At 38.2% G+C, this 72089-nt stretch overlaps 2 protein-coding genes across 3 annotated transcripts; both read left to right on the forward strand.

Annotated features, from left to right (window-relative positions):
* The first annotated feature begins 21112 nt into the window (after positions 1–21112).
* LOC136202421 (DNA-directed RNA polymerase 3B, chloroplastic) lies at positions 21113–36224 on the forward strand. Of its 2 annotated transcripts, XM_065993029.1 has the most exons (19): positions 21113–22038; positions 24712–24915; positions 25131–25264; positions 25528–25597; positions 26091–26149; positions 27263–27380; positions 28662–28775; positions 29183–29314; positions 29555–29971; positions 31910–31960; positions 32435–32505; positions 32658–32742; positions 32849–33001; positions 33491–33565; positions 33664–33753; positions 34350–34397; positions 34496–34610; positions 35147–35250; positions 35380–36224. In XM_065993029.1, exons 1-19 carry the CDS (start codon positions 21241–21243, stop codon positions 35488–35490), a joined length of 2949 nt encoding a protein of 982 aa, XP_065849101.1. In that variant the 5' UTR covers positions 21113–21240; the 3' UTR covers positions 35491–36224. The 2 variants fall into 2 exon arrangements, with proteins under 2 accessions (XP_065849101.1, XP_065849102.1); XM_065993030.1 differs by lacking the exon at positions 35380–36224 and having other exon boundaries at positions 34500–34610.
* Positions 36225–42813: 6589 nt separating this feature from the next.
* Positions 42814–45772, forward strand: LOC136203163 (pentatricopeptide repeat-containing protein At4g30825, chloroplastic). Its single transcript, XM_065994245.1, has one exon. The coding sequence runs from the start codon at positions 42932–42934 to the stop codon at positions 45680–45682; it is 2751 nt and encodes a 916-aa protein (XP_065850317.1). The 5' UTR covers positions 42814–42931; the 3' UTR covers positions 45683–45772.
* Positions 45773–72089: the final 26317 nt, after the last annotated feature.

Genomic DNA, 72089 nt, shown 5'->3' on the forward strand with positions numbered 1-72089 from the left:
CTTGCTTCCGCCACAGCGGCTTTAGTTCTTCGGGATGAAGAGATAAAAAGTTTAAAGGCAGCGATGGCTTCTGATGCCAAAAGCCATGAGGATGCTCTCGGAGAAGCTGAGTACACGGCGGGTGTACAGGCGTTTTACTATGGCGAGATGCTTATGGCGTACTTCTCCCTGGCCTATCCTGAAGTTGACTTCACAGATCCTCTGCTTGCCGTCCCCGAACCAGAAGACATGGCGAGGTTCAACAAAATGCCAGATGTCATGGAATACCTTCGCAATTATGTACGGAAATGGATGAAAGGACCCCCGCAGGAGACCAAACCTTCTACCACAGTTGTGGCGGACAATTCTGAAGAGATGCCGCCCAAGGTAGGCACAGAGCCCATTCCTGATTCTGTCCTTCCACCGGGTCCTACTTCTTCGAAGGATAAGGAGGTATCTTCTGGTGGCGGATCTGTGACCGCGGAGAAGAAGGATCCTCAAGCAAGCATCATAGGCGAAGGAAGCAAGAAAGAGGATGCCCCTATTATTATTTAGTTTTCTGTTTAAAGATCTTTTGTAAAAAATCTTCTAAGTACAATCTGGTTAATCTTGTTATCTATTTATTTTGCTCTCACATTTACGTAGAGAAGTACGTTAAACATAAGCATGTTTAGGATTTTATGTTTGGAGTAGGTGGCCAGCCATACTCCATGGTATGAACCTTTGTGAAGGTTTGAAGCTGTTTTATTCCTTCTTGGAGGAAGTAAAGCTGCCCAGGGGTTCAATTTGCTACCTATCTTTAAGGTGAAATGATCCGCCCGTAGGACTTGTGAATCCCTCTCTGGGAGGGATAAGAGAGTGTAAAGACCTTACGTCCAAGGATCGTTTTAACTCAATCGGTGATCAGGATCCGCCAAGTGGCGGATCTACATTGAATGTGGAGAGCGTTGGATGCCCCCCTTCTTTTTAAGACTGGAATATTGATATTGCAGCAGTAAACTATAAAAAGAACACGAGTAATAAAACCAACAATGTTTATTAATGAGAGAAACACCTTATTACAGCGAATAGGTCTTTATAAATGAGCCTCGTTAAAACCTTTAACAAGAAAAACCACATGGGAAAAAGCTTGTTAAAGGAAAAAGAGTGCTCAAGACCATGAACATACTTCATTTTTTAACAAAGTATTTACGGAGGTTTTGGAGATTCCACGTGCGTGGCAGTGTATTGCCCTCCATATCTTGTATTTTGAATGTGGCCGGTCCAACCTTGTCTACTATCTGGTATGGACCTATCCAGTTGATCCCCAACTTGCCCTTGCCTTCTCGAGATTGGACTTTATCAGCCTTGCGAAGCACGAGATCTCCTATCTTTAGATCCACAAGCTTGACATTTTTATCATGATAGGATGCGATCCGCTGTTTATATGTTGCCATGCGTACATAGGATTGATTCCTGCGATCCTCAACCTGATCCAGACGCTCCCTTAATCGCTTATCGTTGTCCTTTTCACAATAAAAGGCCACTCAATCACTGGGGACTTGTATTTCAACGGGGATTACGGCCTCCACTCCATGAGAAAGGGCGAATGGCGTTTCTCCCGTAGCAGTTCTTGGGGTGGTACGATAGGCCCATAAAACACTTGTAAGCTGGTCTGCCCACTTTTTGTCGTGTTCTCCCAACCTCTTTTTTATCCCCTTTACAATCGTTCGATTGGTCACTTCGGTCATTCCATTGGACTGGGGATAATACACGGAGGTGAATCTGTTCAGGATGCCCAATCCTTCACAAAAAGCCTTGAATTGGCCACAGTTAAACTGTGTCCCGTTGTCAGTGATGATGGTATGTGGAATGCCATATCTTCCCACAATGTTGTCCTTGACAAACTCCACTATTTGTTCTGCTGTAATGGAGGAAACAGCCTCGGCTTCTACCCATTTGGTGAAATGGTCGACTGCTACTATTACATACCTCCTTTGCCGACGAGTTGGAGGAAACGGGCCAACAATATCTATTCCCCAAAGGGCGAACGGACGGCCCTCAATGATTGGCCTTTGAATGTGTTTGATAGTGTGTGACTCATTTGCATGAATCTGACAATTGTGACAAGATTCTACCAAACTCTGGGCATCTAATTCAGCTGTGGGCCAGTAGAAACCTGCTAACCTGGATTTCTTCAAGATGGTGGCGGAAGCTTCGTGTGACCCACAAGATCCCTCGTGCAGCTCCTTGAGGATCTGCTGCCCTTCTTCTGGTAGAATGCATTTCAGCCAAGGATGACTAAAGGATTTTCTGTAAAGACCATCATTGATCAAGGAGAAGTAAGCTGATCTCCTGACAATCCTCCTCGCCTCTTCCTTGTCTTCAGGTAATGCTCCATTTAATAGATATTGGCGGATGACTGTCCTCCAATCATTCTCCACCGTTGTGAGTACGAACACTTCTTCGGCAGCAAATGCTGGAGCCGTTTTTACTTCGAAGGGACAATCTGGATCCGCCCAGTTTACTTCACTAGAAGCCATTTTGGCCAATTGATCAGCCTCCGTATTGGATTCCCTTGGTATGTGAATCAATTCCCACTTCGTTTCTTTAACTTCAAGGTGATCCAGCAACTTTTTGACTTCTGCTACATATTTGGCCAGAACCTCGTCTTTCACCTCGTAATTCTTGATTACTTGGTTGACCATTAGTTTTGAATCGCTATATATCACGATCCGCTCTGGGGTGATTTCTTGAAGTAGACGTAATCCCAGTATCAGAGCTTCGTACTCAGCAACATTATTAGTGGCATGGAAATTTAATTTTGCTGCGTATCGCAATCTTATGTAGTGGGGACCTTTGATCATAACTCCCACACCTGCTCCATCCGCCGAGGAAGCTCCATCAGTGTACATCGACCATTCTTCTAACGGAGGCTTGGGATGAGATATCCCTTCGTCAGTGAATTCATTCACGAAGTCCGCCAGGACCTGACTTTTCAAAGATGATCTGCTTTCATATCTTACATCAAATTCGCCCAGGCGAATCGCCCATTCCATCAACCTTCCTGAAGTGTCTGGCTTCTGTAATACTTTTCTCATTGGTATATTGGTTCAAACTATTACAGTATGCGCCTAAAAATATGGCCTAAGGCGAACTGCCGTGGTTACAACAGCCAGTGCCATTTTATCCAGCTTTGAATATCTGGATTCAGCGTCTTTCAAAACTTTACTCACGTAATAAATTGGGAATTGTTGGCCATCTTCTTCTCGTATCATGACTGTGCATACTGCTTTATCCGTGACCGATACGTACATGTAAAGATCCTCTCCTTTCAAAGGTCGGCTCATCATGGGTGGCTCTGTGAGGAACCGCTTGATTCCTTCAAAGGCATTTTGACAATCTTCATTCCACTCGAATGCTTTTTGTTTCTTGATGACTTCGAAAAAAGGCTGACATCTACGAGCTGAGCAAGAGATAAACTTGCCCAAGGCTATGATACGTCCATTGAGGCGCTGCACTTCTCTGATATTCTGGGGCGCTTGCATTTTTAGGACTGCTTTGACCTTGTCAGGATTTGGGCTGACTCCTTTTTCACTGATCATGAATCCTAAAAACTTCCCATATGTTGCCCCGAAAGTGCATTTCTCTGGATTCAGCTTGATGTTGTGGTGCCGAAGTACGCCCAGTACCTCTTTTATATCTTCGGCATGCCTTTCTACAGTTGTGCTTTTAATGATCATATCGTCTACATAGACAGAATAATTACCGCTCTTATTGTCCGCAAATATCTTGTTCATCATCCTCTGATAGGTAGCACCTGCGTTCTTAAGCCCAAAGGGCATGACTTTAAAACAATAAGTAGCTTGATGCGTCACGAACGAGGTCTTAATTCTATCTGAGGGCTCCATGGGGATTTGATGATAGCTTGACTTCACGTCAGTAAAGGAGTACATTGCGTGACCGGCAGTTCCATCTACAAGCATGTCTATGCATGGCAAAGGATAATTATCCTTGGGGCAAGCTTTATTGAGATCTGTAAAGTCAATGCACATGCGGTAAGATCCGCCAGCTTTCTTGACTAGCACGACGTTCGCCTTCTAGAGCTTGGCAATCTCTTCCTCTATCACCTTTTGCCTTTCCGGACCATGGTTTCTCCGCTTCTGAGCCACAGGAACTGCATCTTTATCGATGTTGAGCTTATAGGTGATCACATCTGGGCTAATTCCTGGGAGAACTTCGTCCTTCCATGCAAAGACATCTTCAGCTTCATAAAGTACTTGGGTGATTGCATCTCTGATCTTGCCCCGTAGCCCCTTAGCTATTCGTACCTGCTTCTCCTCTGCCATAAAGTACATTTCGGTTTCGCCTAAGGCCATTGTGACACGCTCCTCTTCATCTTCTTCCTTAGATTGAGGGCGAATCATTAAGGATGCCGAATATGTTTCTTGGGCCACCTTTTGACAACCTTTGACCATCACACCTCCCTTGACCGTGGGAATGTAAAGTGTCAAATGGCGAATAGAGATAAGAGCTGCAACTTCGGAGATAAAAGGTCGTCCGAGGATAATGTTATAAGCTAATTGTCCATCCAAGATCGAGAACTCCAAATCTCCTCTCCAAACTTGATCATTATTAACAAGCTCACAATCCAAAGTAACTTGGCCTTTCGTCTGAATGGTATGACCTGTCACTCCCAAAATGTCAACCACCGTCGGCTCTACCTGGACGGGATCTATCCGGAGTCTGGCGAATGCTCCTCGGGTAATGACATTATATGAACTTCCCGTATCAATCATTACCCTCTTCATTTCCCAACCTTCGACCATCATGGTGACGACCAGTGCATCCGCATGGGGTGGAATCTCAGGACCTGCGTCTGAGAAAGGGCGATTTAATGATGTCCTATCAAGGGCGGTCGTCTTCGCCTTTTTCGATGCTGGCTGATAACCAGGTCCTCCTGCTATGACATTGATGGTACCCTTTCCTTTCTTCTTTGGGTCCTCCTTGGATCTATCCTCTTCTTTTCCTTCAGCTTGGATAAACCGATCCAATTTACCTCTTTCAATGAGTCGCTCAATTTCTCGAGCTAACTCCCAGCAAGCATCCGTATCATGGCCATTTTTCCTATGATACTTACAATAATTTTTAGGATTTTTACCTTTATTGGTGTACTCCCCCCCTTTTGGCTCGGGGTATGAAATGCTCCGCTTGTGCTGACTGTTCTCAATCCACATAAGAACTTCACTCTTAGAGGCATTGAGAGGTGTGAAGGAGGTGACAAACGTTGATTTATTCCGAGAATCCCTTCGTTTGTTCCGAGAAGAAGAATCCTGACGTTTGTCCTTGTCCCGGTCCCGAGGACGAGTTTCGCCTCTGTCCTTTTTTGGTGATGATGGCGAACCTCGGCGAATGTCATCCACTTCTATAAAGTCTTTACAACGCTCCATTAATTCTGCCATGCTGGTGGGCTTTTTACGAATGAGATCCTCTTGCAAACTTTTACAAGTAGTGTTTCTCACAAAACACTCCACAGCTACGGAGATATCTACATCAACGATTTGTATACATAATTGGTTGAAAGTGTCCACATAATCTCGGAGGAGTTCATTCGCCTTCTGCTTTAATCCAAAAAGTTTTCCAGATTTCACCACTGCAGGAATACAGCCAGCAAATTTAGCACAAAATTCCCTGCTTAATTGATCAAAGCTGTTTATTGATCCTAGAGGTAGAGATTGAAACCACAAATAAGCTGGACCTCCCAGTGTGGTGACAAACATTTTGCAGAGCACGGGTTCGGTGGCTCGATTGAGCCTGGCCAAGATTCGATACTTTCGAACATGAGCTTCCGGATTATCTTTGCCTGTGTATATTGCAAGATTAGGAATCTTGAAAGCTCTGTCAGTTTCCTCTGCCTCGATCCAGGCTGCAAAAGGCGAATCCCTATTGGCGAATGGATTGTGCCTAGCATTTTCTTCGTTCATTTGGAGTACTAGGGCCCTCACTCTATCATCAAAATTCTCCGGATCCGCCCTGGGGCGACCCCTTCGTGGCGATCTACTTGGAGAAGAAGAAGAAGAAGAAGAACTTGAATCAGACGATGGATCCGATGGCGAATGTCTTCCTGCATTACCACGTCCGCTCCCTCCTATTCCTCCACCATCTCCTCCACCGCTTCCTCTGCCTGGGGGAGTTGGATCATTTCCTCCTTGCTGGCCTCCAGACGAGGTGCGTCCACCAGTTCCTGAAGATGGATGTGGCGGTGGTCCACCTATATGAGATGTTTTTTCTGGCCTTTTACTTCTTCTACGACCAGTAGATGGAGGTGATCTGCCACGGCGTGGGGATCCTGCTTGCTTATTTTTATCCTTTTTATGCTTTTTACGAGTGGGCTCCTTAAATCCGCCAAGAGACGAATTTGTCCGCGGACGCCTAGGTACATTTGGTCCATCAAGATTAAACCTTGGAATCCCTGATCCGCCAGGAGGGACCGTATCATTCCTTCGACTTCCCTTGCCAGGAAATAACTCCCTGATAACCGGTCGTCCGCCACCCGATGCCGTAGTAGTTATCATGGAATCAATGTTGTGAGCTTGAAGGAATGAAGAGCTATAGGCACCTGGTCCCAGACCAAAGTTTAATGGAGGTAAAGATGAGACAGCTGACGTAGATACCGTACTCCAACGAGGAGGAAGAGTCATGAACGCCCGGAGGCGGTTCCCAATTTCAAACCCATATCGTGCCTCGATATCCCAAGCACACATATCGATGAAAGAAGCAGTGGGCATGTTTCCATCGATATTTGTTACAGGAGCAGTTGTGTTAGTGCAATCAGCACTAGATGGTGTAATTATCAGTGATTCAATCCCGGAGGAGGGATTTTGTCCTCCATCGGTCATGATGTTTCAGTGTGAACGAAAAACCCTTTATTTGATCAAGGATTCCACCTTCACCGCACCAATTGATAACAAGGGAGAAACTTCTGATCGGAGCTCGTCCCTGTGGGGGGCGTCGTTGGGTTCGACGGGGGAAACTCCGATGCCAAAGTCAGTAGAGAATATGAAGAATAAACTGTATTGACAAAGCTTAGAGAATATAGAAAAGTCTGAGTACCTTGATAGCCTAGAATGGTAGGTTATATATAGTTGAGAAGTTCGTAACCTCTAGGTAACTAGAAAGTCCCCATTAATGCTCATTTAATGGTGGTTACAAGTTACTCTTAACCTGGCGGGTAAGACAGTTAATGATCCATTTAATGATCCTTTATGGCCGAGCCGGCGGCCAGCCGTTACCAAGGTGAATGGAGAGATTCGCCTTATAGATCCGCCAGCGGATCTCTTAGAGCTAGTCTAGGGAGATACGCCAGCTGACTTCCTTTGCTACGTGGCATACTTAAAGGCAAATATCTCTTTTGGTCCTCGTGATAATATCTCGATGTTATCATCTTCTTAAAAAAAATCAATATTTATATTAACTTTTTACGCGATACTAATATCAAAACTCAAATATGGCTTTAAAAAATATTAGCTTTTGCTTAAATTTTTTTAAAAAAAAAATAAATGCAAGGTAATTAAAGTGAGGAAAGGAAATCTGTTGACTCAATATAACTATATAAAACTATACGGTTTAAAATTTTGCAAAATGGTAGCAAAACAGTTAAAAAGACTAAAGCCGTAAAAAATACAAACCCCATTAAAAAAAGTGATCAAAGAAAAAAAAATGGCATTTTGAATTTTTTGCCAGATTTGCCACGTCATCGTTTTCGAACGATGTTAGTAGTTTTGATTGTCTTTACTAAAGATTTATACCTCAAGGTATCAGTCCGTAAATTTTTAAACAATATAGTTTATGTTTGAAAATGGCTCAAAACAAAGGTTCATTCTTGTGCTTTTCCCTAAATAATATTGATGGTAATTAAAAGAGTAGGGATAGAGAAGTTTAGCCACAACGATTTATACAGGTTCGGTAACTACGGAATACTAGTGTTTGAGACTCACCCCTCAATTTTTCTACATGCTTAATTGAGAAACATATAATATTAAGCTTACCAGTGTGATAACAAACCAAATTATTCTTGAATAAAGAATAAGGGAAAATTAATAGAAATAATGGCAAACCATTATTCCTTCTAAAAGAGATATTTATACATGATTAATGTGGCATTAATGATAATTAATGCAGGGGAGAATATGCAAATAATGAGGAAAAAGAAGGAGTTTCTAGCACTATGCCACGCCACGTGGACCATGGCGAGATACGCCATAACGAGATACGCCCAATGAGAGCAAGTAGCAGAGACCCGCCATATCTCTCAAGGAGAGCGTACATATGCATTGACGGATCAAAGAATATTATCCCAAGGACCAAAAGGGATATTCACCTTGAGAACGCCGCAAGAAGAACCAGATGGCGGATCTCCACGGTTCAGCTCAGTGAGATCCGCTGGCGAACCTATGAGGCGAATCTCCTCTTTCACCTGATTCATCACAGTAACGGCTAACCGCCAACTCGGCCATAAAGATCATTAAATGAATCATTAATAGTCTTAAACCACCAGGTTAAGAGTAACTTGTAACCACCATTAAATGAGCATTAATGGAGACTTTCTAGTTACCTAGAGGTTACGAATTCCCCAACTATATATAGCCTACATCCCTAGGCTATCAAGGTACACACATTCACTTATTCTTTGTCAATTCAGTTTGCTCTCTTGATCTTCCTTACTGACTTTGGCATCAGAGTGTCCCCGGTCGATCCCAACGGCGCCTCACAGGGACGTGCTCTGATCAAGGATTTTTCCCCGTGTTATCAATTGGTGCGGTGAACGTGGATCTCTAACAAACAGAAGATCACAAAATCTTGATTGTATAGAGTTTCACAAAGAACAAAACAATGGAGTCAACAGAATAGAAATCACAATCTCCAACTTTGGCTCAATCAGTACAACAAATCTATCCAAAGATACGGTTCTCCATATATTGGTGGGAAAGAGTTTTCTACATTAAATCTGGAATTTTATGATGAAAAAGATAAGTTTCCTCCCATTTCTTATTCCATTTTTTATTAAAGAAAATTGAGATCCCTCACTCTTATAAAGTGCTATGAATATCGTTACATGTTATTATGATAAATCTAATAAATTGTAAAAGGTGAAGTCATAGACGCAAATCTTTCATTAAACCTTGCATGCTTACTTTGCCCTCATATTTTTATGCATGACAAGTGTAATATGATATTATCATTGAACCAGTACAAACGCATGTATAAGACCCGTGATCTTGGGATTTACAAAAGGAAAAATCATCCATTCAATGTGATTTTGTCATTTGATATTAAAATATCATAAAATTGCTCATGTAATTGCAAAGGATTTAGATCTAGTCGGTCTTTTGGGTGAACATGCATATAACTATTAGAAGAAATTGCAAAAAATCATATTTGGTTTTCCTTGTACAATTCACCATCTATATATGGCTTTTCTCCTATTTAGTACTTTTAATATAAAAAATTCATATTTTTGAATATTGTTTTGTCAAACGGTTATTTCATTCCCTTTTTTACAAGGATGTGTTTATTCATATAAAAATTGTTTATCTGACATTATTAGAATTTCTTTTACCGACGTAAGAGAATTGAACATATTAAATCAATTTGTGATCATCATGTAACTGTCCCTAACTATTAAGGCCATTATGGGTTGATGAATTGCCAAATTGGATAAACAAAACTTTCATGTCTTGAGCTAACTACAAAACTGTGCAAATGTCAGTTTCGAATGAGAAGCATCGTAAAACATCTTCGCCACGAAGATAGGGCTCTTCTCGCAGAGGTAGGTCACCTCCCTCTCCAATACGCTGACGTAGTAAGAGGCCTATTGATACACCCCGGAGTACCGGCCCACCACCATCATCCTCCCGACTGGGAGACATTGGTCATGTCCCCGTAGGAAACCAATGAGGTCATGACCGATTACATATAGGCGGTTCAGGCGGCGGTGGATCAGCTGCAGAAGCATTGGCCAAAAATACAACATGTAAAAGCTTACAGGACTTTAGTACAAGTAATATAAATATTCCAGTGGTCAAATTTGAGGGGGTACCCAATCTAATATTATTACCACCCTTTGGTTGGCCACCACACTGAAGCTTGCTGGGAGCTGGCAAACTAGATAGCTTTGTCCAGAATAACAAATAACAAGATGACAAGCAGAAGACAGATCCCAAAAATAAATTCAAAAGTGTCATTAATGTCATGGCGGATGGACCAGGGTATCAGCCACCCGTGGAAAAAGCAAAAAATATCCGCTCTAGATAAAACATCCCTCCGTTGCTCCTTTTGCAGAAACAGGTCCAGTAATCTCTCCACATACAGATGCGTTGACAATTGAAGGATGGAAGATGAAATGAGGCGGGTAATGGTAGACACGGGCAGTTCTTGCAATATCATCACCATAGGTACATTCTCACCAACAAAGGAGGAGTAATGATTAGCGGGAACCAAAAGACGGTTCAAGAGACCTACTCAGCGTCACTATCAATTCGCCCACAATCCAAAGAGGACGAAGGTGAGAAATATAAACTTGTCACTACAGACGCTCCTTATTGCTGATGGAAAGCGGGTACGAATCGCCAAAGGATTAAACATCATTGAGTCTGAAAGCCTATTTGCATAGGAGAATGAGATCCGTACAGGAATAAGCCTAGATATGATCACTCATAAGTTAAACATCATTAAGGATGTGGTTCTAGTTGCTCAGAAAAGACGGAACCATGGGCCTAAAATCAGTATTTTTACATATTCTTATATGTGCATTAAACTGTTATAGTATCCTATATTTTATAATTTATTCTTTCTCGCCATACTTCTTATATTCACTTGCCTAGCTTTTAGTGCTGATATACGTCCAGTGGCTGGCGAATCATAAGTTCCACAGGTGGATCAATTACCTCAAAGATAGGACAATTGATCCCATCACGGGCGGATCCCCTTTCCATAAAGGTAAGAAGCACAGACCCTCAGGAGCTTTCAAATAAGCTCAACTCTCTCCTCAAAGACAGGAAAAGGATTGACCACCATCAAAAGCGGGTTAAAATCGTCTCAAACATGAGATCATTACACCCTCAACTTTCTCCTCAAAGATAGGAGAACACTCTCATGGGCGGATCCATCTTTAGATGATCACCATTCGGTCGGACACCATTCGGTCGGACACCATTCGGTCGGACACCATAAACAAGTTAAAACATTCCTTGGACGCAAGGACTTTACACTCTCTCACTCCCTTCCCAAAGAAGGGTTCACAAGTCCTACGGGCGGATCGCTTCACCTCAAAGATAGGTAGCAAGTTAATCCCCTGGGCAGCTTTACTTCCTCTAGAAGGAATAGAACAGCTTCTAAACCTTCACAAAGGTTCACACATTGGGGTACGGCTGGCCACCTACCCTAAACAATCAGAGAAATCGTAAACCAGATTCTAGAAAATTACTTGCTAAAAGATATAATGCATTAGTAAAAATAGTTCTGGAAAGCAAAGGGATTCATCTCCAAATAATGAAGCCTCGTCTTCATCTCCAAGTAATGAAGCCTCGTCTTCATCTCCAAGTAATGAAGCCTCGTCTTCATCTCCAAGTAATGAAGCCTCGTCTTCATCCAATTCAATTAATGAAGCCTCGTCTTCATCCAATTCATAAAGCCTCATCTTTATCCAATTAATGAAGTCTCGTTTTCATCAAATTAATGAATCCGCATCTTCATCATAGAAATAACAAAGTCTCGCCTCCACAAAATGCACAAAGGTCCCTAAATGGCTGATCATTCTTACTGATCCCTAAGGGCGGGTCATTCTCCTCAATATGGCAGAACTGAAGAAAAGAAGTCCCTAAGGCGAATCATAATCCTATGCGGTAGGAACAAATGGCCCCATCTAGGGCGGGTCCACTTTCCTCCAAGATAGAAAAATAAAACACAGCGGATCAAGCCCTGATCACCGTCAGGATTAAAACATTTCTCAGACGTGAGATCTTTACATCCTTCAAAACTTCTCTCAAAAAGAGGAGTTTTCTACACCTATGGCAGATTGATCCACCTCAAAGAGAGGAAGCAGATCAAACGCTTACGGTAGCTTGATTCCCTCAAAAGGAATACCAAGCACACAAACCTTCACCAAGGTTCAAGCCTTCACAAAGGTTTTCATACAAGGGTATGGCTAGCCACCTACTCTAAGTTGCCTTGGACAGATCACTCAAAGATAGGTAGCAAGTTGATCATCAAGACTAAGCCATATGAGATCCACGGGCGGATCTCTAAGGCGAATCTCCTTATAAACGGCCAGAGTTCACAGACAACGTAAAAATCTCCATATATTGGATCCTAGGGAAAGAAATCCATGAAGCTTATCATAAGCTTCTAGGGATATGGTTGGCCACCTACCTCGAGACATAACAAGTTTGAAACCTTCGGAAAATTCATAACAAGATTGAAACTTTCGGAAAATTCATGACAAGTTTGAACACTTAAAAGATCAATAGCATGGAATACGATTAGACAGCCCTAAAGAGCTTTTTATACCTTTAGGGGGGCTTCTGATAACAAACCAAATTATTCTTGAATAAAGAATAAGGGAAAATTAATAGAAATAATGGCAAACCATTATTCCTTCTAAAAGAGATATTTATACATGATTAATGTGGCATTAATGATAATTAATGCAGGGGAGAATATGCAAATAATGAGGAAAAAGAAGGAGTTTCTAGCACTATGCCACGCCACGTGGACCATGGCGAGATACGCCATAACGAGATACGCCCAATGAGAGCAAGTAGCAGAGACCCGCCATATCTCTCAAGGAGAGCGTACATATGCATTGACGGATCAAAGAATATTATCCCAAGGACCAAAAGGGATATTCACCTTGAGAACGCCGCAAGAAGAACCAGATGGCGGATCTCCACGGTTCAGCTCAGTGAGATCCGCTGGCGAACCTATGAGGCGAATCTCCTCTTTCACATGATTCATCACAGTAACGGCTAACCGCCAACTCGGCCATAAAGATCATTAAATGAATCATTAATAGTCTTAAACCACCAGGTTAAGAGTAACTTGTAACCGCCATTAAATGAGCATTAATGGAGACTTTCTAGTTACCTAGAGGTTACGAATTCCCCAACTATATATAGCCTACATCCCTAGGCTATCAAGGTACACACATTCACTTATTCTTTGTCAATTCAGTTTGCTCTCTTGATCTTCCTTACTGACTTTGGCATCAGAGTGTCCCCGGTCGATCCCAACGGCGCCTCACAGGGACGTGCTCTGATCAAGGATTTTTCCCCGTGTTATCACAGTGATTAAAGATCTACACTTTTCAAAGGATCTAGTGAGAACTAAAAGAAAAAATAAATGGAAGGATACAATATAAACTTTCACAATAATGGAGTATTCTTTTTTCTCAACTTTGTAATTTTTCCCTTGCCCATATGTAAGAGATGGCTTGACTATTTATAGCTAATTTGAGTGACATGGCTTGACTATTTATAGCTAATTTGAGTGATGTATTTGTCACACTCATACAATGAACATTTCTGAAATTTTGTCAATTTATCTTTGGTAGAGAAATTGTCCTTTTAATCCTTGCTTTCTTCTTTCTTCAAGCTTGGTCGAATATAGATGTACTTTCCATTTGATTTTATTGCATGGAGTATTTTGAATACAAGTTAACTTGAACTTAAACTTGCCATTTGGAAGGAGTAACTATAATAACTCGACCTAATACCATGTAGATATTGTCCGCTTTAGTCCAAATTCAACACCTTAGACCTCACGGTTTTAAAATGCGTAAACATGTGTTAGATTTCCATTTTACTAATAAGCATCGGTCATTCTATCTCAATTTTTGATGTGAGATTCAGTTATTCCTGCCACATTGTCATTCATCCCTTAGGGCAACTCCCTACTCAGGCCTTCTACCCCAGCGTCACCCACTTTGGAACGGGTCGTTACAGGCCCACCAACTTTCCTTGGTTCGTCCCTGAACTGCATATCATATGTGGAGAGCCGGCTCTCATACCAATTGTAACAACATGGCCTAATATCATGTAGACATTGTCCGCTTTGATCCAAATCCAAGACCTTAGACCTCGCGGTTTTAAAATGAATTTCATTAATTACTAATCAAAACTTATAAACTCAATCATTAAATTATAAGGTTAAAATTAACTAATAGCAATCCAAATAAATTATCCCAAACTGATAAACATATACTATCGTCTAAGCTATAATTTGAATCTAAAAGAAATTAACATGGTCAAATGACAACTGGAAATAGGAGAGGGAAAGAGTCGAATTGTTAAAGCTTATCTCCTGGAAAATAGGTGGAAAGGGATAAACTGCCTACTTAACAAGGTGATAGCTAATATATATTTGTCACATCCAGCATTTCATAATTCATACACCATAACTGTGTTTTCATGTTAATTTCTTAATTAAAGGCGCTGCTTGCCAAGTAAAAGTATACTCAATGGTTCACCGTCAATTCAAACTATCACACTCGCAATCATAATCTCATCATATTATATATCAACAGCATATGATACCATATCCTGCCAGGTATTCCCGCACCACCTCAATGCATAAAAAAAAACAGCATAAAATATCTATTGCATCCCAAAATACTCCAACACTAGCCTCAATGACAAGTGTCTAGCAAATCATATCTCAACCCAACCATATATACCAACATCATGAAATGGCCATTGAGTATAAATTCACTATGACAAGCTATTAATTAACCATTATTCTTTATTTGTCATGTTTATCGCCTGATAACATCGGGATATTATCGCAAGGACCAAAAGAGATAATCGCCTCAAGTATGCCACGTGGCATAGGAAGCCGCCCGGAGGATCCCCCTGGGTTAGCTCTAAGAGATCCGCTGGCGGATCTCTATGGCGAATCTCTCCATTTACCTAAGTAACGGCTAACCGTCAACTCGGCCATAATGATCATTAAATGAATCATTAATAGTCTTAACCCGCCAGGTTAAGAGTAACTTGTAATCGCCATTAAATGAGCATTAATGGAGACTCTCTAGTTACCTAGAAGTTACAAATCCATCAAACTATAAATAGCCTACGTCTAGGCTATCGAGGTATATATATTCTTACTCTTCGCTAAGCTTTGTCCATACAGTTTATTCTCCATATTTGTTACTGACTTTGGCATCGGAGTGTCCCCGGCCGATCCCAACGGCGCCTCACAGGGACGTGATCTGATTGGAAATTTATCCAGTGTTATCAATTGGTGCGGTGAGCGTGGAATCCTTGGTTAAATAAAGGATTTTTTGTTCACACTGAAACATCATGACGGAGGAAAGACGAAATTCCTCCTCTGAGATTAAATCACTGATAATTACACCGCCAAGTGCTGGTCGCACAGATACGACCACTCCTGAGAATTGTTATAAATGTCACAAGGAAAATGGCTACGCGGATGCTCGCTGGGGGTTGACTCGAAAACCAAACGACTTGGTGGACAAGGTAAATTGGATCGATTTATCCAAATAGAAGGAAGAGAAGATGATAGACTCAAGGAGGACTCGACGAAAAGGAAGAGAAAAAACATAATTAACGTCATAGCTGGCGGACCTGGTTATCAGCCAACGGCAAAGAAGGCAAGGATGACCACCCTTGAGAGAATGTCATTAAACCGCCCTTTTTCAGATACAGGTCAGAAGATTGCACCCCATGCGGATGCACTGGTTGTCACCATGAGGGTTGAAGGTTGGGAAATAAGGCGAGTAATGATTGATACGGGAAGTTCATATAACATCATTACACGAGGAGCATTCGCCAAACTCAAAATTGATCCTGTCCGGGTAGAACCAACTGTGGTCGATATTTTAGGAGTAACTGGTCATACCATTCAGACGAAAGGTCAGGTTACTTTGGACTGCGAGCTTACTGGGGATGATCAAGTTTGGAGAGAAGATTTGGAGTTTTCGATCTTAGATGGACAATTAGCTTACAATATTATCCTTGGACGACCTTTTATCTCCGAAGTTGCAGCTCTTATCTCCATTCACCATTTAACACTCTACATTCCCACGGCCAAGGGATGCATGATGGTCAAAGGTTGTCAAAAAGTGGCCCAAGAGACATATTCTGCATCCTTAATGATTCGCCCTCAATCTAAGGAGGAGGATGAGGAGGAACGAGTCACAATGGCTTTGGGGGAAACCGAAATGTACCCTGTGGCGGATGGGAAGCAGGTGCGGATAGCTAAAAGTCTACAAGGTGAGATCAGAGACGCAATCACCAAAGTACTTGGCGAAACTGAAGATGTTTTCGCGTGGAAGGATGAAGTACTCCCCGGGATTAGCCCAGACGTGATCACCCATAAACTCAACATTGACAAAAACGCGGTTCCTGTGGCTCAGAAGAGGAGAAACCATGGTCCGGAAAGGCAAAAAGTGATTGAGGATGAAATCGCCAAGCTCCAAAAGGCGGATGCCATCGAGGAGGTGCTTTATACCCAGTGGTTGGCGAACGTCGTACTAGTCAAGAAAGCTGGCGGGTCTTATCGTATGTGCATCGATTTCACAGATCTTAATAAAGCCTGCCCCAAAGATAATTATCCTCTACCGTGCATAGACATGCTTGTAGATGGAACTGCCGGTCACGCAATGTATTCCTTTACTGATGTAAAGTCTAGTTATCATCAAATCCCTATAGAGCCCTCAGATAGAATCAAGACCTCGTTCGTAATACATCAGGCCACTTATTGTTTCAAAGTTATGCCCTTCGGGCTCAAGAATGCGGGAGCTACCTATCAGAGGATGATGAACAAGATATTCGCAGACAATAAAAGTGGTAATTATTCCGTCTACGTAGATGACATGATCATTAAAAGCACGACGGCAGAAAGGCATGCAGAAGATATAAAGGAAGTACTGGGCGTACTGCGACACCACAACATCAAGTTAAATCCCGAGAAATGCACTTTTGGAGCTACATATGGAAAATTTTTAGGATTCATGATCAGTGAAAAAGGAGTTAGCCCAAACCCTGACAAAGTCAAAGCAGTTCTTGAGATGCAAGCGCCCCGGAACATCAAGGAGGTACAACGCCTTAACGGGCGTATCATAGCCTTGGGCAGGTTTATTTCTTACTCAGCCCGTAGATGTCAGCCTTTTTTCGAAGTTATCAAACAGCAAAAAGCATTCGAGTGGAATGAAGATTGTCAGAATGCCTTTGAAGGAATCAAGCGGTTCCTCATAGAACCACCTATGATGAGTCGACCTTTGAAGGGAGAAGATTTATACATGTATGTATCGGTCACGGATAAAGCCGTATGCACGGTCATGATACAGAAGGAGGATGGCCAACAGTTCCCAATTTATTACGTGAGCAAGGTTTTGAAAGATGCTGAAACCAGATATTCAAGACTAGATAAAATGGCACTGGCTGTTGTAACCATGGCAATACGCCTTAGGCCATATTTTCAGGCGCATACAGTAATAGTTCGTACCAATATACCAATGAGAAAAGTATTGCAGAAGCCGGACACTTCGGGAAGGTTGATGGAATGGGCGATCCGCCTAGGCGAATTTGATGTAAGATATGAAAGCAGGTCATCATTGAAAAGTCAAGTCCTGGCGGACTTCGTGAATGAATTCACTGATGAGGGGATATCTCATCCCAAACCTCCGTTAGAAGAATGGTCGATGTATACCGACGGGGCTTCATCGGCGGAGGGAGCAGGGGTGGGAGTTGTGATCAAGGGTCCCCATTAGATAAAATTGCGGTACGCAGCAAAATTAAATTTCCATGCCACTAATAATGCTGCTGAGTACGAGGCTCTTATATTGGGTCTACGTATACTTCAAGAGATCACCCCGGAGCGGATCGTGATCTACAGCGATTCAAAACTAATGGTCAACCAAGTCATCAAGAATTACGAGGTAAAAGACGAGATCCTGGCCAAATATGTAGCAGAAGTCAAAAAATTGCTAGATAACCTTGAAGCTAAAGAAGCCAGATGGGAATTGGTTCACATACCAAGAGAATCCAACACAGAGGTGGATCAATTGGCCAAAATGGCTTCTTATGAGACAAACTGGGCGGATCCGGACTGTCCCTTCGAGGTAAAAATGGCCCCGGCATTTGTATCTGCAGAAGTAACCCTACTCACAACAGTGGAAGATGATTGGAGGACGGTTATCCGCCAATACTTGCTAAATGGAACATTACCTGAAGATAAAGAAGAGTCGCGAAGGATAATCAGAAGGGCAGCTTATTTCTCCTTGATCAACGATGGTCTTTATAGAAAATCCTTTAGCCATCCTTGGCTGAAGTGCATTCTACCTGAGGAGGGACAGCAAATCCTTAAGGAGCTACACGAGGGATCTTGTGGATCACACGAGGCATCCGCCACGATTTTGAAAAAATCCAGGTTAGCAGGTTTCTACTGGCCCACGGCCGAGTTAGACGCCCAGAGTTTGGTAGAATCTTGTCACAGTTGCTAGATTCATGCAAATGAGTCACACACCACCAAGCACATCCAAAAACCAATCATTGAAGGCCGTCCGTTCGCCCTCTGGGGAATAGACATTGTTGGCCCATTTCCTCCAACTCGCCGGCAAAAGAGGTATGTAATAGTGGCGGTGGACCATTTCACCAAATGGGTGGAAGCCGAGGCAAATGGGTGGAAGCCGAGGCTGTTTCCTCCATTACAGCGGAGCGGATAGTGGAGTTTGTTAGGGACAACATCGTGGGAAGATACGGCATTCCACATACTATTATCACCGACAACGGGACACAATTTACCTGTGGCAAATTCAAGGCTTTTTGTGAGGGATTGGGCATCCTGAACAGATTCGCTTCCGTTTATTATCCTTAGTCCAATGGAATGACCGAAGTAACCAACCGAACGATTGTAAAAGGGATAAAAAAGAGACTAGGAGAACACGACAAAAAATGGGCGGATCAGCTTACGAGTGTTTTGTGGGCCTATCGTACAACTCCTAGAACTGCTATAGGAGAAACGCCATTCGCCCTTTCTCATGGAGTGGAGGCCGTAATCCCAGTTGAAATACAAGTCCCCAGTGATCGAGTGGCCTTTTATTGCGAAGAGGACAATGATAAACGGTTAAGGGACCGCCTAGATCGGGTTGAAGACCGTAGAAACCAATCCTATGTACGCATGGCAGCGTATAAGCAGCGGATTGCCTCTTATCATGACAAAAATGTCAAGCTTGTAGATTTGAAGATGGGGGATCTGGTGCTTCGTAAAGCTGATAAAATCCAATCTCGAGAAGGCAAAGGCAAGTTAGGGGTCAATTGGGTAGGTCCATACCAGATAGTGGAGAAGGTTGGACCAGCCATATTCAAAATACAAGATACGGAGGGCAATACGCTACCACGCACGTGGAATCTCCAAAACCTCCGCAAATACTTCGTCAGAAAATGAAGCACGCTCACGGTCTTGAGTACTCTTTTTTCCTTTAGCAAGCTTTTTTTCCCATGTGGGTTTTCTTGTTAAACGGTTATCAAATGAAGCTCATTTATAAAAGACCTATTCGCTGTAATAAGGTGTCTTTTCCATTAATAAACATGGTTGATCAACTTTATATCCTTTACTGTTGCAATTTCAGTATGTTACAAAGAGAACATCCCGAGTTCTCTACATTCACAATAGATCCGCCACTAGGCGGATCATGGTCACCGATAGAGTTAAAACGATCCTTGGACGCAAGGTCTCTACACTCTCATATCCTTCCCAGAGAAGGATTTATAAGTCCTGCGGGCGGATCATTTCACCTCAAAGATAGGTAACAAATTGAACCCCTGGGCAGCTTTACTTCCTCCAAGAAGGAATAGAACAGCTTCAAAACCTTCACAAAGGTTCATATAATGGAGTATGGCTGGCCACCTACTCCAATCTTTAAGTAAAAGCGGAAAAATAGGGTTATCCCCTTTCTTCTTCGCCCTCACTACTTGAGGGTCCTCCTCCACATTCATAGATTCGCCACCAGTAAAGATACCACCTAAGGGACAAAATCTAACGAACAGACGAAATCAAATCATTCGTCACAATTATGATGTCACTATACGTGCCGGCCATAAAAGAACATCGAACAAAATGCTCACAGAAGCATAGAACGGCGCGCAGAAGTCCAAAAGCCCTGAAGGACTTTAAAAGCCTTTTGAGGGGGCTTCTGATAACATCGGGATATTATCGCAAGGACCAAAAGAGATAATCGCCTCAAGTATGCCACGTGGCATAGGAAGCCGCCCGGAGGATCCCCCTGGGTTAGCTCTAAGAGATCCGCTGGCGGATCTCTATGGCGAATCTCTCCATTTACCTAAGTAATGGCTAACCGTCAACTCGGCCATAATGATCATTAAATGAATCATTAATAGTCTTAACCCGCCAGGTTAAGAGTAACTTGTAATCGCCATTAAATGAGCATTAATGGAGACTCTCTAGTTACCTAGAAGTTACAAATCCATCAAACTATAAATAGCCTACGTCTAGGCTATCGAGGTATATATATTCTTACTCTTCGCTAAGCTTTGTCCATACAGTTTATTCTCCATATTTGTTACTGACTTTGGCATCGGAGTGTCCCCGGCCGATCCCAACGGCGCCTCACAGGGACGTGATCTGATTGGAAATTTATCCAGTGTTATCATCGCCCAACATAATCAATATCAGACAATCAAGCTATTAGTTTTGTGTTGAAGAAATTTCAAATCAATATAATTAACGAACATAATTAATGACACGAGCGAAGTTCATGAACTGAATTAATAAGCTGCTCGCGAACAAAAATCATGAACAAGCTCGTGAGCAACTCACGAACATAATGTTGAGTTTGAGTTCGTCAATTTTCTAACAAGTCGAGTATAAGCAGGCCAAAATCGACTTGACTCGGCTCAATTTTAGCTATAATTAAATTAAAATTAAATGAAATAATTTTTAGAATAATTTTCAGAAATTCCATATTGTTTTGATATGCCGAACAAAATGAATGTTCATTAGTTTTTTTAGGAAATGAATTTTTTTTTTTTGAAGGAAAATAGATTTGTTGTATCCTTGCAACAAAAATCTCTTGCAAAGTGACAAAAATAAGCACAAAGTTCATTGGCTACGCACCACAGGCACTGGGAGGGGTTTAAGAGAGGTTTCATTTCCATTCATTCTCTCTTCTTCCCTCTCCTTATACCCTTATCTTCTTCTCCATCGCAACTCCTGTCTCTTACAACTTCCGCCTCCATTTTCACTATGAGCCACACTGCTCAATTCCAGCTCTCAAATTGGCCGGTAAAACCATCCACTATCGCCAACATCCGAAAACCCCATAAAAACCTCCATTTCCTCTCTGTTCCAACCTCTCATTCTCTTTCATCCCCTTCATTCTCTTCCTCTTCTTTTCCTCTCGTTCTCAGATTCCCCCGCAATCTACTTCCCTTGCACCCTTTGCATGATGCTGTTGATGAACATCTCGTTCAGGACATCGAGACCCACCAAAATCTTGAAAAATTGATCAAATTGAACTTGCCTGACACCGAGAGTAACCAAATTTTGCATCACGAGTCGAAGAAAAGAGTTTTTATCCAAGACCCGCCGTGGATTTCTGCGCTTTTTTTCAAGGGTTTGTACAAACTTACCAATCGAGACTTGAAGATAGAGTTCCAGGATATTGAGAAGAGGAAGTATAATATGTTAAGGAGGAGGCAAATTAGAGAAGAGACTGAGGCATGGGAGAGAACGGTGGACGAATATCAGAATTTAGTGAGGGAAATGTGTGAGAAGAAATTGGCACCAAATTTGCCTTATGTGAAGGGATTGTTTCTGGGGTGGTTTGAGCCGTTGAAAGAAGCCATACAGGAGGAGCAGAATCTGCAGAGGTCGAAAAAGCAGAAGACAGCATTTTCTCCTTATATTGAGTTGTTGCCAGCGGAAAAGATGGCAGTCATTGTTATGCATAAGATGATGGGGCTGGTAATGATAGGCCATGAAGATGGATGTGTGCCTGTTGTCCAGGCTGCCGTCCAAATAGGCGTCGCTATAGAGCAGGAGGTGAGTTTTATTACATTTTCGGTTGGCAAAACACAATTTTAAACCCTTTGCTATTTAGCTCTCAGCTTCAACCTTGTTCAATTGAAACACTATCATGCACTTTTTACGGTGCACTCAGGTTGTTCGTATTATGAAGGCTTTATAGGTTACAATTATAAACTTAAAGTTCTTAATATAACAAAGTCAAAGTTGCTGAATAGTACAAACATGAGTTCAACTTGGTTTGGTTAATAATCTTTCACAACCTAAGTTGCTAATCGCAACTTCTGTTCAATTCTTTTAACAAATAGTTTAATAGGAAGGTTCAACATTCATGCTAATTTTACAGATTTCAGATTTAGTCGAATTGGGCTGAAACATATATCACCATGTGTTTAAAATGTGTGCATACGCCTAGAAGTGCTATCGATGTTGTCAAGAGCAACAAATGACCTAATTTGTAATAAATTGATGCTAAAGGATTTGTGGTTGTGCAGTAAACCATATGCATGCGTCTCGAAGTGCACTAAGACTATTGAGAGAAGAGTTGATTTTTGGTCAATGACTAGTTGAATTTTTGGGTAATTATTATGGGTTAGTTTCAATTTTGAACAGGAATATATCATGGTTCGAATGACTTCCATATCACCCTTTGCTGACTCTCCTTATGAGAATGCATGGATCTTGCAGTCATAGAGCCCTCTTGCATAATGGCATAAGATTTTGTGTCATTAGATATTAGCTATTGCATCAAGCACTAGAACAGGTCATTGTAAAGAATACACGTTAACATGCATGATGTAGTCTCAGTTAAAATAAGAGAAAGTTGGGTGCTAAATTTCACCTCTTAAGCATCCGTCATACATTATCAATGCCTGCTGATTAGCTTCAAATAGTTCTTGCACCAGAATTGACATGACAGTTTGAAATTTCAGTCGTAATTTAGAAATGCACTTATTATTCTGTGTGGCAGTAAAGCTTAGATAAACTGACTAGTGTATGCTAATCTAACCATCCTGATCAGTTGGTGGTCTCCTTCATTTGAGCTTTGCATAATCGATAATGCATAGTTATCATTTCAGTTAGGCCTGTACAAATAGGTTGGGATTTACGCTTCTATGTACCATCAGCTATGATATATTTATTGAAGCTGATTAAAATTGAATGCAATTGAGCTTACCCAGCCCACTAAATCCATCTAATCCATTTGTACACTGCTAATCAGTTATGCACTATACAAATTCAGATTAGATATTTGTGAAAAATGAACCATGAAATTTGGATATTCCTCAACTCGCTTTTTCAATCTGGTGATGCAATTAACTATCTTTTGATCTTTTAGTTGTTTGGTTTCTTGTGTTAAAAGCCTATCAAGCAATGAATACTGATACAATAACAGATACGATCTTTCTTTTATCTATTGCTAGTTTCAGTAACATTATGAATTATCTCGTTTGATTATTTTTCATGGTATCTTACTCAGTAATATCTGCGTTTTGGCATGGAATTTATATTCTATTTGCGGGGTTTAGGTCAAAGATGCATGTTTTATTGGGTCTTGGACTGTTATCTTCTTAGATCTTAGGAGTAACTCTTAGTTAGAGTCAGTAAAAAGCACTTCTCTTTCAGCCATGACTAATAACTATAATCTGGTCTTGCTTTGCAATAATGTACTTGAGACAATTGTTAAATTGTAGCCTGTTGATGGATGTAGTAGTGATGCTGTGATGCAAAGAGAATGGAACTGGAAGGAGTATTTCTGCAGTAAGAGGAAGAGAGAGGGAGCAGACTTGTTGTAAAGATATGCAGAATAGGGAAGGTAGTAATGTAGGATAGAGCTGTGCAGCAAAGGATGGATGAAAAGAGTTGAGAAAAGAAGCCTGAAAGAAAATAAATTTGTGCATGCATATGAGACAGACAAATACATATTGGGGTGTGCATAATTCGGTTTAAACTGAATAATTAAACCTTAAGCATGAAAAAAAAATCATATCATGGACCAGTTGGTTAGGTTCAGTTTCCTTTTTTTAAGCCGTTTTTCAGTTTCATCAGTTTGAGTTTTGAACCGAACAAACTGTTTCACACACTAAACAAATGTCTGAGAACCAAATGGTCATAATTCGATTGTTAACAATCTAAGAAAATACCTATCTGTATAGGCACATTATGGAAACCTTGAGGATATTCCGCGTCTTAGCAAGTCCATACATTTTTATTGTTCCCAAATATGAAAATTTATTGTTAGCAATGTGAAATTACTAAATAATTATATACTAAACGTGTTTCTCTAATAGGATAACCCTTTATGAGAAGTTATATGACATGTTGATTAGTTTCCTTTTTCAACCAAGAACTTGGGCAGTAGCCTAGCTTTTCTAAATTTTCAGATTTATACCATTACAGTAGTATCTTCAGACTTCTGTTGTGAGCCAATGGTCTTTTTGTCAAACTTCACCATCCTCACCAAACAAAAACTAACTTATGTATGTGCTCTTGCAAGTGTCATGTGTCTCTTAAAACGTATATAGACGAATACAGAATGAACAACTCTCAAATGAGGGTTTATCATATGCTTTACTTCAACTACTTACATGGATGGTTAATATTAAGTTTAATATTAGAAGCAATTTATTAAAATTTATGCTGGCACCTAAGCTAGATCTGTCATTCTCTCTCTCTCTCTATATATCTCAGGTTAGGATTCATAATTTTTTGGAGAAGACCAAGAATCACAAAAGAAAGAAGACGTTAGCTGATGCTGAGGAGAGTGTAGGCAAGGCGACAATGATACTCAGGAAACGTGTTAATAGTTTGATTAGAAAGAAACGGCTTATCGACGTGCAAAAGCTAGTGAAAAATGAAGAAATGAAACCTTGGGGGCGAGATAAACAGGCTAAGGTTCGTGACGTTTGCATATCATCCTTTTGAGATGGCTAAAATACTCTTTTTTTCTTTAGAACTTTAGAACTTTGATTGATTGTACTATGGATGGGTCAACAAATTTGTCATTTGTCATTTTTCTTTTTCCTTTTTTGTTTATTATATTATGGTAGTGAACAGTTTTTTTTTTTCTCTTTTTTCTTTCCTTTTTGATGCAAATTGCAATTGTGCAGCTAGGAAGTCGCCTGATAGAACTATTAACTCGAACAGCTTATGTGCAAGCTCCAGTTAACCAAGGAGAAGATATGCCACCAGATGTTCGACCAGCATTTAGACATAGATTTAAGACTGCAAAACATAATCCAGGGTCAGGAACTTCTTTTATTTTTTCCAATCTTCTCAAGGAAGATTTTATTTTATTTGTTTTATTATTATTATTATTAATCCAAGTGTTTGATATGCTGATAAATCAAATTTTAGCAAACAATTCTATGTAGATTCTTTGGACCTTTTCTAGCAGTAGCCAGTGGAGGATATATTTTTTTCTCCTTAGTCTAGTCCTTATTTAATCTCTTGTTTATCCGTCTTAATACATTTATCATGAATAATTTATTATGCTCGTCGTTCTAGGCAGAAAATTGTGAAGACGTACGGAGTTATAGAATGTGATCCCCTCGTGCTCAAGGGGCTTGATGGATCTGTGAGTCAATGATTCTCTCTTTTGTTTTTGGAACTTATCAGTTTTTGTTCGATTAAGATTGATTTGAACTTCTTAAGCCCATTTTCAATTATGAGCCTGCTGATTTATTTATTGAAATAAGTTTTGGAGCAAACTTAATTGTTTGCATTGTGACATTGTCATAATACTTCATGTTGCAAAAGAGAAAGGGGCTGCAGTGTACCCACCGGTTGCAAATTTCAGATTTGTTTTGTTGGCAAGTATCACAAAGGTGGACCACCTCTTGGACCTCGTATGTCATATATGACATATTATGCCAATACAATTTACTTAATTTGAAAAAAAGTTAAATTTGGAACTAATGAGACTTTGATGGAAAATTTAGGCACAAATTCACCTGTATTTTTAGATTTCTCAAATTTTTGATGCTGAATGACAAATTCATCATTCATATAATGTGGAATCTGTACCTGATTTCTTGATTCGCTCTTAATGAAATGTATGTGTAATGCAGGCTCCGCATATGTTGATTCCATATTTTCCAATGCTGGTACCTCCCAGAAAATGGAAAGGGTATGTGTGAAACGAAGTGGATAGGTGATGTAGATATAACATGTTCTTGCAAATACTGCTGTTGTCTTTATAGTGGCTGTAAAGATCACCACACTGATTTTTCCATAAGTTACACATGCACACACAAAATAATTAAACTAGACTGATATAGGCCACTATAAGTGTCCTTGCATTCTTTTGAGTTTTCCATCAAATTGGACATACTCGAGTACCCCATGCATTGTTCAAGTGTCCTTTATGTGTCTGAAACTTCTTTACTGAGGTGAAGCAAGAGTTGGAGCAATAGAAGAAATGAGCATATAATTTGCCAAAATCAATGGTTTATGCATTGAATGTTTTTAAATATTTTTCCATATATTATTAAAAACAACCTTGTCATTACTGTATGATGAGGCAGTCATTTTTCATCTTCTATTTGTATTTTTTTTTTTAAATTCAGATTTTTTTTCCAAACTTCCCCTTCAAATTTAGCAATACAATTCAAGTGTTGTACTGTTGTCATTTCTTCATTTATTAGTGTGACAATTGTCAACGGAAAATTTTAGCCCTTTGTTAGTTATCTAGGGGTTGGAAGTTTATATGTATAGCATGCTTAATTAAACTATATGTTGCAATTTCAAAAAAGCCACTAAGTTATGACTTCGGGTAATTTTCAAGCTTAATAAAAACATTCAATCGAACTAGCATTTTTATAGTAAAAACACCAACCTCACCGCAATTTAAAACAAGCCTAACTGTGTTTCAAGAAAAATAAAAACGTTATCTGCTTGTTAATAATAAGAGTTCTCCTTAAATCAGAATTTGATGCAAAGGAGCAAGGAACTCTTGCCTATATGTAAATATTCCCATCTTGCATTCAGGAAATACAGAACTAAAAAAAGACATGATTGGAACTGCCCTTGGCTAAAAAAAAAAACAGAAAGAAATTTTTTTTCAGTTAGTACTTAATCTTTGAATATTACTCACAAGCTTTACATTTTTCTGTCGTTCTTTCCTCAATAAAAAAAAAAACCCAAAACAAGGGTACAAGTGGACTGTTTTTGTCTGTGCAGAATAATACATGTTGTTCTGGACCTAGTTGTAGCTTCATTATATGTTTGAAACTTAATGCAGATACAACAAGGGTGGGCATTTCTTCTTACCTTCATATGTCATGCGTACTCACGGATCTAAGAAGCAACAAGAGGCACTTAGGCACATTCCTGGGAAAGATATGCAGAAAGTGTTTGAGGTGAGAAATTGTTGGCTTCTTTCTTTGCTTCTTCTTTTTTCCTTTTTCCCTCTGTGGTTATTGGTGATGGCCACAAATTTGGCTAAAATTTTTGCACTCTATATGAATGGAAGACAAGAGGAAATCCCTTCTCTTGGATGCTGATTATTGAAAAGCTTACCACTGGATATAGTTCATATTTTTAGCAGGTATCAAGTTCAAGTCTTTCCTCTTTCTTACTAGACATTCTTAGTTTGCAAATGACGACTTAATTAATACATTCCCTCAGAAAAATAAAGAAGAAAAATCAACCCAGCCTCATCCGGAATTTAGGTTGAGTTGGTTATGTTGATATGTTTTACCAAGCTCCCTTGGATGGAAAGTTGGAAACACCGATAGGAAATTTTCCACTGTGGTGTTAATCCCTCTTAATTACAGATTTTCCAAAGACATTTTAGGTTTATCTCTGGTTTGCTTCCCTCCTACAATTTAATTAAATTCAACCTTCCTACCTTTGGATTTTAACTTATCTACTCTTTGCTGATATACACTTACCATAATCACCTTATCTTTTTCTTGGCACTGCACCTATTGAACTTCACATTTCACACTTCCATCTTAAAAGTCTCATTCATACCACATAAAAATTGTGGACATGTCATTTTATTTCCCAGTGAAGATTACTATTGTCTTTATATTTGGTTGAAATATCAGGTTCTAATCTCCTTGAGCTGAAAAAACAAGTACTAGTTCTTAGATACATCTACTGTTAGTAATTGCGTTGTGAATTTGGTTTTAATTGTGTATCCATTTGATAATATCGGTACAGCTTTTATTTACAATCTTTGTCCAAATATTAAAGTGTCGGGATATGCTGCACTTATGTGCCTATTAAAACTATGCAGTTATACTAGTGCAAATATATGCTAATGGCAATTGCTATAAGTCTAAGAGAAATTTGATTTAAAATTCCTCAACTCTCTAACTACCTCTCCTACACCTCTGTCAAATATATGAAATTTTTCTTGATGTCGCTTCCCCTATGATTAAGCTATGACTTGGCATTTCTGTGTTTTGCTGATATGAGCCTAAGTTTTTCTGTGAGAAATGCATTTCATGGGCATTTGTAGCCTTTATAAGTTGAAGGTTTGAGGTCTGCAGTCTTGTAGTTGGTGTTTGTCATCATTGTGAGATCTTATTGCTGTTTTCTATTCGAGCTGTGACATTTGTATTTATTTGTTTATTTTATTGTATAATGAATCTATAGAATAACCTTATTATGAGCTTCTGTAATGTGTTCAGGCTTTGGATACACTTGGAAACACCAAATGGAGGGTGAACAGAAGAGTACTCAATGTAGTGGAGAGCATCTGGGCAAGTGGTGGCAACATTGCAGGCTTGGTTGACAGAGACGATGTTAGTACAGCTTGAAATTTCACATCTCTAAAAGAAATTTCTTTTGCATGAACTTTTTGACCTGCAATAACAATTTTTAAGATATTGAGACAGTGAGGCTTGCAGCAGCCAATTATTTTCAGAGTTCTCTTATGTTTCCTGAATGGAATAGTTTTATTCTATCTGATACATTGGACATCTCACCTATCAAAATTTTCCTAAAATGTTTATGTCATTTTTTAAGGATTGATGTTTATAATGCTTCAAGCTAATTGCCATCTGATAGGATTATCTATCCTGCGTGTAATTGAAGTATTCGTGAGCTACCCTTTTTTTTTTGTCTTTGGTAACTTCTGTATGATAAATTTTAACTGCTTAATACTACCTTATTGTTTGCATTTCCTTACTTTTTCTTTCTTTGGGTTCAGATTCCAATACCAGAGAAACCACTCTCAGAGGATTTAACAGATCTTCAGAATTGGAAATGGACTGCCAGGAAAGCTAGGAAGACAAATCGAGAGAGACATTCTCAGCGATGTGATACTGAACTTAAGCTTTCAGTAAGATTTCTCTTGTTATTTCATGGACATACCAATCTACAGTTTTTTGAACAATACCAATCTACAGTTGTTGCATCATTAAGTAGTTTGTTGAACAGAATGCCCAGGCAGCGATGACATGGGCAGTACAAGTTCATTGACTTTGCAGTTTGTCGAGTTTAGATGGCTTGCTTAATAATACCCATAGAGATACTTACTTTTGGTACCATGACCATGGATTCTGATCACCTCTTCAAACAGGTGGCTCGAAAACTGAAAGAAGAGGACGGCTTTTATTATCCTCACAATCTTGATTTTCGAGGACGTGCATACCCAATGCATCCACATTTGACTCATCTAAGCTCTGATCTGTGTCGAGGAATTCTTGAATTTGCCGAAGGGCGACCACTAGGGAAGTCTGGATTAAGGTGGCTGAAGATACATTTGGCAAACCTATATTCTGGAGGGGTTGAAAAGCTATCTCATGATGGGCGTCTAGCATTCGTCGAAGATCATATGGATGATATATTTGATTCAGCAGAAAACCCTGTCCATGGAAAACGCTGGTGGTTAACAGCCGAAGATCCTTTCCAGTGCTTAGCTGCTTGTATTAACATATCAGAAGCCTTAAAGAGCTCATCACCATATACTGTCATCTCTCACCTGCCAATCCATCAGGTAAACTCTTAATCAGAAATGTACAGCAGCCAAAGTAATTTTCTTGCTTTTGCAAATAGAAATCAAAATTATATCCAACGTCTTTATTTTTCAATCTCAATTGAACTAAATATATCCTCAAAAAAGTGGCTAGAGTATCAATGTTTATCAAAATCTTAATCTAGAATGGATAGAAGAATAGGAATTAGGGTTATATTGACTAGGGATATCCTTTAATATGCGGGTAAAGAATTTCATTTTATGGTTATTTTCTTGATTCCTTAATTGCAACCCTTGGTTGATTTATATTATTCTTCTCCTTGTGTAATAGATACATTACCTTTTCAACAAAACTATTAAAATTCTTGTAACTTGGCATTGGCAAGGCCTTCATGGATAATTCAGTCAAGTAGGCAGGATTGATCAGATATATTTGTGGCCTTCTCTTTCTAAGGAGCATATCTGTGGATGATTTACATGCTTGTAAAATACTAATAAATCTTTTTTACTTCAGTAGACACAAATTTGTAAGGAATTAAGTGTAGTAGACTAATGTGCAACAGTGTTTCTGCACCCTTGCCCGATTTCTACTGAAGGAAGAAGGTTGGAAGTTTGTTCACCATATCATTAATTCTGTAATGTTATAGAATCTAATCTATTCAATCAACTTTGGAATAAACAAGAATTTTTATTAAGTACATGGGTAATTTGTGATAAGTTTTTGGAATTTTTATCCCAATTGCGCTGGAGATTAGAGTGACCACTTAAACGTAGAAAATGATTTTCAGTTTCAATCAATTTAGTGCATGGGGTTCTGAATGCAGAGCATATGATGTAGCCCCTATGATGGGCAGAAACTTTTATATTGAAACGTTTCCATTTTCTGAAAATGTTTCCATTTCAAAAACTCCTAGGAAACATTTCGGCTAATGTTTATGTAATTTAAAAAAATGGGAAACTCTGTTTTTTGAAAATAAAATGGGTTTCCAGAAGCAAATTTGTAAATCAACCAATATATCATGCATGATCACTTTGCATTAGATCCCTGATCTTTTCTAGATCAACTTTCTCAAGCTCTCAAAATGAAAAAGAAAAACCTATTTTTACACTTTTTATGTACTCCCTCCGTTCCATAATAGATGTCTTTCTAGAGAATTTTTTTTGTTCCACAATACATGACATTTTGCTTCAATCTATGCACATTAATTTACTTTTACCATTGTTCAAAAAAAAAAATTTACTTTACCAAATATACCCCTATCTAAGTTGATTTTTTGCCTTGGGAATAGATAAAGTTACTAGTGGATGCAATTAATATAAGGGTAACAAAGTCTTTTACTTAAAATTTATTGCATTTCTTAATTAGTGTGCATTAACCTTAAAAGACATGTAATGTGGAACAGAGGGAGTAATTTTTTTTCATTTTATATATAAAAAATTACAAATTCCTATCTTAAAAGTTTTAAATATTATAAATATACACTTATATTTTTATTCTTTACACAATTCTGTTTCCTATAATTTGAACCAAAACTGTTATGTGGTCTCTGTTTCCATTTCCGTTTTCGTGCAACATAGCATAGCCTACTGAAGTATATATCCTTTCCACCTCATCAAATTATCTTCTTAGTTTGCACTTAGACATTCACTGGCCCATTTAAATTTGATAATGATCTTGTAGTTCTGTAGATTGACACACTCATTCTGTACTTGCTTCTCATGAAGTTGGATGCTGACACTTTTATATGTGCTAAATTCATGTTTGTAACTGCGAATGAAATGCCTGATGAGAATACATTACCAAAGTACTTTGTCCATTTTATTGAGGAACGGTAGGTCATGCTGTCATATCTGCGTTTTATGCCTCTTACATCTTTTTTTTTATTGTTTTTCTGGATATGTTGTGATGCTATTGCAATTCTTGTTTTCTCTTAATTTTTCTCTATTTTCTTTTAATAGGATGGATCATGCAATGGCTTACAGCATTATGCAGCTCTGGGAAGAAACAGTGTACGCACCTGTTATATAAATATGAATGTTTTCTCTTTTGTTTTTGTTTTCTAGGAAAACATAGTTGGCAATCTCATCAGGTAAAAGTCCTTCTGAAATTGTTTTCCTATTATGCTCATGAACAATTTCAAAGGACTGTAATAGCAAATTGATATGGAACAGGATAGAAGAAAACAAAACACCAAGAAAAAATGAGAGGCATGAAGCTTTCTATACCTTTATCATCCAAATAACAATGTATTATAACTACTAAACTATTCCTACTCTTAAAAGGAAGAGGCAAGCTGGGACAACTGTAAAACCACGCTAAATTGGACAAGAAGCGTGTAACAATCTGTATATTCCTAATGGCGATAGATATCCTATAGAGTACTCTCAATTCAATTTACCCCTAGAGGATCAGTATTCTCCAATAATTGTCTAGTTAATATTTGATGTGAATTCATTGATGTCTTTGGCGAATTTGGTTTTCAGCCGGAAGCAGCAGCAGTTAATTTAATTGCTGGAGAGAAACCTGCTGATGTGTACACAGAAATTGCCATGAGGTATTATGCTACACTGTTAAAGTTAGTCATTTCTTGTTGAATATGAATTGCTAGATCCTCTTTGCTACTGTGTTTTTGCATTGTCTGTTGTGTGGGTATATGTCTAGTATTTATTTTAGGCATTGATTGAGATTTGAGACTTTGTGTGGCAGGGTCCAAGCAATAATTGCAAGAGACAGCAAGAAGGACCCTAGTACAAATCCAAGTGCTTTATTAGCCAAGCTCTTAATTGATCAGGTTCGTCTAATATCTGTTACTCTGGGTTTTAGATTGTCTTGTTTCTTCCTAGTAAGAATATTGAATAGATTTTTTTGACCAAATCTGATATTGTGAAAGCTTTCAGGTGGATCGGAAATTAGTTAAACAAACGGTGATGACTTCAGTTTATGGTGTGACCTATGTCGGAGCACGCGAACAAATAAAAAGGAGATTAGAAGAGAAGGGGCATATTACAGATGAAAGAATGCTGTTTAGCACATCATGTTATGTTGCTAAAGTAAGGGAGCATAACTTAAATTAGATTTGATGGTTGATATTTGGAAGCATAGTGGTTGTCTTAGGGGTATGGATTCACAACCAAATAATAAGTTAGTTTCATGATTTCTGGAAACATTAAATTCATTTAAAAGGTTGACTATGCAATTCAACCATAACTCCTTTGATATATTATATGTGCACTTTATTTTACCTATGGGTCTTGATGTTGGAGTTGCATAGCACTTGAAATAACAAAATACTTATAAACAAAATGTATAACACAAGAGCTTAGAGAACAATTGGAGGGAAAAGGTAAGTAATTTAATTATATCAAGGCCCACTACTAGACACATAGGGAACAAGCCTTTTTTCTGACAAGATGCTCATGTGGTCCTAGTTTTCCAAACTTATCGTGGCAAAGTGGCCTCTGTGCTTATGATAGATATTTGTATACTGTTTGTTGTTGATCAGCCAAACATTTATTCTCAAGTTACATATCTCTCTGTAGGTAACGTTGACTGCCCTGGGAGAGTTATTTGAAGCTGCACGGGATATAATGGCTTGGCTAGGCAATTGTGCAAAGGTATTTCTCTGTTGTGTTTGAAATTAAATCAAGAGGTCAACTTTATGGCATGAAATGTATCATATCATGAGTTTATTAATCAACTAAAACTTTTGCAGGTCATTGCTTCAGAAGACCAACCTGTAAGATGGACGACTCCACTGGGTCTTCCCGTTGTTCAACCATATTATAAGAGTGAAAGGCATCTTGTAAGTGTTATTCTTGTGTCTTTTCTACATATAATTTTGATGAATTCATAACTTTATATAATTTCTGAGTTATTTATCCAAATTATAGGAAATGTTTTTGAAACAGATGATATTTTTGTTCATAGTAAAAATCAAGACTTTCAGCGTAAATATTTCAAACTTTTATTAACTATTTCACATTTCCTATACTTTGGATATTGCACCAACTACAAGTTTCCTCGTGTTGAAACTTATGAGTTTTGGTTGGCTTTAACATGTAGCCATGTACCTGGTGAGTTAAATGCCGTTTGAAGTCTGAAACTTCACATAATTATATCGTGTTTTTTCCCACACATTAAATGACTTGAATACTAAAGCCAACATATAGTTCTCCTGTACATTGCTTTCTTTCTATAACCTCTTTGAGTCATGAGGGATTTACTGTAGCCATCATCACTTCTGCGGAGTGTTTTTTTTTCTTTTTAATAATGTGTATTACTATTATGTTTCCTGACAAGCAAAACTGTTGCCAGTTCCAACTTGCTTTTAAAATGAATACTTTCTGATTTCCATTCAGCCTCTATTAACAACATAGTAATTAAACTCAATTTTGGCAGATAAGAACTTCACTTCAAGTTTTGGCCTTGCAGCGGGAGGGTAGCTCGGTATGTTGATCTATCATATTGCTTTCTGCTTTCTGTTTTTTTTTTCTCTCTCTGTAATTTCAAGCACTGACAAGAATAAAATTTAAATCATGTATTAGGTAGAGGTTAGAAAGCAGAGGACTGCATTCCCTCCAAATTTTGTGCATTCGCTTGATGGTTCACACATGATGATGACTGCTTTGGCTTGTAGAGATGCTGATCTGCGTTTTGCAGGTTTGCTTTATCGTCTGTAATATATTGTAGGGATAAGGCTCAATTTTGCCCCTAACGTTATTGGGGAAGATAATTTTTTTGCCCTTATCGCACAAAATGGCACAATGTTGTCCCCATGGTAGGAACTCTAGCTCAATTTTACCCTTTGGCAACATCACTAATTTTTGTCAGGTATTGACTTAGAAAAGGATAACATGAGCTAGGGCTTCTTCCATAGGGATAAAATTGAACTAGGATTTCTACCATAGGGGGCCACATTAGAACGTTTTGTATGTTAAGGGTACAATTGATCTTCCCCAATAACCCAAGGAACAAATTTGACCCTGAGCCGTATAACAACAAAGGATGTGATAAGTGCCTTGCTGAAGCATATCAAGGAAGAAGAAGTCTAACACAAAGCATTAATATGTTTATGAAATGGAATATTTTGGATATATATTATTCTCATAACATAGAATGATTCAAAAGTGAATGGTCTGACCATTATTAATTCCTCCTGCATTTCTGATACATGAATGAAATGGATACCTCTGCAGGTGTGCATGACTCCTTCTGGACACATGCCTGTGATGTGGATTTGATGAATAAGATTCTCAGGGAAAAATTTGTGGAGCTCTACAGCACGCCAATACTTGAAAATGTGTGTATAAGTGCGGTATCTGCTTGGAATTTTTTCCCCTTTTTTTCGCGTTTTAAATGCATCAACTAAATTATGATAGTACTAATCGTTTGGTTTTCTTGAGCTTACATAAAATTTGATTATCTCCAGTTGCTTGAGGAATTCCAGAAAGCATATCCAACATTGCAGTTTCCACCTCTTCCGGAGAGGGGAAATTTTGACTTGCAGGATGTTCTCAGATCTCCATACTTCTTCAACTAATTCCTAAACAAGCAGAAATCTTGCATACCTTAAATCCAAGGCGTTAAGAGTTCAACTTTGATCTCCAGAATCACCAAGAGTTTCAGCATAAATATTCTCCACAGCTGAGCTGTTCTGAAGTTAGAACTGTGAAACAGAAGCCTAAACTTGCTTCTCCCAATTCCCGGAAAGGTTATGAACAGGACAACCTTTGACTGGCCTGGAATTTTGAAGGCTTTCTTGAGCTTCATGAAATTGGGATAAAGTAAGCAAGGGTGAATTGAGCTGGGTACCTGAAATGAAAAACTAATCTTCTCAAGTATACCATGACAGAAACTCCCCTTGGTTGATCACATGATGTACGAATGTCTTATCCAAGGGATTATTTCTGGAAACTAACCGGCTAAAATTCATAGATCGTATCGATACGATCTGTAGCGCACTAGTTTCAGCAGCATTCTGTTTTCTTTGTAAAGCTCACACCTACAGGGTCGTACTGACATTATGTATATAATGTAATCTGCATAGGAACTAGAAAGAGGAAACAATTTTGCACCGGGAATATCCATACTTGTTGAAAAAGAAAGTTATAGCTTTGCTGGCAATACAATCTAGAAAAGAAGTTTAGAATAGTTATCCTGTTTCTGTATTTTTTTTTCTTTTGACAGTATTCACTTTGTTGTCGCACTAACATTGACTTTTTTCCATATAACATAAATTGTAGTGAATAATTTATATTCCGGGGATTTTTTTAATTTGGACTTTACTGTTAATATAAAGCAAAGTTTAAGGGCTTTTATATCCTGAAATGAAGTTTACAAATCATAATATTAGTAGCGGTATAATTTAAGATGTATTTGACCCTAATGGTCTCAGAAGTATGATGATTGTTTTAAAAATGTCATTTCATTTTTGTCAAATTGATATTAACTAAAATTCAATTTGAAGCTTAGAATTTTAACGTCACAAATTAAAGGGTCAAATACATAAATATCATAATTAAGTATAAAATTACAACTAAGTCATATCACCAAACTTAATTTTTAATATGTCATATATTCTCTATATATTATGATTTTACACCCTAATTTAAAAATCTAGACTCCAATTCATAAATCATAAATTCTAGAAAATATATTCTAGACTGCTAATTTATAAATTCTAATCTTTAAAATATATTAAAAGTACTGATTTTACTAATTTGACATAATCCAAAATTATGACTTGACATAGTTGTAAATAGTTTTTAAAAGATGAATTTCTGTGTAATTTTCCCCAAATTAAAAGGGTTAATTACATCCATGGTTCTAAACTTTACATTTACTTTCATTATAATACAAAATTTCAAAACCAGATATTATAACACTACAAAATTTCAATCTTATTAATATAATAACATGTTTTACCATTGATTAAGATGACTAATCTCCTCCATTGTAGAATTGATGAAAATGATATTCTAAATTTTTTTAAGGGATAATTACTAATCTAACCCAATCAAGGACCCCAATTTACATATCTAACCTACCTTGCTTCCATTTTACCAAATTAGACATTTAAACCCATTTTGGACAAAACTACCCTTATTTTAGTTTGAAGGTTCATCTCCTACCTCCCGCTGCTTCCACTTCGACTTCCTCACTTGACCTTTCCCATTCAACTTCATTGTGGTTCATCTTCTTCAGTTTCAGTTCGTTTCAATTGCATTTTACATTTTGAATTCATCACTATATATAATCTGGTCCGTTCTTTTCTGCATTTTCATTTTTATTTTCATCTCCTACCTCGGCTCGGGCCCGTTTTCATCTACTGCGCGCGGAGGTTATGGCGAGAAAATGGAAGGCGGCAAACGAAGAGGAAGGACGGACGAAACATAAGGTAAGCATGCATCATCTTTTTCCTTGTTGTTTCCGCCATTAATGAAGCTTAAATGCGCTCGAATGCGACGTTAATGGCTACCGTGGAAATATGGTCGCATTTGTTACCTAAATGCGCTCAAATGCGATCATATTAACTGTATGTAAACCTGTCGCATTTGTTACCTAAATGCGCTCAAATGCGACAAGCAATTACGTTAAACCTGTCGCATTTATTACCTAAATGCGCTCAAATGCGACAAGCTATTACCTTAAACCTTGTCGCATTTGAGCGCATTCACAGAAGAATGCGACAAGATTGTAAGTAAAACAAGGAATTATACATAGAATATGTCAGATTTGTTAGTGAATTTAATATGTGTATGTTTTAAATTGTTACAACATGATCCTAGGGAAGCCAAAAAGCGCAAACATAGTTCCATTTTCAAATATCCCAAGACGTCTGATTCGGATGCTCAAGTAACAGTGAGGTTTAATATGGATTCTGGGGTCATGATAAAGAAGTACTTGAGTGAAAAGCAGTTAGAAATCTATAGAAAAACATGTTTTGGTCAATATTTGGATATGAAGATTGCTGGTTTCTCTTCTGCAATAGTTCATCATGTCCTATCGCGGGAGATTAAACATAGAGAAAGTAAACACATGGAGATGTGGTTCAGGGTGAGGGGAGTTGATATGAGGTTTGGAGATTGGGAGTTTGGCCTGATAAGTGGTTTAAGGTTTGGGGTAAACACGGGAGAATTCATGGAAAGAATATATGAATTAAAGATACCGCAGAGGTTGCGAAAGAAGTACTTCAAGTAATACAAGACAATAACGACAATTAACTTCTTCGAAGTTTTGCAAAGTGTAGAATGGAAGAAGAAGGATGCGACTGACAGATTTGACCAAGATGCTGTGATGATTGCCATGTTGTACTTTGTGCATGGCAATGTACTGGACAATGCTAACGATAAGCATGCAAAGGATTGGGTTTTGGATCTTGCAGATTATCCAAAACTGTTTAATGAGTTTCCATGGGGTACGTTGGCTTGGGAGGAGACAGATATGACATTGGAATGGGCCATTAGGAAAAGAATGAAGGCAGTCAAGGCAAATGCAGCGGGAGATAGGGGACGTGTTCCATATCAAATTATTGGATTTGCACACGTATTCCAGGTATGGTTTTTATTTTTATATACGGTATTCCATTTGACGTATGATTTGTGTATATATGTTTGGTGTATGAATGCGCCCGAATGCAATCACCAAACTTACATCTGTGTCGCATTTATTATTGAATGCGCTCAAATGCGACAAGGTTGGGTTGCTAACCTTGTCGCATTTGAGCGCATTCAAATAGAATGCGACAAGGTTGGGCTGCTAACCTTGTCGCATTCGAGCGCATTCAAATGGAATGCGACAAGGTTATAATGCTTATCAAGGGATACCTCTTATTTGCAGAGTTGGATTCTTGAGTTGTGGAAGGTGACTCATGCATATTACAGCAGGAGAAATGGCAACCCACTTCCACGTTTGCTGAGATGGACCCAGAGAATAGTCCCCTCAAACCAAACAGTCAGAGAAACGTTTTCTGTAAGTGGAATGAGATTTATATGTTTCCATTTATTTTGTATTTGTTTACCAATACATTGCTATTTTTTTGCAATGTAAGGTTGCTGATCCTCCAAACGCGCGTCTTCTGGTCGAGGATGAAGAGAAAGAGTTCGATTGGTACACGTATTTGGTGGACCATGTTGAAGGACGGGAAGCTGATATAGATGCAATATTTGCCCAAATAGGGAAAGGTAAGGAGAAGGTGGAAGATGAGGAGGAGGAAGGTGATGAGGAGAAGGAAGGTGATGAGGAGGAGGGGGATGATGAGGAGGGACATGCTGAAGAGGGAGGTGATGATGAAGAGGGTGGTGAGGGAGCTGAAGATGATGAGGAAGGGGATGATGAAGTTGATAGATATATCATTGCATCACGGTCACAAACGACCGAGATAAATGAACTTCAGAAAGTTCTGGTGGATGTGCTTGATAGGCATCATAGGTGGTGCAAAGGAGAATTTAGCAAGGTCGATAGTAGGTTGGGCAGCCTAGAGGAACGGGTATCATTGATTGAGGGGGATATAAAAGACTTAAAGGCGATGGGTCGACCCAATACTAATCAGGAGAATGAGGAGCTAAGACCAGTATTGTTCGGGAGGAGGTAGGCATGGTCCAAGAGGAGCCAAGTAAAGATGGAAAGGAGCAAGAGGCAGCTATTATGGTTCAGGAGGAGCCAAGTAAAGATGGAAACGTTCAGAAGGAGGCAAACATTCAGAAGGAGGCAGATATGGTTCAAGATGATTTGACCAAGGGAGATGAGGTTAATAGAGGTGGAAATCGAGAGGAAGTTCAGAGTGTTATTGTCGTATTAGACGATTCTGTGCCCGATGAAGTTGTCCATCTTGATGATTCTGTTCCTGAGGAAGTTGCCCAATTAGGGGAGGTTGTCCATGAAGTGCCAAAAGAACAAGTCAAAGAAGTTGCACCAAAGTTGCAGCAAGTCCAAGAAGTCCAAAAGGTAGAAGTTGGTTGAATTTATACATGAAATCGTATCTCTGGGTCGCATTTTGTTGTGGAATGCGCTCAAATGCGACAAGGTATTACCTTAAAGCTTGTCGCATTGGAGCGCATTTACCTTAAAGTTTGTCGCATTGGAGCGCATTCACCTCCAATGCGACAGGCTATTGCATTACAGCTTCAAGGAGATAAGCTCATTACCATGTTTTTCCTTTTGTAGGTGGTTGCCATAAAAGAAGATAAAGGTCAAATGAGGGGTAGAGGGACTGGGAAAGGTGAAGATAAGGGTCCAACCCGAGGAGGTAAAGTTCCAACCCGGGGTGGAGGCACAGTTAGAGGTAGAGGGAGAGTACGTAGAAAAGGTAAACGGGTTCCTAAGATGAGCAAGTATTTGAATTCACCGTTCACCGATCCATCACAGTACACCGATCCATTAGCCTTATATGGTGGCCAATACATTGGCGGGTTTGAGGAAAGACCAGTTATTTGTAATGTTGATGGTCAGCGCCACCGAATATATGCATATTTGATAGAGGAGCTAGATGCGTGGCTCAACGGGCCTGAATCAACTGAGGGAATACGTTTGGATGGTTTAGATATGTACCGACTTGATGCAAAGTTTTTCAATACCCTTCGGCTTGAGGGGACGTATATCTGCAATGAGGTAACATTAATCCATCTAATATACCCTTTTCATTTGTAATTATTTGTCTTTTACTATAGTATTAAAGGTTTACATAATCACTGTTGCAGCATATCACTGGTTGGCTGTATTTACTAAGACGACAGTCAGTACAATCTGAGGTGGATGCAGAATGGACTATAGTTGATACAGATTTTGTTGGATTAATAGGCCAAACCATGTATGTGTTGGGGCTCAATGAACCAGGGTGGGATAGTGAAGACTATTTCGTACAAAGAGTAAAAGGTGATGCAGATAATTTTGTTCGCCCTTGGCACACAGTGAAAAGAGTGTTCATTCCGATCAACTACAAGCAAGAGCATTGGATCCTAGGAGTGTTAGAGTTGCGATTTATGCACCTAAACATATATGACAGTCTTATCTCAAGCATGTCGGAGCAACCTTTGGATGCGTTCCTCCAAACACCCTTACAAGTCATTGTTAGAGTCATGGAATTGAGCGGCTATTTTGTAGATGGACGTGAAAATGTGAGACGGATGATCACTTGGAGTAGAGTTCCAGGGGTGCCACAATAAATGTCCGGCTCAAATGACTATGGTATTTGGACTTGCATAAACGCACAATTCTTAAGTGGATTACATGATCTCCCGCATGATGACTCATATGTATATCCATACAACTCTACGGATGGCACTTTCTTCCGTTTGCGCCTTGCAGTTGAGTTGTTTCATGGACGGTTGTTAGATTTCAAATGATACTGTAATAGCATGTTTTTTGTTATATATTATGTTTTATTTATGTAATCCTATTGTGTTCTATGTTCTTATTTAAAAACCTTGTCGCATTTGACTGGAATGCGCTCAAATGCGACAAGTAGTATTCAGCAAGGAATTTTCTGAACCGCATTTGAGCGCATTCAACACTCAAATGCGACGAGGTTTGTAAACAACCTTGTCGCATTTGATTGGAATGCGCTCAAATGCGACAAGTAGTATTCAGCAAGGAATTTTCTGAACCGCATTTGAGCGCATTCAACACTCAAATGCGACGAGGTTTGTAAACAACCTTGTCGCATTTGATTGGAATGCGCTCAAATGCGACAAGCAGTATTCAGCAATGAATTTTCTGAACCGCATGTAAACAACCTTGTTAAGGACAAATAGAATACAAGGTAAAGTTGGTTGCCCCATAGAATCATAAAGTCTTAAAACAAGCACAATGTTAAGGGCAAATGATATTAATCAACTCGATCATAAATGCTTCGAGGTAGTAGTGTTAGAACAACTTGCTGAACTTGAGATTACACTAGGAAGCCGTGTAGTGTTTGGAAGCATGGATGGACAATTCAAACGATTATGACCGATGCTCCCGCATCTGCTATACCTTGTGCGAATTACATCTTCACCCACGGATGACCTTCTTTTCTGACCTTTTGGTCGACCAGCAGACCGCCCCTCCTTCTTAGGAGGAAGCACCTTCATAGGAATCTCATTCACTTTCCATTCTGATTGGTGACCAAGTGGATATATCGACTCACCCTATGCCAACTTAAGTGACTCGTTGGTGTAGTAACGATGCACCCACCTATAGGCGTTATCCATCCTATGTTTGGAAGCAACTTTGCATACGTGTTCACATGGAAATTGGGCTAGTTGCCATTTCCTGCACGTACATGTTCCTGCATTTAAATCAACAAGTCCCCCCTTTACCCGATCATCGATTTGAAAGGTGTGATTATCCACAGGGAAATACGAACAACATATTGCTGCCCCTACATACTTTATCATCTTTTTTTTCCGGCAACTTGACCAAATACCCCACACGTTCTTCTGCAGAAACATATTAATCTCATAAATAGTTATGTATTATAAATAAAATAAAATAAAAGACACGTTTATAATGATTATCAATTTGAAAGGTGTGATCATCAATTCTTTGAACCTTTTTGTTTGGAGGTTATTTAGACGTTGTTTAGTTAAAGTTAATAATTATCTAGAGAGCAAGTTCGTAAATCTATGATTTAGATCCAAATAGATGGTTTTATGGGGAAGACGGTTTGTAGCTGCTTTAATTTTTGAACTTTTACATGGGTTATCAGTAAAATAACTTGATGTGCAGTAATTCAGGAGTCATAATGTACTATTTTAAAATTTAGGGGTTATAATGAAAATAATGGGAAAAGTTGAGGGATGTAATTTATTCCACATTAAAATATCTTTTTTTGATAAAACATATTAAAATATCTTAGGAAAGAACATTTTAGATATCATTTGGCCGTTACTCTCCACTGGTTCAACATCCATTCTCTCTCTCTCTCCAGCCAACCGCCTTCCAAAAGGTATGCCATATCTCAGTCCCTAATTTGATTTCTTATCTTTCAACCTCTTCATTCCATGGCATCAATTAGATTATACATTTCTTTAGATTCAAAGAAATCCAATTTCTGTAAAAACCCACTTCAATTCCCCCCTCATACCTCACCTTTTCCCATTTCTCGTTTTCTTCCTTCAACTGGGTCTTGCACAATCACTACTTCGAATAAATCCAGTCCCGTTAAGATCTCTCCAATCGAAACTGAGCTGTCTGAGCGGGATTTTTCATCCGCAACCCCCGATATAATTCCTGAAACCATAAATGAGGGTTTGATTGAGCAAAATCAGGATTTTAAACGCGGTATCAGGAAGAAATACAAGGGTGTTAAAAAGAAAGCGAAAAAAAAACAAGTGGGTAATAGTTCAAGTTACAAAGGGAGTGGTAGTGAACTAGAAAGTGAGGAATTTTTTGTGCATAATGATGAATTGGATGTTAATTACTCCTTTATTGAGTCTAAAAACTTGGGCCTAGAACAATGTAATTGCATTTTGAAACGACTTGAGAGTTGTGGTAGCGATGATAACACTTTGGCATTCTTTGAATGGATGAGAAACAATGGGAAGCTACAAAAGAATGTGACTGCTTATAATTTAGTTCTTGGGGTTCTGGGTAGGAGACAAGACTGGGAGACTGCAGAGATGATAATTAGGGAAGTGAAAGATAGCTGTAGGAGTGAGCTAGATTTCAGGGTTTTTAACACTCTCATATTTGCTTGTTCTAAAAGGGGGAATATGAAGTTTGCTGCCAAATGGTTTCTAATGATGTTAGAATTCGGTGTTCGACCCAACATTGCTACCTTTGGTGTGCTAATGGGGCTTTACCAAAAGGGTTCAAATGTTGAGGAGGCAGAGTTTGTGTTTGCTCAAATGAGGAGTTTCCGGATCATATGTAAATCAGCATACTCTGCCATGATTACCATCTATACCCGTTTGCGTTTGTACGAAAAAGCAGAAGAGGTTATTGGCTTAATGAGAGAGGATAAAGTGGTTTTGAATCTAGGGAACTGGTTAGTTCTGCTCAATGCTTATAGTCAGAGAGGCCATTTAGGAGAAGCTGAGAAGGTGTTGGTTGCTATGCAAGAAGCCAAGTTTCCACCCGATGTTGTTGCATATAATACACTCATAACCGGATATGGAAAGTTATCGAACATGGTTGCTGCTCAACGTGTTTTTGCGGAAATCCTGAATGTTGGGTTACAGCCTAATGAAACAACTTATCGTTCAATGATCGAAGGTTGGGGTCGAACGGATAATTATAAGGAGGCAGAATGGTATTATAAGGAGCTCAAGCGGTCAGGATTTAAGCCTAACTCGTCTAACTTGTACACTATGATAAACTTACAAGCTAAACACGGGGATGAAGAAGGTGCTATCAGAACCGTTGATGATATGCTAGAAATCGGATGCCAATACCCGTCGATCCTTGGGATTCTGCTGAAAGCATATGAGAAGGCTGGAAGGATTAGTAAAGTCCCTCTCCTTTTGAGAGCTTCTTTTTATGAACATGTTCTTGTAAACCAGACTTCTTGCTCCATTGTAGTCATGGTTTATGTGAAACACGGATTGATCGATGATGCGTTGAAAGTTTTGGGGGACAAAACATGGAATGATCCTTTTTTCCAGGACAACTTGTATCATTTACTAATTTGTTCCTGCAAGGAGTTGGGTCGTCTTGAAAACGCTGTTGAGATATACACTCAAATGCCCAAGTCTGACAGTAAGCCGAACGTGCACATCTCGTGTACAATGATCGACATTTACAGTTCCCTCGGTCTTTTTTCTGAAGGGGAGAAGCTCTATCTGAAACTCAAATCTTCCGGGACTTCCATAGACCTGATTGGTTTTAGTGTTGTTGTAAGGATGTACATAAAAGCTGGATCACTGAAAGATGCTTGCGCTGTTCTAGAAGAAATAGAGAAGCAAAAGGACATAACTCCGGATATTTATCTGTACCGTGACATGCTCCGAGTATATCAACAATGCGGAAAGACAAGCAAGCTAACAAATCTGTATTATGAAATCTTGAGAAGTGGAGTTACTTGGGATCAAGAACTATATAACTGTCTCATAAACTGTTGTGCTCGTGCTCTACCAGTTGATGAACTCTCGAGGCTTTTCAGTGAGATGCTTCACCGCGGTTTTTCACCGAACACTATTACTTTTAATGTGATGCTTGACGTTTATGGAAAAGCTAAGCTTTTCAGGAAGGCCAGGGAATTATTCTGGATGGCACGAAAACGAGGCTTGGTCGATGTGATCTCGTACAATACTATCATTGCCGCATATGGACAGAACAAGGACTACATGAACATGGCATCAACTGTACAGAATATGAAAATTCACGGTTTTTCAGTTTCCCTTGAAGCGTACAATTGTATGTTGGATGCGTATGGAAAAGAAGGTCAAATGGAGAGTTTTAGAAATGTGTTGGAGAGAATGAAGCAAGCAAGATGCAGTTGGGACCATTATACATACAACATAATGATGAACATATATGGAGAGAAAGGATGGATTGATGAAGTTGCAGATGTTCTGAGAGAATTGAGAGAAAGCGGATTAGGACCGGATTTGTACAGCTATAATACGTTGATAAAGGCGTACGGGATTGCTGGAATGGTTGAAGATGCTATTGATTTGGTGAAGGAAATGAGAGAAGAAGGGATAGAAGCAGATAAGGTAACATACACCAATTTGATAACTGCTTTGCAAAGGAATGATAAATATTTGGAGGCTGTGAAATGGTCCTTGTGGATGAAGCAGCTGGGACTATGAAACACCTGCAACCAACAACTTGTGTATTCATGGTTGTCTCAAAATGGTCGTTAAACTTCAATTTGTCTTAATAAAATCATTTAACTTTGATTTTTGTCTCAATAAAATCACTCTGACGACTTCAAGAGTAAAAAGACACCGCACGTGTCAATGATTTTTATTAAAAAATATCGATATATTAAAATGTTTAGCTTTTTACAGCATATATGGTTGCCACATGTCGGCCACTTCAACGATCTGATTGAAGTGTGGCTGACATGGAAGCCATATCATGTTTCCAGTATCTTTTGAAATCGATAAAATTGAATTTGAGCCATTTTAATTTAAACACTAACCCCATCTTCTGCCCCCAAGAGTTCTGAAAACTTGCTATATGCTACTAGCATTTTTCCTTTGTTTCATTTTCTTCTTTCTACTGTTACATTTTCGGCAAAAAGATAGAATTTAGCTTATTTACTAGTCACTTTTTTTTTGCACATTACCTATTTGTGGGCGCTGGGGATGACAATGTACCGTCAGTCTAATGGAATTATATATAAAAGGATTTTGGGACGAGAATGAGAATTGAAAAATTATCAATCACGGGTTTAGAGTAGATCATGGTTCTGTCGAGTAGATTATTGTTGTGTCCCTCGGGTACTCTCTATCCGAACATAGTTATATGCTAAGTCTTTGTGTTGAAAATTTGATAAAGAAAACCCGAAAGTAAAAAAAAAAGAAGTCATTCTGATTTAATATTTTTGTAAATGTAGTCCCATAGTTTAAAAACTAGCAAGTATGGTATGCGGTTTGGAGTAAATTACACCAAAGATATCTGAATTCACACTTTATATTTGGATTACATTTTGTCTCAAAATATATCCTAAGTATAGATGACTGGAAAATTTAGTAGTTTTAACCGGCACTGACCGGTCAATTCAAATTTGACCATTTATTTGATAATTTTAATTGAAAGTCGAAAAGACCCGCTATCTCCTTTGAACCTGTCTCTCTCTCTTCTATTTCTCTCTTTTTCTTTCTCTTCAAATTTGTACTTTCTGATTCTTCTATTGGGTTTCACCCTATCCAGTGCCAAGAAACATGAATAGAATAAAAAGACATCTCTCTACAAAATCTCCATCTCCTCCAAGTTCATCCCAATTCAAAAATGGAGTAAAAAAATCGTCCTCAGCATCACTTCAGGATTCATGAGAATGGAAAAGAGAGACAACAGAGAATGAAATAGAGAGATAAAAGAGAAAATTTAGTCAAAATTTTAATTAAAATTGGTCAAAACTCGCTTTGACCCGGTTAGTGACTGACTAAACGTATTAAATTCTCAGGTCATCGTTACTTCAAGTATATTTTAATGGGCAAAATGTAATTCAGGTATTAAAGTGTGAACTCGAGTATAGTTCAGGTACCATTATTGTAATTTAATCATGTGGTTTGTATAGTTTGCAAATTAAAATTTTCTGCCAAAATTATTTCGTAACTATTTATCTCGAAAGGCAACGATTTGGAGCAATTAAAAAGATGACTTAATACCTCCATCGTCCCTTGAACTTGTCTCATTTTGTCGCTTATCTCTCTCTGCTTAGTGGCGAACATATCAACCTCTAAATTCAACAAATGTAACACTTTGTGCCCCTTAATGTGTCTACATGACATTGATTAGCCCCCTCAATTCATATGGTGCATTCTATTATCTCACCAATTCACTAAATGTAGCACTTCATGCCCCTTAGATTTTTATGTCTGTTTAAGCAATTGAGGAAAATGTTTACGTCAAAAAGCATAAAGTATATTGGAATTGACGAAGTAGGTGTACTCAATATGTAGGTGATGCTCGAAATATGTAACTAGCAACCTAAAGGCAAGTGCACCTTATCGTGATCAAGTAATAAGTAGTAAGTAAAGTATCGTTCCCACGAGGATTGTGTTTATATCTATTGATTTTTGTGAATTCCTATTATCTAAGCAATCAAAACTTGAATTGTTTGAGATACTAAACTAATGAATTTAAAACAATTAAATGAAGTAAACAAATAAAGAAACAAAATGGATTTAAATATGATGTAAATCACTAGAGCAAGACTTCACCTAATCTAATGTATATAATCCACATAATAATCCTATCCAAGTTCTTAAGTTTTAATCTAGAGACGGTGATTATTTCGTAAAGCAATTAACCAAGCTTTGGTCCAGATAAGATTAATCCTATTTCACATACAATTACCCTAGCTTTGGTCCAGTCAAAAATAAAGGTATAATGAAAGCATTGAGTTCTCTTAAATAACCCCAAAGTTAAGTCGTGAAACTAATAAAAAACCGCACCGCATAGACACAAGTCTAAACTATGTAATTCCATTAATTATCTTAGTGTCGGTCAACCAAAATCATTAATTGTAATTTAGCTAAATATTGGCCAAATATCTAACTAGAAAATTAAGCTCCATAATTTAATTCTCTAATTAATAAATTATGAACTTGAAATTGGATTACAAGTAAATCATCTACTTCGATTAGGATCCGCCATAGCTCTAGCTATGGAGGAGTTAGTTCATGGTAGATGGAAAGAAAATAAGAAATTTAATAGAAAACATAACTAAAGTAAAGAGAAGAAAATATGAAGTGAGAATAAACTTTGAAATAAAAACTAGAATCAGTTACAAAGGTAGAAAGGAAATGAACAAAAAGAAAACTATAAAAAGTCTAAAAGGGAGAGCTAATGGAGTATGGTGAGGCATGTTCCACGTATGTTCCAGGTAGGGATGACAACGGGTAGTGTGCCCGCGGGTACCCGGCACTACCCGACCCTATTGGGACTACCCGTACCCTGTATAAAAGGGTATGGAACGGGTATGGGATCAAAACCATTATCCGTTAGGGTAATGGGACGGGTATGGGAATACCCCCTAGGGTACCCGGTACCCGTTACCCGTCATAAAAAAAATTTATATTAATAAATATCATTGTTTTTTAGATGTAAGACGTGAAATTTAAACCCCAACCATTTATTTTTCAACAATTGAGTGATATCACTAAGCTATTCTATCCTTATTAATTAATGTTCAATTTATTCAAATTTTGGATTGATGATTTATTAAATTTATAGTTTGTTAAATTTTGATAACTCGGGGAAAAATCCTTGATCGGAGCACTTCCCTGTGAGGCGCCGTTGGGATCGGCCGGGGACACTCCGATGCCAAAGTCAGTAAGGAAGATCAAGAGAGCAAACTGAATTGACAAAGGGTAAGTAAAAGTGTACCTTGATAGCCTAGGGATGTATGCTATATATAGCTAGGAAGTCGTAACCTTCAGCAACTAGAAGGTCTCCATTAATGCTCCATTAATGGCGGTTACTGGTTACCTTTAAGCTGGCGGTTACTGGTTACCTTTAACCTGGCGGTTAGCTAATTGATAGCTCATTAATGGTCTTTATGGCCGAGTCGGCGGTTAGCCGTTACTGTGATGAATCAGGTGAAAGAGGAGATTCGCCTCATAGGTTCGCCAGCGGATCTCACCGAGCTGAACCGTGGAGATCCGCCATCCGGTTCTTCTTGCGGCGTTCTCAAGGTGAATATCCCTTTTGGTCCTTGGGATAATATTCTGTCAGTAAGATGAATATCCCTTTTCGTATTCTTTGATCCGTCAAGGCGTATGTACGCTCTCCTTGAGAGCTATGGCGGGTCTCCGCTACTCACTCTCATCGGGCGTATCTCGTTATGGCGTATCTCGCCATGGTCCACGTGGCGTGGCATAATGCTAGAGACTTCTTCCTTTTCCTCATTATTTGCATATTCTCCCCTGCATTAATTATCATTAATTCCACATTAATCATGTATAAATATCTCTTTTAGAAAGAATAATGGTTTGCCATTATTTCTATTAATTTTCCCTTATTCCTTATTCAAGAATAATTTGGGTTGTTATCAGAAGCCCCCCCTAAAGGTATAAAAAGCTCTTTAGGGCTGTCTAAATGGTGTTTTATTTTTCTATCTTGGAGGAAAGTGGACCCGCCCTAGATGGGGGATCATATATGGAAATGATGCGCCTTTGGGGCTTCCTTATGCGGGATCTTATGAACAAGATCCGCCCTATGTGGGATCATATATGGATATGATACGCTTTTAGGGGATTTTGCTTCTTCGTGGATAGGTGGCCAACCGTATCCATTGTTAGCCTCTAGGGGCTTCTTGAGAGTTATATTTCCTTTAGAAAGGGAATAACCCGCCCTTTATGGGACCATTTGTTCCTACGACATAGGATTATGATTCGCCTTAGGGACTTCTTTTGTTCAGTTCTGCCATATTGAGGAGAATGACCCGCACTTAGGGATCAGTAAGAATGATCAGCCGTTTAGGGACTTTTGTGCATTTTATGGAGGCGAGACTTTGTTATTTCTATGATGAAGATGCGGATTCATTACTTTGATGAAAACGAGACTTCATTGTTTGGATAAAGACGAGATTTCATTAATTGGATGAAGACGAGGCTTCATTGATTGGATGAAGACGAGGCTTCATGAATTGGATGAAGACGATGCTTCATGAATTGGATGAAGACGAGGCTTCATGAATTGAAAGAAGAAGAGGCTTCATTACTTGGAGATGAAGACGAGGCTTCATTACTTGGAGATGAAGACGAGGCTTCATTACTTGGAGATGAAGACGAGGCTTCATTAGTTGGATGAACCCTTTGCTTTCCAGAACTATTTTTACTAATGCATTATATCTTTTAGCAAGTAATTTTCTAGAATCTGGTTTAGAATTTCTCCGATTGTTTAGGGTAGGTGGCCAGTCGTACCCCAATGTGTGAACCTTTGTGAAGGTTTAGAAGTTGTTCTATTCCTTCTAGAGGAAGTAAAGCTGCCTAGGGGATCAACTTGCTACCTATCTTTGAGGTGAAGCGATCCGCCCGTAGGACTTGTGAACCCTTCTTTGGGAAGGGAGTGAGAGAGTGTAAAGTCCTTGCGTCCAAGGAATGTTTTAACTCTTTCTCGAATGGTGATCATCTAAAGATGGATCCGCCCATGAGAATGTTCTCCTATCTTTGAGGAGAAAGTTGAGGGTGTAATGATCTCATGTTTGAGACGATTTTAACCCGCTTTTGATGGTGGTCAATCCTTTTCCTGTCTTTGAGGAGAGAGTTGAGCTCATTTGAAAGCTCCTGAGGGTCTGTGCTTCTTATCTTTGTGGAAAGGGGATCCGCCCGTGATGGGATCAATTGTCCTATCTTTGAGGTAATTGATCCGCCTGTGGAACTTTTCATTCGCCAGCCACTGGGCGTATATCAGCACTAAAAGTTTCATCCTATTTGGATTGTGGGCGGATTGATAGTGACTCCGAGTATAAGTCTCTTTAGCCACCTTTTGGTTCCCGCTAATCATTACTCCTCTTTTGCTGGTGGGAATGTACATTGTCAGACGACGGATGGAAATTAGGGCTGCAACCTCTGGCCCTTGGTCTGGATAGTGTGACCCGTCACTCCAATGGTGTCAACAATGGTTGTTTCTATTTGGATCGGATCAACCTTTAGTTTGGCGAATGCACCTTTGGTGATGACATTGCGAGAACTGCCCGTGTCTTTACTCGCTTTATTTTATCTCCCATCCTTGAATCGCCATTGTTACTACCAATGCATCTGCATGTGGAGAGATTACTGGACCTATTTCTGCAAAAGGAGCAATGGAGGGATGTTTTATCCAGAGCGAATATTTTTGCTTTTTCCACGGGTGGCTGATACACTGGTCCATCTGCTATGACATTAATGACACTTTTGAATTTATTTTTGGGATCTGTCTCCTGCTTGTCGTCTTGTTATTTGTTATTCTGGACAAAGCTATCTAGTTTGCCAGCTCCCAGCAAGCTTCAGTGTGGTGGCCAACCAATGTGGTGGCCAACCTGTAGTACGCTTTGGCGTTTCTTCCAACGGTTACATGCTCCCCTCCTTTGGGTTCGGGATATGTAATGTCCCGCTTATATTGAATCTTTTCTTTTATATTGTGGCAAGTTGGAAGCTTTAAACATTCTGTCCGCTTCGTACCCTAGGATCCGTGCTGTGAATGGCGAATTCATGTTAACTTGATGGCGTACCTTTCTACATTGTTCTCTTGTCTATATAGAGCGGCATGCACTCGCCTTTCAATCTCATCATTCGTGTGTTCAATATTGAATCATGATGGTGAAGCCGGTTCTTGATCTTGATCTCGATCATGTTGAGGTTATGCTTGGAGATATGGTTTAACGCGGATGGATGTTGTCACAACCGTGGGAGCCATTTTATCTAACTTCTGATATCTTGTCTCCGCATCCTTCAACATTTTGCTAACATAATAGATGGAGAACTGCTGACCTTCTTCTTCTTAAATAACCACGGTGCACATATCTTTATCCATGATAGATTGATACAAATGCAGGTCTCCCCTTCAGATTGGTCTGCTCATCAAGGGTGGTTCTGCTAGGAATTGTTTTATACCTTGATATGCTTGTTGACAATATTTCTAGTATGATGATCCGCACGTTCAACCTCTGGATCTTTCTCACCCATTGTGGGGTTTTCATTTAGGCGCTCTTTTCACCTTTTTCCTCGCATGGCTTTTATTTAGGCGCTCTTTTCACCTTTTTCCTCGCAAGGTTTTTTATTTTATCTGGATTTGCTCTAACTCCTTTTTGGCCAATGACATAGTCAAGGAATTTTTCTGAAGTGACTCTGCATATACACTTCTTTGGATTGAGCTTTATTTTTCATATCAGTGTTTGCACTGGTTGTAGTATTAGCAACTCCCTTGTACCTGTGGGTTAGCACTGAAAGAACTCCAGAAGTGGGGCATGCTATGTCCATTATTAAAAGATTGTGGTAAGTCATAAAAGCTATATTCACTTACCTTGGGGATCAATGGCTTGATCCATGGAACATACTTCATAGCAAAAGAATGTTTGCATTTGCCTTGTTGGAAAATATCATGTATGATGCAATGTCTCTTTATGGAATTTTTAATTCATCTTGGAATCAACTTAATAATTCCTTCGCGTTGGTCCCTGACTCTAGAATGAACTTAGTCAAAGGATAAAATCGAGTAAATATTATATGTCAAACAAATTCATAATAGAATTTTAATCGTGCTTGTTTTAATAATAATATCACGTATAACGGTCATAACCATAAAGATTGCTACTGCACATGAATATCATAATGAATTCTTAATAAATAACCATAATGAGAATGGTTTAAGAATAATGTCCTTTTGTATTTCAATGCGCATTAATATCTAAGATAGCATATTTATTTTAAACGTCATAAAAGTTATGACATTCTATATTGGGTAAGATATCTTACATAGTTGCTATTTACTTGCAATTAATATTGTGCATCCATACATTAATGGCATTTAGAGATCATTAAAGCCTCATTTGAATGAGGTGTAATTAAAGAAAGGTAAGTGATGATATAATAATATAGTTATATATAAAATTACTCTTATATCATTTCATTTGTACGAATAAAATAAAAGAGAAAGGGTAATTTTGGAAGAAAAATACATGTACCATGATTCTCCTCCAATTTGGAGTGTAAGGAAAATTACTCAAAATTCACTCTCACATACCTTCACATACAATCCTCCAATTTTTAAGGAATTCTCATGTATATCTTAAGAATTTCGCATAAATTAATGTTCTGATCCGAAACCGACACTTGCACTATTTTGTAGTTAGCTCAGGACATGAAAGTTTTGTTTATCCAATTTGGTAATTCATCAGCCCATAATGGCCTTAATAGTTAGGGACAATTACAGGATAATTACAAATAGACTCAATATTTTCAAGTATCTTGTGTTGGTAACAGAAATTCTAACAATGTCAAATAAACAGTTTTTATATGAATAGACACATCCTTGTAAAAAAGGGAATGAAATAACTGTTTGACAAAACAATATTCAAAAATATGAATTTTTGATATTAAAAGTACTATATAGGAGAAAAGCCATATATAGATGGTGAATAGTACAAGGAAAAACCAAATATGATTTTTTTGTAATTTCTTCTAATAGTTATATGCATGTTCATCCAAAAGATCGACCAGATTTAAATCATTTGTAATTACATGAGCCCTTTTATGATATTTTAATATCAAATGACAAAATCACATTGAATGGATGATTTTTTTTGTAAATCCCAAGATTACGGGTCTTATACATGCGTTTATACTAATTCAATGATAATATCATATTACACTTGTCATGCATAAAAATATGAGGGCATAGTAAGCATGCAAGATTTAATGAAAGATTTGTGTTTATGACTTCATCTTTCACAGTTTATTAGATTTATCATAATAACATGTAATGATATTCATAGCACTTTATAAGAGTGAGGGATCTCAATTTTCTTTAATTAAAAATGGAATAAGAAAGGGGAGGAAACTTATCTTTTTCATCATAAAATTCCAGATTCAATGTAGAAAACTCTTGCCCACCAATATATGGAGAACTGTATATTTGGATAGATTTGTTGTACTGATTGAGCCAAAGTTTGAGATTGTGATTTCTATTCCGTTGACTCCATTGTTTTGTTCTTTGTGAAACTCTATACAATCAAGATTTTGTGATCTTCTGTTTGTTAGAGATCCACGCTCACCGCACCAATTGATAACTCGGGGAAAAATCCTTGATCGGAGCACTTCCCTGTGAGGCGCCGTTGGGATCGGCCGGGGACACTCCGATGCCAAAGTCAGTAAGGAAGATCAAGAGAGCAAACTGAATTGACAAAGGGTAAGTAAAAGTGTACCTTGATAGCCTAGGGATGTAGGCTATATATAGCTAGGAAGTCATAACCTTCAGCAACTAGAAGGTCTCCATTAATGCTCCATTAATGGCGGTTACTGGTTACCTTTAAGCTGGCGATTACTGGTTACCTTTAACCTGGCGGTTAGCTAATTGATAGCTCATTAATGGTCTTTATGGCCGAGTCGGCGGTTAGCCGTTACTGTGATGAATCAGGTGAAAGAGGAGATTCGCCTCATAGGTTCGCCAGCGGATCTCACTGAGCTGAACCGTGGAGATCCGCCATCCGGTTCTTCTTGCGGCGTTCTCAAGGTGAATATCCCTTTTGGTCCTTGGGATAATATTCTGTCAGTAAGATGAATATCCCTTTTCGTATTCTTTGATCCGTCAAGGCGTATGTACGCTCTCCTTGAGAGCTATGGCGGGTCTCCGCTACTCACTCTCATCGGGCGTATCTCGTTATGGCGTATCTCGCCATGGTCCACGTGGCGTGGCATAATGCTAGAGACTTCTTCCTTTTCCTCATTATTTGCATATTCTCCCCTGCATTAATTATCATTAATTCCACATTAATCATGTATAAATATCTCTTTTAGAAAGAATAATGGTTTGCCATTATTTCTATTAATTTTCCCTTATTCCTTATTCAAGAATAATTTGGGTTGTTATCAAATTTATAATATTTTTTTTATTTATTGATTCTTAACGGGTAAGGGTACCCGCGAATTAAATGGGAAGGGTATGGGATGCAAAAAGTATACCCGTTAGGGTAATGGGACGGGTACGGGTAATTAAAAAATAAAAGGGTAAGGGTTTGGGAATGGCATTACCCGCGGGTACCCTACCCGTTGCCATCCCTAGTTCCAGGTCTACTTTCATGCTTCCCAATGTAGGTATTTATAGTTGCACATGTCTTCATACATTTCTTATAACTTCCAACTTTAATGCCATTAAAGAGAAGATTAATGGAAGATTGAATTCTTCTTTCTAGCTTCTTAACTTTAATATAATTAAAGAGAAGATTTACGGATGATTGAATTCTTCTTTGCAACTTCTTAACTTTAATGCAATTAAAGAGAGCATTAAAGGAGCATTAAGTAGCGTAACTCCCCCTTAAGCATTCAAAGACTCTTCAAATAGTCATAACATTCCTTGGATGGTTATTGAGGAATTTATGACAATAAAGAATTATATAAGAGTCATGGATTCTTCATTCTTGAACTGCTACGAGGTCACCAACTAGAGGGAGTTCTAACTGTGCAACTTTATTTACTTGAGTAATGATTCCATAATTGCATATTTGCCCCAAATAATACCTAAAAACATATGGAACAAGCATTAGTTCTTGAAACAAAAAACTAAACATAAAACAATTATAGAATATTAAAAACTATTGTAAAATGTATGATTAATATAATTAAAATATATTAAAAACTATATAAAAATGCAAGATAACAGTAGGCACAAAAATAGTCAAATGTATGACAATTTTTGGGTTAAAGGGGCTTGATAGGTTGACCATTAAGTAAAGATGGTTAAGTGACAAAATGAGACAAGTTCAGGGGTGGCAGAGGTATTAGAGTATCTCAAAGAGATTCTTAGTCCACTCTCTAAAAATAATATAAACAATTGATTCTTAATGATTTGAAAAGTGACTAATACATATTATCTCCAACAATACTTATTAATTAGGGAATGAACTACAGTGAACCGGGCAGCTTCTGGATCCTCGTAGCCTTCAGATATCGTCCCTGCGCGGGGAGTGGTCCCTGTGGACACTCCAACGATCAAGAAAGTTAGATGTTCGATATGATTACTAAAGGAAATAATCGAAGGGATTAGAGGGTACCCGATCAAGTAGTGAGTGAGAATATCTCTCCATACCTTCCCTATGTTGGGGGTCTTTATAGTGAGTTGTGGTGGTCTTATGGGCCTCTTTAGGCCTTGCTTTTATGGGCTCCTTGCTTTTATTGGGCTTGGGCCTAATGGGCCTTGTGATGATATTCCGAATCAAGTAGTCCCCCCCCGCAATGAAGTAAAAACGAGTATTCCATGCGAGGTGTTGGCTATTTGTAGGTGCCGCCGTTGGCGAGCAGAAAGAACATGAGCATTGTCTGTCCGATTTTTGGGAAAAAATCCTTTGGCTCTCACGCATGCGTTTTTGCTGCCGTTGTAGCATTAAATGTTGGCCATCAATGCCTCCTACACGCGCCGCCATACTCCTTGGGTAGAGTGCTCCATCGGCGCCCCTTTTCCTTGATATAAAAAAGGGAAAAGAGTCTGAAGTGCATTTTCTTCCCCTTTTGTTTTTCTTTCACGGTGCATCTCTGTCCTCCCTACCTTCTCTACTTTTGCAAGGCGTCGGCTTTCGCTTTTCCGAGCTTAACGACATCAGGTTGGAGCCCTCGACGTCCGGTGCTCAACGTGCTTTCTTGTAGGGACTGTTGCGACCATTCCTCTATTCATAGTGAGGTCAGTCACACCTTCTTTCTTCCTTGCGTTTTTGTTTAATTTTTGGGGAAAGGGATTATGTCAGAGGGTTCTTCTTGGGGAGCCTTAAGACGACTGCCGCCTGTTACTCTGGGTGATTTTGCTCTTCGTGACGCATCGTGCACCCGCTCGTCTAAACGGAAAAGGCGGATAGAATCGAAGGGGGAAAGAAGTTCTCTCGTTGTAAAGGTTGCCAGGTGCTGCGGGAACCGATGGCAAACTCTTGAAGAGGTCGCAACTACCAAAGAGGCCAGAGTCCTTCTCTGTAGAGGATGCGCACAGCATCATTGTGTCCACGGACTTGGCATCCATCTCGGCAGTTTATCGGATAGGCCAGCCATACAAACTGATCGCGCTTTGCGAGGAGGATCATGCTCACCACGCAGGCGGGGCCAACGAGCTGGTAGTGTACGAGGAACAGCTGGAATCCGGAATGCGGTTTCCTCTGCTGCCCTTCTTTATTGAGGTGTTAAAGGAATACGATCTTTGCCCCAGTCAGATCCATCCGAATGGATGGAGAATGATGGTTGGATTTTACTCGCTGTGTAGATCGGTGGGGTTTTGAGCAATTGGGCTCATTTTCCGCCAGTTTTTTCGCCCGAATAAAGGGCCGCGATCGTAGTATGTAAACTTCTCCCATCAGAAGTTCAAAGTGATTGGAGGTCTTAAAGATAAGGTCAATGAGTACAGACACCGCTACTTTCTTGTTCGCAAGCTTGACGGGGACTTTCCTTTCCGGGTAGTGTGGAATGAGGACCCCATGGACTCAGGTCACTAGTTGAGGCCTCGAGAGATGCTGGAACAATTAGTGAGGTATTTGAGAGACCTTCCCTCCGATAAGGATCATAAGAAAGACGTTGATGAGCTCATCAGGCATTTCCTGGCCTCGGGGTATTACATTTAGAATCAGTGGCAGATGGCGCAGCTATCGGGCTGGTCCACGAAGGATTTCGAGAAGTGGAGAAGAGGTTATAATTTCTCGGCTGGTGAGCTCGCCGAACTGGAGTCGATTACTATGAATGTTGCCGTCGTAGGTGAGGTGGCTGGGTTGCTCGGGTGTTTTGATATTAATGTTGTGCCTTTGCTTGAAAAAATACTAAGTAATTACTTTTTCTTTTTCGCAGGTGCCGGGGATCCTCGTGTAAGCATGGACTTTGACCCAGATGAATTCGGTGTGGGGATTGATAGTGCACAGGAGGTGTTCGCTGGTGCTTCGGCTTCCCTAGCCTCCTTCTCTTCGCTGGAGGATGCGAACCAAGTGATCCAAAGCATGGGGGAGGGTTCTCGCAGCGTCCGAGGATGGTGGAGTTGCTGCTGATATTCCTCAGGGGATGCCCGTGCGAGGGTCTGAGGAGAAAAAAACTAGAGAGGAGCCGGAGGTGATCTGTGTTGAGGAGGAGAGTGAGGGTGTCGAGGGGCAGATTGAAGCTGTCCTCGTTCGAAAACGCAAAGCTGACAAGGGGAAGATGGTGGCAGGTGCTGAGAATGAAAAGCGGACTGCTGATGATGATGCCGCTGGTGCGAGTGAGAGCTCTAAGCGAGCGCGTACCAAAGTAGGGGCTGAGCTAGCGGATGACTTAGTGGATAGGGTGGGCGATCACCCAGAGATGGTGAAAAGAATGGAAGTTAAACTTGCAAAGTATCGCGACTTTATCCTCGAGCTGGCGGTCGATATAGACATGATGTCGTCGGACCTGCCCCGTGCAATGGCCCGTGTTGCTAGGGTGCTCGGGGAATCACACCGGATGGAGGGTACATGCGGTCCATCTTGACAAGCTTCTCTTCGCATTTCCCATAAAGAAGCTACCGATCTCTGTGCCTTCGCGGGGCAACGCGATGAGAAGCTTGTCAAGATGGATCGTATGATGGTTATAGCTGCTGCTCATGCTGCCGGATATGCGGTTCCCCCGGAGGTCGTGTTTTCTTCGGAGATCTACGACAAACAGGCGCAGGCGAAGGCCGTGGAGTTCTGTGGTCGTTTTAAGAAGAAGACTGTAGGCTAGAATAGGCTCTTCTTTTCTTGTGCTAAAAAATGTAATCATATGTTCGTACTTTTAGATCTGTTTTGTGATCTTATGGACGGTTTGCCTCTAGTTTATAATTATGACATGCTTTTGATGTGACTGTTACTTTTCGTGAGGCGTCTTTCACGTTGCATCCCTCTGAACTATAAATAGGAGCTGTTTTGCTCACATTTGGATTGTGTCGTGTTTCCTTTTTTATTCTGCCTGTGATGTCTCTTCGAGATGTTGTCGATTCTTCCAAAGTGCTCGAGGTGCAGAAGGCCATCTCGGCAATGCCGCACCCTTACGTGTATCATCCGCCGAACGTAGATCATGCCGGAGATAGGAAGGCTCGATATGCATCACCCGTGTGGATGAATCGAGGTGTATCTTCCAAAAGTTGCAATGTGGAGAGTGAGAACTCCGCGCCTTATACCGGGTCGGCGACCGATTCTTGTGATGTGGTTTCTAGTGCATTGTCCACGACTGAGAAAAAGGTATGGTCGCAGGAGGGGATCGGTTTTCTTAACCCGAATGAGACGGTCACACCTGTTTTGAACCTGCACCCTTCATGGATTAGGAGGCTGCTTGCCAATGAGCTGGAGCGAGTCATGAACCTACCTGCCGAGGCCGAGTACCGGTGTGTGGGCCGCCATACCTCGCCGACGCGTCCTTATGGGCCTACGTTTATCGATCCGCTGAAACCTCGTAGCGTGGTCTTTCTTGAATTTTCTAATCAGGGCTACCTTGGACCCATTCCGGCAAATCCGAATCACAGGGTGACTCACGTTGGTAAGGCTTGTTTGTACCATAGGAAAAACAGACATAACATTGATGAGTGCTCCGACTGGCGAACAGTGCATCAAGCGCTGATGGATGATGAAGCCATCCCTAATCCAGATCGTGCCATTGTTTGGCCTTAGTAGATGTTTGGGCTTGTCTTTTTGAGTTAGCTTGTCTTGTTTGCGATCAGCTCCTTTTATGCTCGAAATTGTGTTCGGTTGGATCACTACTTTGCTTGTACTGCCTTAGTGTAATCTGTGTTTGCTTTTGAATTTCAATTTTAGTCTTGAATACCACTGTTTCTTGTGTTCCCCTGAGTGTTTTTATACTCCAACTATTATGCTAGTTTGATCATGTGAATATCTCGTTGGGTAACTCGTATCATGGCGATCGAGCTTACGAATACCGGGGGTTCTCAAGATGCTCGAGGAGCCCTTTGAGTTGAAGTGGTGATGACATGGGGCCACTGACTGTATTTGTTAGTCAATCTTAAGCGAGTATCTCAGTGTGTACCTCATATTATGACAATTGGTAACAACATGAGGTTGTGATTTGTTAGAGGCGTTCGAGATGCTCGAGGGGCCTTTGGACTGAAACTAAATAACATGGTGTTATTTTAGACAACACGAGGACCTCAGTGGGTAGCTCACAATGGGACAACCGGTAACAACATAGGGTTGTTAGTTTACGATTATTAGAGGCATTCGAGATGCTCGAGGGGCCTTTGGACTGAAACTAAATAACATGGTGTTATTTTAGACAATGCGAGGACCTCAGTGGGTAGCTCGCAATGGGACAACCGGTAACAACATGGGGTTGTTAGTTTACGATTGTTAGAGGCGTTCGAGATGCTCGAGGGGCCTTTGGACTGAAACTAAATAACATGGTGTTATTTTAGACAATGCGAGGACCTCAGTGGGTAGCTCGCAATGGGACAACCGGTAACAACATGGGGTTGTTAGTTTATGATTGTTAGAGGCGTTCGAGATGCTCGAGGGGCCTGTGGACTGAAACTAAATAATATGGTGTTATTTTAGATAATGCGAGGACCTCAGTGGGTAGCTCGCAATGGGACAACCGGTAACATGGTGTCCACAGGGTCACTTGTAGTCCACGCTCACTGCACCAAATAATTAGGGAATGAACTACAGTGAACCGGGCAGCTTCTGGGATCCTCGTAGCCTTCGGATATCGTCCCTGCGCGGGGAGTGGTCCCTGTGGACACTCCGACGATCAAGAAAATTAGATGTTCGATATGATTACTAAAGGAAATAATCGAAGAGCTTAGAGGGTACCCGATCGAGTAGTGAGTGAGAATATCTCTCCATACCTTCCCTATGTTGGGGGTATTTCTAGTGAGTTATGGTGGTCTTATGGGCCTCTTTAGGCCTTGCTTTTATTGGGCTTGGGCCTAATGGGCCTTGTGATGATATTCTGAATCACTCATTATATTCATCCCTTATTTATTATTTTTATCATTAAAATTATTAAGTGTTGTTATATTTACCTATAACGATAGCATAAAGAGTATTCAATAATAAATTATTAATAAAAAGTAAAATAAGGAGAAGACTAAAAGTGGAGAAATGCTCCTCAATAAAAGAAATGATGATGAAACTCTTAGTGATTTGATGAGTCACTAAAAAGCTATTGAAGATGCTCTTAAGTCTAAAAAGATTGATTTTACTTTTTAAAAAAAATTGACTTTATAAATTACCTCGTACATAATGTTTGATTTTACAAATTAATTAATGGTAAATTATACACATTACCCTTCAAATTGCTCTTATTTTCAACTGAACTTCAAAACTGGATGTTATGATACATGAACTTTGTATTTTATTAACATAATAACCTCTTTTACCATCAATCAAGTCCAAATAATATTTTGGATTATCAAACCGAACTTAAGTTTTAGGTTTTAAATTAAAGGTCAAAATGACCACTAAGGTTGGTAATGAGAATCATTATAGTCCAAATCGAATTTTAGGTATAAACTTAACATATAAATATTTAGATTTTGACAAATTAACTTAAATTTTATAGTTTTTAGATATTAAAACTAATTATATTTAAATTAATATATTGATATTTGTCAATTTAAAGATTGAGGAGCATTTGGTTCGCACGGGGTAACAGAAAGGAATTCAGAGAGGGAAACAAAAAGAATGAATGGAATGACCCTTGTCTATTTGTTTCTGTTCCACAAAGAGAATGATATACCTCCAATTCCATGTGTGGTTGTTTAGTTCAACAAAGATAGAGTTGTAAATTGTTTTTAACAATAATTTTTATAGATACATGTCATGTGACATTTGAGGGGTTATTTGTTTCAAACAAATAAGTTGAGGAGGTTAGTCGTAACATTTTGAAGTTTAGAGGCCGTTTGCAGTTTTTAGACAACTTGGGAGACCAGAATGTATTATGCCTAAAATTAATTACTTCAACCTTTTTTTTAAAACAAAGGAAAAGATTTATTAATCAACCTTCAAGCTATTATAAAGCAAGGTAGGGGGAATCCATTCCTATAAACCGCAATTTGACTCAGAATGTCGCCTTTGTATAAGGGGGGAGTTTGACCATAGGCAAACTCACCCCAAGCATTGGTAAAGCTACGAGAACGCTTCGGCATGGAGTGACGAATGGGACATATCAACATATGATGATGGTAGAGGCTGAGTTGGTATAAGCAACACTATAGGGGACATGAACTATAATGGCGTTGGATCTCCGCCATCCCCTAGGTTAGTAGTCGACACTAGTTTAAGCGATCCACCCTAGTCCACTAGGGACTAGGAGAACCGGGCATTCAACCTTCGTGAAGGGAGATGAATGTCTCCATAGGGTGGAACTCTATAAACACTATAGGCTCCGGAGTTAGCCCATAGTGCGTGTCCATTTTATGGTGAGGTTTAATCACACTGAGTCCCACCGGAACGGAATACCGATAGACGAATTGGCTGGACACTTAAACGGGATAGACCCATTCGGTAAAAGGGATAGACCCATTAAGTAGGAATTGGCTAGCCGATACTTGGAGAAGTTTTGGCGCTGCACGGGTTTTGGTTTGGCTCAGACCTGGCCCATGACATTTGGTATCAGAGCCTAAACTAAGCAAAGGCCTTGCGAAGTGGACGGTAGTGCCTTAACTGAGTAAGCTCTTTGCAAGGTGGGTGAACGAGCTTTAACTAAACGAGTTCTTCGTGGTGTGAGTGTGCCAGCTTTAACTAAGTGAGTTCTTCATGATATGAGCGAACATTACTTTAACTAAGCGATTCCTTCATGATGTGGGCTAGCGGTGCTTAAGATCCTAAATTTCCCCAGCGAATTGACGGATGGAAATTTACCGATGCTTTTCTCGAAAATATTTTATGATGCTTTTTGGTTTGATTAAAGCCCGTGGTTTAACAAGGCCATTGTTGCGAGACTTTTACTAGTGTGTGGGAGTGCGGAAATAACAAAAGGGAATTGAGATTGTTAACACATATGAATGCTAGAAATTGAGTGCATACTCCCCTACGAATGTAGGTGATGGAATTCTACGAGATTCAATCCCTTTAAGGGGGGAGAGAGTTCGTAGTTGATTTTCGGAATTCAACACTCATGTGAAGTAGCACAAAGATGATCTAGTGAATTGATGGTTGTTAGAGCCAAATTATTGAGGCGTAGTTTGTGCTTGAATCATTCCAATTCAGTTAGACATTGCATGGTCTCTTCCATGAGCCGAGAAAATTAAGGCGAAATATGGAGGCTTGGGTGAAGGATCACATGAATGGACAGTTGAATTCTTATGGCGATGTGGGATTATCAAAGTATAATCCGAATTTCGCCCCATTTGGATTCAATGGTAAATTGTGTGTGCTTTCTCAGGAGTCGAGGAAAACTCACTATCGAGTTATCTTTGGACTACGTGGACATTGTCCATCGTATAGAAACAAACCCTTGTGCGGAAAATTATAGAAATTCATATGCATGTTGGCCTAGTCTATCATGGCAAAGGTAGACATCAGAAGTAATTGCGGATATCATGTGGGAAACATCCGATTGAAAATTTCAATGGCCATGATTGGCCTTGTGTGGGAAAAATTACGGAACTTATATCTAACCAGAAAATGTCGTGGGATAACGTTGCAGAAAATCCATTCGACCCAAAGTTGGTTGCGAGATAACATTGTGAAAACCCCGAGGACATTGGCCAATGAGTAGTGTTTTGAGATTTACGATGACCCCGAGGTTCGATCCATGAAGATGACCGACGTGTTGATGAAAAAAAGAGAAAAGGCCATGATCACTTGTGAAAATTATTGGTAGAGGTCATTGTGAAAATAATGATATTTGGGTTAAGATAACCCACAGTTGTAGATAGCCTTGAAGACCTTATCGGGTGGAGATGAAAAGTTCTGATTACTATAAATGTATTGAGGGGATGCCTGAAGTAATTCATAGACTTTAATCCTTGCTTAGAATGAGCTTTGTGGATGGGACGCCCAAAACAACCCATGTAGAAGAAGGACGTATTTTCTATGTATGTACTCCAAGAAGCTTGCGAAAAGTGAGGAGTCTCGATGGTAAAAGAGTGGGGATCCCTCACATTACTAGGTAAACATGAGTGGAAGTTTATTAATTAGTCCTAACACATTAGTAAGTCAGATGTTCTAGACAGCTACAGTCTCATAGTTGTTTCTCCCGGGTACCCGAATTTGGGATTAAAGGAGAATGCGAGGATGGTTTAACGAAAGGGATACGACTATCATTCTAGATATGATTGTTCCGTTTGCGGCTCGGGCTGATAGACTCATATGGAATTTTAGTAAAGATGGTGTGTATTCTGCCAAGGCGGGGATATAAGTTATTGGATAGGGGTCGAGGAGATAAAGAGAGACGGGAGGGCCGGATCCGTTTGTGGGATCTCGAGGTGCCGCCGAAGATCAAAATCTTCATGTGGAAACTTGGAGCGAAACTGCTGATGTTGAGGACCATGTTGATGTCTCATCACGTTTGTACGATGAGTAATTATATAATGTGCCTTTCGGATGTTGAGCATGGGTGGCACCTGTTCTCGAGTTTCTCATATGCTTCACTATGTTGGATGCAAGGGGGACTAGTCGACCCTGGGGTGGAATGTGATTGGATTGAGGATTTGGGTCCTATTTATGTGTGCTAATTTGAGCAAGGAGGAAGTTAGCATGTATGCGGCAGTTCTTTAGACTATTTAGAACCAACAGAATCAGCAGTTGTGGCATGGGAGTAGCCATCCACTAACCGAAGCATTATCGGAGTTGTTTCGGTTTATGGAAGAATGGCGTGAGGCTAGACGGGTTCCGCAAGAAGGTGATTTGGGGTTGCGGTAGGAGGTTCGTGCTGGTGTTCAGCATTGGCAGGTTCCGCAGGCAGGGTAGATCAAATGTAACGTGGACGCAAGCCTGTTCGTGAAAGAGAAGCAGTTTGGGGCTGGGGCTGTGCTTCAGGATTCTGGTGGCGCTTTTTTGGGCTACATAGGCTCGTTTGTTGTTGGTGTAAAGCCTAACTAGGCCGAATTCATAGCTTTGCGAGAATGTTTGGAGTGGGTAATTATGCTTCAGTACTCAAATGTGATCTTTGAAGTTGACGCGAAGAGTGTTGTGGATGCGGCACATTCAAGCAGACGAGACATTTCCGTGTTTAGTGGTGTTATCGAGGAAATCCGTTTGTTACTTCATCGTCATCATGATTTTATAGTGATTTTTGCAATGTTATGAAAACCGGATCGGACCGATCGGTTCGACCGGTTCAATCACGAACCGATTAGGTCTTCGATCCAGTTGATGTTGGTTTTTAATATGTTCAACGAACCGGACTGAACCGCTTGAACTTAGGTCCTTAGGGACCACTAAATACATCTTACCACTAAGCTAGTTTTCAACTTGTGATTAAAAACAACACTATATACTTATATATTACTAGTTGAAAACCTGTGCGATGCACAGGATACGAAACTTTTATATAATTTAGATAAATAAATAAATTGACATATTTACTTTTAAGTAATTTTATATCATGCTATGAATTTTTTTTTATATTATGTATATTTGAAATTAATATGTGATAATTCAAATTAAATTAATTTTGAAAATAATTGATTAATTTTTTTTAGAATTTTAATTAAAGGTGAATGATTTATTTATTTTTACAAAATTCAATGATTTGTACTTTTTAGTAATTTTAATACATTTTCATATTTTGGAATTTTATGAAACGATAATAATAAAATAGGAGATTAATTAAGAAATATATTAGAATATAATGAAAAACCAAAAATTGAATTAAACTACAATTAAAATTAAATATTATATTTACGATACAAAAGAATTACAATATATGTTAAACAAAAACTGAATTAAACTACAATTAAAATTAAATATTATATCTATGATACAAAAGAATTACAATCTATGTTAAAGTGGAAACAACATCAATAAATTATGCGATAAACTATTACAATCAATACTTTTCTAATGTTGCACATGAAGAAACTTTATCAATTCAATATGTTACATATAAAAAAAATAAAATTCATAAGAATTAGTCACAAATTCATCTTGATGATAAAATCTTGCTTGATGGAATTTCATGATCACCAAGTATTCGTATTCAATTATTCTGCTATAATAACCCAATATATCCAATTGAATCAACTTAAACTGATGATTTCTCCTATTTTCATCTTGTAATATCTCATCATGACATTAAATCAATTTGTTCTTTATTCTTTCACTATATAGAATATCAGTCACGCTCGCAGATATCACTTATTTGATTTCATTAATATTTTCTAATAATTATATATTCTTGAATTTTGTAAGTAAGAAAAACAAATAAAAGAATAGAAAACAAAAATGAATGGACAAAAAAGATAATTAGGAGAGAACTATCTTCCTCTCGTTTTTTTTCGAAAATAAGAGAGAATGTCAATATATAAGGATATAAAGAGGAGAGTGGAAATATTTTTTGCCCATTAATTAAAAATTTTATTTTTTTTCTTAATGAAGTATTAGGTCTACTCAGTACAAAAAAACGTTTTATAATTAATATGTGAAATTAATTCTATTAATTAGAATCATTATGCTCAATATTTGAGAATTTGAAAAGATTCAAATAATAATATTTTTTTAATTAATATTTTCCAACAGCTTGTCCTATGACCATGTTTCCTTTTCATATGTTAAAAACTCTTGAAATACTAACAATTTTGTACAAACCATAATATAATAGTTAGAAACTATATAAGCCAATGTTGCAAAATCAACTATCTCAATATCCCATAATTAATGTACATTTTTAGGATTTTGAGCATCAAAATTTATTTTTATTTACCTTCATTTTGAATTCGTATCTAGCATAATCCAAATTCTTCAAGAATAAACATCTTATCAAGTGCATTAGATGCTTACAATCTCTTTGTCTAGAGAACTGGAAAAAAAACTTATTGATAATAATAATAATAATATAACATCATTTATAATTGAAATAAACTTCATTGTAAGATAACATGTTTCGAATTAGAAAAATTAATCTAACTTCAATTAAAGCTAAAAATTGAGTTCATATAAAGCTGAAAATCTAAATGTAGTTAGAGTTAACAATCGAAACGATAACACCTAGCAAAATATATTAAAAAAGAATGCAAATATACAAAATCTTTATTTTAGTTATTTTGAAAAAAAAAGACAAATAAAAAAGAAAACATGGATAAGGTAGCGAAAGGTATGGAACCTGAGTAACGACAGAAACGGAATTTCATCTTTGAAAGATGAAACTATAACAACTATTGTTTAATAAAAATAAAATAATAACACAATTGAGAACAAAAATAACTACAACATATGAAAAAAATCGAATAATTACATTGAGAAACGTAAGAATTTCTTGTAATTTTTGACACTTTTGTGTTTTCCGATTTTGGTTGTTTATGCATCTTCTATTTCTATCGGATTTCTTCAATTGGAGATATCAGTTTAAAAAAAAGACAAATAAAAAAGAAAAACATGGATAAGGTAGCGAGAGGTATACAACCTGGATAACGGTAGAAATAGATCTGAAAAATGAAACTATAACAATTATTGTTTAATAAAAATAAAATAACTACAACATATGAAAAAAATCGAATAATTACCTTCAGAAATATAATACTATCCATCACGACTAATGAATATAATAGCGGAATACTATCTATCATGTTTTATATAGAAGTTTATTTGTGACTTTTGGATTTCCTTTGCTTTGTGTTTTTTCATCTTCCCGTATCTCTTACTTTCTTTTATTATTTTAATTAATGAGCTAATAATTGTTTAATTTATTATAAATATAAATCTGTTATTTTTTTATTAATTAAATCTTTTTAATCTTGATTTTTTACTACGTTGACAAATCATCAAAAATGTCTGTAAAACACTTCTCCTTATTTCTCTCTGCTTCCGCTATTATATATAGTATAGATAGATATAGATACTGATACTTAAAATTTAAAATTTTATTTAGTATTAATTTTTTATATATTTTGATAAATATTATTAAAAACTTAATTAATCTTTGAAATATAAACAAAATTAATTTAGCATTTAAATTTTAAATATACATAAAATAAAATTTTAAACTCTTAATAAATTTTATAATTTAAATGAAATTAATATATATATATATATTATTTATGATATCATCCGGTTCAATCAATCTGAATCAACCGATTGATCCAATTAACCCTTGACCCAGTTGTCAATCCGGTTCGACGTTCGGTCCGGTTCATAAAACATTGGATTTTTGTTTCTCGATTAGTGAATGAGACGGCTCATGTTATAGCTCGTCAATCTCGTTCCAACGTTAATCCTTTTGTTGCGATTATTATTCCTGAATTCCTAAACTTAGTTATATAAATATATGTATAACTGCCCTATTCCTCTGTAGAAACCGAAAAAAAAAACTCCTTTCTTCCTCCTTTCTCTTTTCCTTTTTTCCTATCAATCTTCCTATTTTGTTGATTTACTTTGAGGAGGACGAAGGATCTTCCTTCTTCCTCCTCACATCGGGTTAGATTTCTGTAATTTTTTTATTGCTTTTTTAGTCAGTGTTCATATATTTCATCAGAACTCCTTATCCGTCTGATTGTATCTGCTCTCTATTATTCCGGCGTTTATGCTTTTTTCGGATTTAGCAAGAGCGGAAATGATTTATCTTATCCGTAGATCAATAAATCTACGTGGTTGCAACAAAAAAAGACTCAGATCCGAATATTCGGAATAGTCTAAAGATGAAGTTTGGATTGCAGATGTCTTTCTACTGATTTGGATTAACGAGAAATATATTGTAGTTTTGTGTTTTTTATGCCTTTTATGAGTTCTTTTTGCTCTTTGTAGTCATTTTCATCTCTTCGTGGATATTGTATTTGTTTTAATCTGTAATCATGTGAGGTTTTATTCCTTACATTTTACTTGTTGTACTTTTTTATTTTTTATCTAATAAAATTACAAGCCAAAAAAATCCTAAACTTAGTTATTTGTAACAATTGTTCTCAGTTTTAATGAAGTTTTTGTTAAAAAAAAAACGGGTTAAGGTGCAAAAATACCCCTAACGTTTTGGACCAGGAGCAATTTTACCCCTAACGTCTAAAATGGTGCAACTTTACCCCTAACGTTGGAAGCCAAGAGCAATTTTACCCCTAACGTTAATAAATTGGGTCAATTTGAGAAATAATTCATCAAACTGTCTTCTCGGTCATGAATCTTGTCATCTACACTTCATACGTGTGTCATTTTATCAGTAACAAATCATAAACATAGGTTGAGATGTGAAAAAAAATAAAAAAAAATAAAAAAAATATACTGTCTTTTTTGTACGAATTAGATAAAATAAATTCAAAAAATTCACCATATTTATAAATATTAATCTCAAATTCTATTGTTAAATTATAAAAAACATAAAATCTTTTTTTCAGAACGAATTGTTATGCAATTGGTGCTGAATAAGGAACAAAAATATCTGTGTTTTATAATAGTATCTGAAATTGATCCAATTTATTAATGTTAGGGGTAAAATTGCTCTTGACTTCCAACGCTAGGGGTAAAATTGCACCATTTTAGACGTTAGAGGTAAAATTGCTCCTGGCCCAAAACGTTAGGGGTATTTTTGCACCTTAACCCAAAAAAAACTAATTAGTTATTATTATTAATGATGTGTAACGTTTTTATTTTTTTTTAATATTATATAACGGTTTTATATGTCAGTAAATATGTTATTATATGTCAAGTAAGTGATGAGCCAGATATCCAGATCATTAGAATACGTGTGTGCGATATATAGTAAAAAAATGGCAAAAATTATCATTAAACCTTTGAATTTTCAATTTTTAATTTATTAAACCTTAATCTTTTATTTACATATATCAAAGCTTTGTTTGGATGAAATATAATTAAAGTAAAGTAATATAGAGTAAAATAAGGTAAGTGATAGTTTAATAATGTAATTATATATAAAATTACTTATATATTATTCATTTGTACAAATAAAATAAAAGATAAAGGGCAATTTTAAAAGAAAAAGATATGTATCATGATTCCATTTTAATTTGGAGTGTAAAGAAAATTATCCAAAATTCATGTCACCTACACTCATATACTATGCTCTTCAATTATACCTCAAAACAAACAAGGTTACCTAATTACACTTACCATCACCTACCTTCGAATACCATTATCCAAACAATCTCTAAATTTCTGATTTTTTTTTTATCACATTAAGTCTATACTTGCCAAATTAGTAAATTGTGAACATCTAAATTTGTTAAAAAGACGTTATTAATTTCATCTATATTTGAAATAAAAAAATTACTATTTTAATTAAGGTTTTTTACCGTTTATTACCACCACGTTACACATCCAAAACTTCTTTCAAATATCATATCATGATTCCTCTTTAATTTGGAGTATAAAGAAAATTATCAAAAATTCACGTCACCTACCCTCATATACTATGCTCTTCAATTACATCTAAAAAAAACAAGGTTACCTAATTACACTTATCATCACCTACCTTCGAATATCATCATCCAAATAATTTCTAAGTTCCTGATTTTTTTTATCCCATTAAGTCCATACTTACCAAATTAGTAAATTGCGAACATCTAAATTTATTAAAAAGACGTTATTAATTTCATCTATATTTGAAATAAAAAAATTACTATTTTAATTAAGGTTTTTTACAGATTATTACCACCGCATTACACATCCAAAACTTCTTTCAAATAGTAAAAAATTACAAATTTCAAATACATGTGAAATGAATAACACTATATTAACCGATTTTTTTTATGTTTAAAATTGATTTTTTTGACCATTAATGACTTAGTGCGACAAGAAAAAAAAAATCAAAGAAATATATCTAAATAAAAATCAACAGCTTAATGAATAAAAAAAATGACTAATAATGTTTTTTTGCCTAAAAAAATCCCCCTATTGTTCATCTACCTGTTATCCAAATCATTAGTGGGTCGGCTTCTTGTATAAATGGACATTCGTTTCCGTTCAAAAATACCCAACTGCGTCTCCTCTCTTCCTGCTTTCTCCTAACCCTCTTGCTTCTCCTTTCCCATTATCACAGTTTCTAGGCGGTAGCCCTGATGGTGTGATTCCTCACTCTCACTTACATTCGATCTTTCTCAATTTCGCCAAGGTATTTTTAAGTCTGGATTGGATTAACGGGATTTAAATTATTTATCTTTAATTGATTGTCAAATTATTTATCTTTAATTCATTATCGAAATGATGACATTTGTAGTATTTCACGTTTGTGATTTTCTTGACTTTTCTAAACTTTTTTTTTCCCCTTTTTGTTTGTTCTTCTTCCTCTTCTCTTGCTCAAAGCACTCATTTTTCATTTATTAATATATTGTAGGTTTGTCAGTTCTTGGGCCACAGATGCTCATCCCGTCCCAATTTCTATCAAACAAAAAAACTCATTTAACTTTATATGATTTTTTTTCTTAAACTCGATTGTTTATCTGGTTATAATATTTTATTAGTTTCTAATAATTTTTTATTTTTTTAGTCATGGAAGAAGAAGAGATGGAGATACTAGAATTTGATAAGGAGATTATCTAATTTCAACTAGATTCCAATGAATAATGAAGATGCTAGTTCTTTTTTGTACTTAGTTGAATTTAAATTGGTCAAGTTGAATTTTAATTAGAGGAAGAAATAATAAGATATTATATTGTATTTTAGTTAATTGGGTTAAATGAGTCGATCTATATAACTCGTTTCATGTTTTTTCCTATTTTATATACGTTTTTTACATTTTTCCATTTTTATGTTTTTATCTTTTTTTTGTTCAATTTTTT

The sequence above is a fragment of the Euphorbia lathyris genome, chromosome 8 (assembly GCF_963576675.1).
Source record: "Euphorbia lathyris chromosome 8, ddEupLath1.1, whole genome shotgun sequence".
Taxonomy (NCBI): domain Eukaryota; kingdom Viridiplantae; phylum Streptophyta; class Magnoliopsida; order Malpighiales; family Euphorbiaceae; genus Euphorbia; species Euphorbia lathyris.

What these genes read in the sequence shown, in the direction of transcription:
- LOC136202421 (XM_065993029.1), top strand. Translation starts at nt 21,241, where the DNA reads ATGAGCCACACTGCTCAATTCCAGCTCTCAAATTGGCCGGTAAAACCA. An exon ending in CAGCTCTGGGAAGAAACAGT is followed by an intron (nt 31,961 to 32,434) that starts GTACGCACCTGT and finishes TTTGGTTTTCAG; the next exon opens with CCGGAAGCAGCAGCAGTTAA. An exon ending in ATAAGAGTGAAAGGCATCTT is followed by an intron (nt 33,754 to 34,349) that starts GTAAGTGTTATT and finishes CAATTTTGGCAG; the next exon opens with ATAAGAACTTCACTTCAAGT.
- LOC136203163 (XM_065994245.1), top strand. Translation starts at nt 42,932, where the DNA reads ATGGCATCAATTAGATTATACATTTCTTTAGATTCAAAGAAATCCAAT.